We start from the raw sequence: 69612 nt of genomic DNA, 5'->3' as shown, positions 1-69612 counted from the left end.
AGTTAATTAAGACCATTTAAAAAGTCCATAACGACACTCAAATTCAACTACTTACCGTAATAAAAAAAATGGAATATAAAATGTGTCCATTTTAATTTCCAAATAAAATGCTCCTTCTGTTTTAAACATACTAAATACATACCGCCAAATGCTAATACTGTAGCTGCCTTTCATGTGTGTGTGGGTGTGTGTGTGTGGTGTGTGTGTATGTGCATGTGTGTGCGTGTGCGTGTGCGTGTGTGTGCATGTGCGTGCGTGCGTGCGTGCGTGCGTGTGTGTCTAGTGTTCATTTCAGAGGGTGGCATTTGCGGGGGAGGGGGGAGGGTGACGGGCTGAGGACGTGTGACGATGAGCAACTCCCATAATCCCTCTCTCTGCGCTCGGAGGGCCAGCGAGTGAGTCACTGTGTCTCCTGTGGCGTCTCCTCCCCTGCTCTGACAGACTCCCACAGAGGTTTGCGCTGGCGTGGGATAGCTGGACGCTGTCCCCGCAATCATGTGCCCCCTCTGGAATCAGTGCCTATCAGCGTGAGCGCTGTCTACCAGGGACAGGCCACCATGAGGCCGTGCAGGCTCTGACACTATCCCACATGCAGAGTACTGCTGTTATGACACTGACTGACGCCAGGCTCATTTCTCAGTTTATGTCCGTGTGTAATTTTCTTCTGGCTCTTTCTTTCCCGAGCCGCCTCCGCATCTTGAGTGTCTTGTACCCTCCTTCTGTCGTGCTTCTGAGATTGTCAGTCCTCTCTGTCACAGCACACAGGAGCATGAGGTGTGTTGTCCTGTGACCATGGCCCGCTCACACACCATACACCTGAGGTGTGAGAGGAAGGATAATGGTATATTCACAGACAAACAGACACACACATACACACACACACACACACACACACACACACACACACACACAAGGCAGGCTCTCTAAACACAGAAATGACACAAACGGGATACACTTACACACACACCGTTACCATAACGATGTGCCCTGTCATTGCTTCCTCTCAGCATGATGGCACTGTACCGGCCTGGGCATCATTTGGGAACATTACAATAATAATCTTATTTGTATGATTATTTGTTTATGGCTGTACATAATATTCTTCTTCTTTTCCCACACTGCTTCAATATCTTACGAGTGTTTTATACACTCATAATAAACGTAACTCAAGGTCTGTTCATAATCCTCAGGTATGATCTCCACTGGGTGGGCGGCTTGCCAAGGTGGCACGGTTCTACAGCCGCCAGGTGCTGTGCTGTGACGTAGAGCCGCAGTGTTCCTCCACTGGCGTTCCTAGACATCCCTAATCCCCCTGCAGCCCGACACGACGGCTAATCCCATCAGGCTCGATTGTGTGCGGAAATAAAGACACACGTTGTGTAAAGCGGAAAGAGCCTTGAGGAACTTTCAAAGTCCTCAATGCAAACCCGCTAATCACGCCCTCGTTCGGGTTCAGTCCAAACGCACTCCCAGTTGACCCACCCGATGCCTCACACCTTCTGACTGTGTATCTGACTCTGGATACGACCCCTGACACTCCGGATTTTCAAAAGCTTTCATTTCACACGAAGACGTGCTGTTAGATTTGAGAAACGTCTTGTGTGATAACGTGGCTATGCGATACTGTTTGTGTGTGCTTCCAGTTATTGTTCAATGTCACGCTGGATAGAACGATTGCCTCTGTCCTCTAGATAGAAAGAAGGGGCGTCTCGTGAATTTGTCATCCTCTCACAGTGGCCGTGCTGTCCGAGCGAAGGCTACCACGCAGAGTTTGGAAGTAATGAGCGTGAGGTAAGTGGGTGGAGGGTTAGTCGTTCATCGAGGCACCGACCGTGTATCCGCCCGGCCCACGTCTCTATTCCTGCTTGACTGGATGTCACACTGGCTAAGATAATGAAGAGCCCTATTCAAGGGGGACAATTAGATTGAGCTGTAATGTGTCTGAGATGATAAGCATTTTCGCTTCCAGCGAGGGACGCATCTGCGGAGGAGTTTTGCCACCATGTTAACATAGAGCCTAAAAGGTGTCCAGAGAGAGAGAGAGAGAGAGAGAGGGGTTCAAGGTTCAAGCGCATTGTTGACTTGCTCAGACCCTAATCACAAGAGATGTACATGAGAGAACATTTTAATTTTTAATTTTTCCTTTTTCCCAGTTGTTCTTTCTTTGTAACATGATGACCAACCTAAGCGTGACCGTGTATTAAAGCCTTACAATGAGTAAAGCCTTACAATGAGTAATAGAGTTTATATAACTGATGACTCATCATTCATCACCATTAACTATTACATGGAGAATAATTCATGTCTTGTGAATAGCCACTTGTTATGCAGTGATTCATATCTTCTCCAACACAAAATAGATACTGAGTGAGTCATATTTATCAGCCTACAGTGGTATTTTTTGTTATTTGTTTGTAGTAGTAATATTCTATGTGACGGTCTAAGTTGTGACACTCTACTTTTATCAGTTGAGAAACAGTTCCAAAATACAGCCTTTCTTGTCATTTGCCGATCTAGATAAAGTAATCCATGCATTCATCTCATTTAGAGAACCCCTCTATTATTCCCTCATTAAAATGTCTCTCTCACTGTTACAGATAGTCCAAAATGCAGCTGCTAGGCTTTTAACCAGAACTAGGAAAAGAGACCACATCACCACAATTTTACTGGTTACCTGTTAATTTTAGAATTGATTTTAAAATGTTACTGATAATTTTAAGGCTCGGCTGGATCCAGACTATATTTTGGACCTTTTAATCCCATACAAGGCCCAGCCCAGTCTGAGATCCTCAGGCTGGGGCCCTTCTGGCCATTCCGCAGTCTAGACGGAAAACAAAAGATGACCGTGCCTTTGCCATTAGGGCCCCTAGACTCTGGAACGACCTGCCGGAAGATATTAGGCTAGCAAGATCAGTATTTTCTCTCCTTAAAACTCATTTTTATAGACTAGCCTTTAACTGACCTGCCCTTATTGTTTTTAATGTGTTGTGTTTTACTGTGTTTTCTTACTGATATTTAGTTTTTATTTGCATATTTGTTTATCGTTTGGAAAGCACTTTGTAACACTGTTTTGAAAGGTGCTATATAAATAATATATATTAAAATATATTTAAAAAAAATAAAAATAAATTAGCCTACTGGCATTATGACTGCCAATGGCCCCTGGTGTGAGCATTGATTACTTTGTCTTATGATGACTGTTGGATAGATGATTCACTTACTTAAACAAATGTATTGCTGTACGTCGCTTTGGGTAAGGGCGTCTGCTAAATGCCATAAATGTCAATGTAAATGTAAATAAGGTTTATTATTAATATGATTACTGTTACAGTAGTAGCTAGAGCATGCAGTATGGCAGGTTCTGAATCTGGTTTGCAGACAGTCTTTAATTAGTCCAGTGGTCCAAATGAGGTTAGCGTAGTGAAGGAATGAGAAGGGAAGTGGGGGTGCTCTCCTCAGTGGGAGGAGTGCGTTCAGCAAGCGTAAACGTTACGCAATTCTGCACTTCATTATGTAAGGCAATCAATCAAGCAACTGTAAGAGCCCTCAAGTTCCCCTGAATCCCACGTGAACAGATGCTAATCATTGTTCTCCTCTGAAGTTCACAGCTAATTGTTTCTCTGGAGAACCCCGGCATCCTCTCTGTGCTGTGGCAATGATGTACCATGTATTCAGTGATGCTCAAGAGAGGGATGGATGCTGTAGTATTAACACATTCAGGTTTTCAGTTCACGTAATCCACTGTGACTGTCAGATACACATACGTACATGCTATCACAAACATGACATGACACCTGTCAAGACCGGAGGATGACTGTTGTCTGTTTCTGTATTCCCTGTGCAGCAGCTGGCCTTGTTCCTCACTAGGGAAACTCGTAGAAAAGACAGAGGCCTTCCTTTCCCTTCTCTCGTGCTTTCTTCTCTCTCTCTGTCTGTCTCTCTCTGTCTCTCTCTCACTCTCTCTTTTTCTCTTTCTCTTTCTCTCTCTCTCTCTCCACCTCTCTCTGCAGCTCTGGGATTGTCCCTGATCCTGCTACTGTACATCAAAATATCTCCCGGTTGTTGCCCTGTGTTCCTCTCATCCCGACCATGTAATATTGAGGTCTGTGGGGACCACCCTGCTGTTTTCACTGAGAAGCTGTTCTGAGTGAGGAAAGAGACAAGATGAGCGAGAGGGGGGGAAGCAATGTCACACACAGCCTTTTCAGTGAGATGTGTTTTGACTAAATCTCCCCTTTAGCCACTTATTATTATTCAGAAAGTCCAAATCCTCCTCCGTCACAGCTCCACTGTGCTGAATACTAGGATCAAGTTGAGGGATTTTTTTTTGCTGCAGTGTGTCAACAAATACAGCACTTTCAGTGCATATTTGACCAGCACCGATGTAGAGGTATATCAGATACACGTGAAACTACTTTTGCGCCTTTTGAATTAAAATTAGGATTCTCCTGGTGTGTTGGAAAAGTGTTGGCTTAAAGCTTCCTTCTGAAAGTCCACCAACTGTTTGGGAGGCTAATAACCACTCCCTTTCACCCAAAACAGCCCAACCCTCTATCACGACCTAGGTGGAATAATCTTGATGCTCATGCATTCCATATACGCGTCATGTAACAGGACTCATATCTCATATGCTCAGTTTATTATGGACTAGTACAGCATCATATCAACAAATAACAAAATAACAAAATATTTTTATAGCTCTGTGAATGACTAATGTCACTGCTCGTTGCATCCAGTCTTTGAGTATTTTTTTTCAAGAAAAGCCAGGAAGCAAAATGGCTGGCGTGGGCCTTTAACTGCACGTCCTAATACAATTTCCAAAAAGTATGTGACAGCGATGTAAAAAAAAAAAAGAGTCGTCAAAGGGCTTTTTTTGTTTAGATTTTTGTTTAGATTTCGACACACGACAAGAAGTCCGGATAGAGATGCAAAAAAAACAGCCTTCAAGCTCCACAGAAGCATCGAAGTATGATTTTTAAAATTGTCTTTATTATTTCGATGCATCGAAATGTGTCGATTACTTTGATGCAAAAATTCAAATCATAATAAAAGATGCCATGTTGCCCAAGATCATGAAAGAAGAAGCCTGTCAGTACCCCCATGCCCATCCCCACCCCCACCCCCACCCCCACCCTCACGTCGTCCCTCTCTACTACTGCCCACCCAATGGGCTACAGCACGTGCGCAATTAACGCATGACAGATGGTCTAAGTTCACTTTCAATCAATGAGTCAGATGAAGTGATGAAGAGGGAAGCCCACAACTCCCCCAGGGGTCTCCTGGCATCATGGTCACTGATGCGTACCTCAATTGAACACATTTGATCAGATGACTCCATGGAAATGGTATTTACTTTGAAATTGAAATGCTGCTAGAGAGTCATTACTCTGGGTGTTTTGTAAGACAGGTGTCCACATTGGAGTAGCTATAATTCTCATACATAATTTATGACAAGATACTGTTAATGAAGAAGATGGAGGCATTGTGTATAATTGTATACAGTGCCCTCCATAAGTCATGAAAAGAGGAAGCATTTTGTCTTCTTTTAGCTCTATATTCAGTTTGCATTTGAAAAATTCAAATACAGATTCTCAGCTTTAATTCCATGTTTCCTTTTCCCAGATTGTTTTCGCCATTTAGGAATTACTTCACGAATGCTCACCATAATTAAGAAAAAACCCAAAACAACTGTCCCACAGATCAGGAACACTCTCCAGGAGGTAGGCGTGAATGTGTCAGAGACTGCCATGTGCAGAATACGTCACTAACCAAACTACAGTGGCTTCACTGCAAGTTTCAAACCACTAGTTATCCTCAAAAAGGATGGTCAGGTTTGCTAAAAAGGTCTGGAAAAAGGTCTTGTGGACAGATAAGATGAATATTATCAATAACCAGTGATTGCAAGTGGAAAGTTTGGAGAAAAAATGATCTGCCCAAGATTTACAGCATACCACCTCATCTGTGAAACATGGTGGGAAGGTGGTGTTATAGTTTGGGCATGTATAGCCCAAACTATCTTAATTTACGATGTTACTGCTGATGGCAGCAGCAGAATGTATTCTGAAATGTACAGAAATCTTGTCTGCTCAAGTACAAGCAAAGGCCTCCAAATTCATTGGATGACCCAAAACATACTACCATAGCAACTAGGGAGTGTTTTAGTGCCAACAAGTGGAAAGTTGTTGACTGGCCAAGTCAATCTTCAGATTTAAATCCTATTAAACATGCATTTAATTTGCTGAAGAGGGAACATAAGGCAGAAATACATCAAAACAAACAACGATTGAAGATGGCTGCAGTACAGGCCTGGCAGAGCATCACCAGGGGATATATCCAGCGTCTGGTGGGGTCAATGGATCAAAGACTTCAGGCATGAACGTTATTGCATGCAAAGGACTGTCGACCAAATACTAAACATGAGTGCTTTATTTGGACATTATATGATTTTTTCCAATACTTTTGGAGCCCAAAAACTTTTAGGGCGAGTATGTTCTGAATGAAAAAAAACATTGAATTAAAGCTGAGAATCCCGACTCTGACCCCCTAGAAATTGTTTGATTTCAAATCCAAACTGTTGGAGTATAGAGCTAAAAGAAAACAAAATGCTTTCTCTTTCCAATACTTATGGAGGGCACTGTATATGGTGGTGCGTGGAGCTTGCCTTCGCATGAGGTAACTTTCTGTTACCTCATGTTTTGGAGAACTACCTAGGATGAGGTCATGAGGTCATGACTCTCAACTCATAAGTGACCCTTAACCTCATCACACTAACTGCCTCAGTCCCACTGCAATGATTGTACCCCAAAAGCTGTTGTAAAATGACTAAGGGAATGACCTTGCCAATAACGCTGAACTCCTGTGCTAGGCTCCTGTTAGATGGCCAGGCTGATTAGTATTCCAGTGGGCTCCTCTGCTCCTTGTGTGCTGCTCTGCAGAGCAGCTGTCGATGGCCTCGCTCAGATAATGATAGCCCCGGTAACCAGTCACAGAGCTGACTGGAGGAAAAGATGCTTTCCAGTGACGTATTTTCATCAGGATTTATTAGTTCGATATGAAACGCCATCAAAGGGCCTTACTCTTACTCTGCTTGGGAGTCACACGGCATGTTGGGTGAGAAACAGAGACTAATATTGGACTGGTGTAGGATGGAATGATTGGACTCTTTTGGGTCTGAGCTCATACACTGTGTGTGTGTGTTTGTGTGTGTGTGTGTGTGTGCATGTGAGTGTGTGTGTGTGTGTGTGTGTGCGCGTGCATGTGTGTGTGTGTGTGCATGCTTGTGTGTGTAGCTACTGTGCAGTTGCAAGGCTAACTAAAACCTGCTCCTAGAATTCTTATCTTTATAGAGTCGGTTCCAATTCACATGCGAAACACATTTTCCATCCTCAAAGTGAAATTCTGCACATGATGTTATTGCACAGTGTGATCCTGGCATCCTGCATGATACCGTGGCGATTATCTCCTGTAATCTTTAATAACGTCCCGCAGAGCAAGACTGAGAGCAATAAGCTGCATCTGCTGTGGCTGGCCATGAGTGGTGAGTGGTGAGCAGTGAGCAGTGTTGGCCCTGATGTCCTATGGCCTGCTGTGGCACACAGTGACCAATCCCACGACCTCAGGGGATTACCAGTACCTCCGCTACAGGAAGCGCGCCCTAAATCTCTGCCCCCCCCTGAGCCCACGCAGGTCTGTAGAAACAAAGCTGGGCTTTTTTTGTCACTTGGAGAAGTGTGGATGTCTGGTGTTAAGTGTGGGTGTGTAGCACTTGTGAAGGCTATGTATAACTCGCATATTGAAATGGGAACTGACCTAATGCCCTATGAAAAAGAAGACGTTGGAGAGAAGGATAGCTTCTGACAGTATACAGTATGTGTGACAGGCATGTACTGTATACACATGAACATGTACTATATACAAACACCCACACCCAAATGAAATGCACATGCAATACTCACTGAGCGAGTGTTGATGTTCATGTTTGTATGTTTGTGTGCATCTCGACGAATACAAGAGCAGTGTGTCTGTGTGGGTGGATGTGAAGAACAGAACAGACTATTTTGACAGTCTAGCTGTAGTGGTACGGTTCATACTTTGGGGACTAACCCTCAATGTTACCTCACGTCTTCTAGTTGTGGTCATGTGTGAAGAGCCTTGTTCATGCCTGCGCGTTGCGTCCTCTGTGGTTTCAGGAGGGATATTTATGTTGTCACCGCTCCCTCTCTCCCACTCCTCCACCCTGGGAGGAGGAGCACACACCTGTCACTTAGATTGATGCTTCCCCTAACCGCACGTGGAGAGCAGGGGAGGCTGGTGGAAGCGGAAATCGAAGGACGGGCTCATTGTAAACCATGGAATGGAATAAGGAATGGTATCATCGATGAGCCCGTCCTCCGATTTCTACCTCTACCAATCTCTCCTGGTCAGATCTCAGTGCCCTGTGCTCCAGAGTAATAGTTTTCTTTTCTGGCCAGGAATTTGTCAAATAAGGCTCTGTCAGTGTGGAACCTGCATAGAAATGAAAATTAATGACTAAATGTAAATATGAAGAGTATTACAGCACAAACATTATGACCTCATTTTTAGAATATTATGTTTTACTGACTATCTACAAACCTACATTTTCTAGGACGTGATTGTTCTCTTTGGTTTACCTGCAGTTCTTCTATAATCAAATAGGAATAGGTCTATTTACAGTTAAATGGTCTTATATCTAGAGGAAATGTTTCACTGTGGCCCAGTATTGTGCAACAGGCTATTCTTTTCATGGTGTGAGTGGGTCTACATAATGACGTGGAGAAACATGTAATCTCATTTCTACTTTCATTTACTGACAGACTGCTGAAATGGAATAATAGAGCTCTATCTCTCTTTCTCTCTCTCTCTCTCTCTCTCTCTCTATTTCGGCCTATTCAAATCTGAACTCTTCCATACATTTTGAAAACATGCAAATGAGAACAAGTGAACAAATGAATGTTTAATGAATGTTTTTATGATGGAAAAAAATGCAAATGAGGAGGGGTGAATGAATTAATGTTTAATGAACGCTTGTTTAATGAAAAGGACTTATTAAATAGTGCACTGACTTAGCACTGTGCTACAGACTGCCCCCACCACGCATGAAGGAATCACATTAGGTTTTGGCAAGAAGGTAATACAATACATATTATATGAACAAACGGCACTAATCAGGGCACATGATTGACAGACAGGAGGAGGAGGAGGAGGCGGGGGGGGGGGGGGGGGGGGCGGCAGCATTGGATTGGATGGGCTGTTCCCAGTGACCAGCAAGGCTCTCCTTGGATTCCTTGATTCCTACACGGCCCACACATGGAGGGGAAGATATTTCACTTGCCTCATTTGCATTTGTTGTTATATTCCTTAGATCTCATAGAGAGGCAGAAGAAATAATGGATATTTAATCTTGCCCTCCTGTACTCTAGAAGCTGTGTGTGTGTGTGTGTGTGTGTGTGTGTGTGTGTGTGTGTGTGTGTGTGTGTAGTGTGTAGTGTGTTTAATCTCAATGTTAATTAAACCTGATCTTGTTCTGGTTTCCAGCAATGGAATCATAACTGACATCATCTCTCTTCCTTGGCCCAATCACCAAAGTAAATAAGAGGAGTAATTGGTTAGTAAATGGGAATTGACCAACGTCTTTTGAAGAAGTCTTGCACCATGGAGTATGAGTGAAGTTATGGCAGAGGTTATGGCAGTGACACAGCATACAGTATGACATCGAGCAAGGCTACATGATCACCATAACATTTTATATGCTTAGCTAATGCAAAAGTGATTTATACCTACTACCTATCACATAATGGCTCTATTTTTCTATTTTTGATGACATAGACGGCTCTAGCTTGTTCATGGTGTGTAGATTCAGATATAATCAAAGGGCAGTTCTGTGTAAAAGGATCAGTGTACATGCCCCATACCTATTTCACAACCTCTAGCCTCATTGCCACTTAGCCTCGCAAGCCTACAAAATGTATTGTTTTATTGTTCTATTTAGTAAATTTGTTATTGCTATTTTGTTAATTTTTTGCTATTTTGTAAATTTTTTGCTATTTTGTAGATTTTTGTCAATATTTGCTATTGTTTTTTATGTCCCATGCACCAACCTCACCAAGTTAATTTCCTGTATGTGCAAATATACTTGGCCAAATAAAATAATTCTGATTCTGATTAAGGTATTTTTTTGCATGCTCCTGAACATGATTCTTTCCCTCTTTCTGTTGAGTTCTTTAATTGACTGTGTGCTGGTTAATTCTCATAATTAAACTGTTGTCTATTTCATGGTTGAGGAGAAATAAACAGCAGCAGGAGGTCATGATAGAAGCATCGAAGGCAACAGCAAATGACATTGGTCTTCGAGGTCTGATTAGGTGTGCCATTAACAGCCTTGTCATATTACATCCAGGTGGCCTCCATAGGAGGTCAGAGAGAGTTGACTATAATGTGTACACCTGATGTCCTGAATTCTCTATCGGAATAGCGGCCAACAGGGTACTGCTAGCAGTTTACGCTAAAGAAAGATCTGCTCGCTAGTGTGAGAGGTCTCTGTTGAGAACACTGTATATATGCAATAAAGGACAGAAATATCCTCACAACCTTGCTCCAGGGACCACATAGTCCTTTTCATTCCTGTTGTACGCTTTTCTCACCTGGCTGGCGTCTCCCAGGGGTAGGTGACGGAGGTCAGGGGGAAGCGTGAGAGGGAATTCTGGGAGTGACAGCAGAGCTGAGGGCCTGAGGAAAAACTACCACCACTATCATCATCATCACATCTTCATCTGAAAGACCCAGGGGTGGTAACCATGGTGACAACCCGGATAAAGGGTCAACTCACTTTGGTGTGTAGTGCAGTGCCACTCTGGTGGCCACTCTATCTTGCACAGCTCTCATTTAAAATACATTTGTACAGTATTTTACAATCACTTCTTTGCAGGTATGCATAAATCAGTCTTATTTATTACTGTTCATTATACCTATGTGCACCCCTTGTTTTGACTTTCTTCTTTTCTATTCGCCCTTGTAAAAGAACTCCTTGGACCTTAATAGGACTTCCTAGTAAAAAAAAAGAAAAAGGTTCCTTTAGTTGTCATTTTGGATGCAAGCACAACCTGACTGACACTGTACATAGCATCCATTGGGCCCAGTGTTGGCCTGTTGTTGTTTATTTACTCCCACCCTCACAGATTTTTACCACTTATCAACTCCACCTATTCTGTTTCATTTTCTTTACTCTAGGTCACATACAGACATTTTGAAAGAGAGGTACCTGAACTTAATGGCAAATCCTCATTCTTGCCTGGTGGAATAGGTAACACCTGGATTTGATTACATCAATACGGTGGAAGTGTCACAGGGTGGCAAAACATGAGTTTATTTTGGGAGTAACAGGGTTTAAGGAGACAAACCAGTTGTCAGTCTGCTAATTAAGAGGTACACCTGTAGCTAATGATCAATTAGAGGGGAGCTGGATAAAAACCCTGTTTCGTGTAGTTGGGTCTCTGGGAGCTGAGCGGAAAGAGCTATTCTGCTGGACGCGCCCGAATTAGAACCTGAGAGCAGGTGTGTAAATAACAAGCGGTGCAGGTACATATGGTCCCAAACGCAACTTGCGTGTTGCCATAGTTTTCAGCATCCTGGATTCCTGTTGGTTGACTTTGTTATATCGGCCCGTAGCAGATCTCACACTGTAGAAAGGAGAACGTGGTTCATGGCAGATTGGTGGTCTGTGTATGCCTAGCTTAAGGCATGGTCGAATTGATTTCAAGTGCCTGTCAACATCTTAACGGTCTCTTTCTAAGCATCCCACGAAACGGCCCAATCAGAGTGGCAATGGCATTGTTGCCGAGCCCTGAAGAGGATATATGAAGAGAATATAAGCAACATTAGTTTATTTTGATGCCCAAGATGTGAATTCTAAAAAAGTGTTAGTAGAAACAACTGATTTGGAAAGAAAAAGGAAACAACTAAATGGAGGGGGGGGGGGGGTCTGGAACATAAATGGTATCTGCAGAACATCAAATAATTTCCCCCCAAAATCAAAGAAAGCCCAACATTCAAAGGATTTTCTCCTCCAATCACACAAGCTCACACTGAGATTCTTCATTCTCCACTCACAGATGTGCTCATTTTCCCAGAGAGAGGGGGGGGGGGGGGGGGGGGATCTCTAGGCTTGAGATGAGCGTTTAACCTCCTTTAAAGGACAGATCGCCATTCTCAGCTAATGAGACTTGACATTGGCATTTGAAAACCCCAACAGCAGCCAACACAGAAATAGAGAAATAACCAGATACCCCCTCTCCACACACCCACAGACACACACACACACACAAAAACAAAAATAGACTGACATTATAAATACGGATACAAGCAAAGGAAACTGTCCAGGCTCAAGGAAGGAATTAAGTGTTCATGTGGGACCATGCTCTTGCCTGTAGGCCTGACATGAGTGTTATAGAGTAGTCTGATGAGACAAAACTAGCCACAAGTCGTTTTATAGGGGAAGTTATTAAATTAAAATGTCATAAACTACAAAGAGTAGCCCGTGAAGGACCTAGGATGAAAACAGAGCCCCAGGGTAAAGAGGATTGTAGCCCTGTGGCAGTGCATTTGCAGATAATCTTCGGGATGGGGGAGAGCGAGAGAAACCTAGGAATTCTGTTCGCAGAGTGAAGGAAAAAAAGACCATCAGAGACGCTTATCTCTGAAAGGCTTCTGCTACCCAGCCGGGTCAGATGAATAAAGAGGTTTTAACCTAATTTCTGACATCCACCGCCACTCTCGCTGGGCCTGTCCTCAGAAAGCAGGACTAAAAATAAAGAAAAATTAATCCTTTTTTTTTTGCCAGCAAAAGCCGTATGCATTTTTGTAAAGGATGTGCTTCTAAAGATGCTGCTTCCAAACATAAGAGCAGGGATTTTGGATAGCAATGTATTCCTGTATCACTCACAACAGGTAGCAGATACAGGTAGCAGATGTATTTCAATTTGCCTGGTGAATGTTAAGGAAACTGGCAATTAGTGCTTTCACATTGGTCTTTATCTTTATCAAAGTACAAACCGTTGATTAAGGGTTGACTAGACTGTCTCTTGTGAAAAATAACTAAATTATGCCATTTTTGTATCAAGATTACACAGACAGGATAAGAGGAAGAGTACAATTAAATATTGTGAGCCACTTCACTATTGATTTAACCATCAGCTCTCTTCGTAATGAATCATCTAAAAGGAAACAGAGGCTGAAAAATAACAAACACACTCATAATTGTAATCTCTTTTTGATCCAAAGCCTACAGTGCCCCCTGGTGGCCACATATCATATCCAGTGCTTGTGTAAAGGTTGACCAGAGCAGAGTTGGAAACTCCATAACTAAGTACGATTTGTCGGAATATGAGCTTTTAAAATTATGATTCAGTGGACAGACACTTTAACACAATGTACTGTTCATTCTGAACAATCAAAATAATTCTCAGCATTGTCCATGACTCTTTATTTTGTCTCGGGTCTCCCTCTGGGTCTTCCTCTAAACCCTCGTCTCCCTCTACTTGTGGCCCTTATTTCGCTCCCCCTCTTCTTCTCTGCTGTTGGGTCAAAGTCTGAGTCACTGTTGTTCTTTCTTGCCCCCTCCTCCTCTGAATCCTCAGGATCAATCTGGCGTTGACTGCTCTGGCGCTTCCTCTTCCTCCGTTTCACCTCCACCCTCTCCTGTTCAGTCCCTGAGTTTGGCTCCTGACTCTCCCCCTGCTTCTTAAAGTTAGAGCCTGGCCCATGACAGCGTTGGACGTGGCTCTTCAGACTGACGTTGTGATTGAAGCTCTTCTCTTACTGTTGGCACTTGAAAGGCCGCTCTCCTGTGTGGAGGCGCATGTGGGACTTGAGGTGACTCGCCTGGTTAAAGGAGCGTCGGCATACCTGACAAATGTGGGGCTTCTCTCCAGTATGGACCATTGCATGTCTCTCAAGGTGGTTGATGTCAGAAAATTCTTTATAACAAGTGTGACAGATGTGTCTATTCAGGCCACTGTGGGTTCGTAGATGGCGGTTTCATTTTCTTATGGTAAACATGGTCTTGTCGATGGAAAGGTCGGTGAATCTGGAGACCAACTTTATTTATAAAGCGCTTATCACAGTCTGGGCATGGGAACTGCTTGATCTTGTGCTCGCACACATGATCCTTCTTTTGTGGAAATATGCCACAGTCTGTACAGAGTGGAAGATGAGGTTTGGTGATATGTTCACGTTGCACATGCTCCTTGAAGCTGGCCAGGTCATCAAATCGCATATAGAATTGATCAAATCCAACTCTCAATTCTACCTCACCCACACACAAACCACAGGCGTAGAGCTTCTGACGTTGTTGAGTGGTGCAGCTGATGGTAGGCTCAGCTACGCTGTCAGTGCACCGCTCCACAAGCCTCTCTTTTTTATCTCTGTCTGACTGTAACTCATCTGCTTTGGCCTCTTCTGCTTGATTAGAGGGTCCGACAGTTCCTAAATCTTCAGCAGAATCAGAATCCGGTAAGATATCTCCATCTTCAGGAGGGACAGGATCCGGTAAGATATCTCCATCTTCAGGAGGGACAGGATCGCATTTATCTGAACTTTGATCTTCTTGACTTCTTCTTCTCTCCTCACTGTCCACCTCTGAGGAATTTTCATCACGGTCACACAACTCCTCAGTAAATTCCATAATCAAGGGACAGGTGTCGCACAGGTCCTGATCACCTTCCTCACATGGCAGTGGCCCTGTCTAATAAAGGGGGGAAACAAGCATAATTACTATTGTGTATCTTTAGTATTTGATTAACTGTACCTTTAAATAATCAATTTCACAGCTTTGTCATAGGGGAGCTGAATGAAGCAAGAGTAAAATCATTGAAGTGCATGGGGATGAAAGGAACTTCAGAGGAGAACAAACTGATATACAATGGACTGCGTAAGTAATGGGACAGTGAAGCATTTGTTATTCTTTTGTCTATGCTATTTCTATTCAATTCTTTGCTCCAAAAGTTTGGATTTTAAATCAAACAATGAATCCAAACTTTTGGAGTGTAGAGCCTAAAGAAGAAAAATGCTTCATAATATAATACGCGCTATTTAGCTGACACTTTTATCCAAAGTGACTTACATTGCAGTGAGTGCATACATTTCAGTATGTATGGTCCCAGCAGGAATCAAAGCCACAACCTAAGTGTTGTCAGCGCCATGCTCTACCAACTGAGCCACAGAAGACCATTACTTAGCATGGGCACTGTAAATCTAATTGTGACTAAATGCCGCCTATGAGGGCGCTTAGTGGCGTAGCACACTAATGCGCTTACCACGTAATCGGTTCCTGGTTCGATTCCGACCCTCGACCTATCTTGCATGTCATCCCTCCTCTCTCTCTCTCCCATCCTTCCTGTCAATCTCTACTGTCTCTATCCCAATAAAGCAGAAATGCCCTAAAAACATATTTAAAAAAAAATAAATGCCGCCTATGAACGAAGTATCAGTACTGAAAACATGTCAGATTTAGTTTATTTTAGCTTAATTAAATATGATTTATAAATGAGTTATGTTGTCCTACCATGACGGCTTAGGTCATAGGTCACAAAAGACAACTTGATTGTTAAAGGTTCATCTTATTTTCTGTTGTTAGGCTCTTCATTTATTCTCAAAGACACTTACGTTGCTTCTTTGCCCTGAGTCGTTTGTTTACGAAGATGAAATGGATCTATGCTTTCAAGCGGCTTCATTTCCTTCTCCTATGCTACTCTGACATTATCTTAGAAACTATTTCCAGGAACAGATGCTTTGTTGTTTGTCACATGCAACAGTCATTGCAACACACCTCCACAGTAAATTCCATGGTCAAGGGCCAAGTGTCTTCCACGTCCTGACTTCCATCGTCACATGGCAGGGGGGGTTTCTCTTTAGCTCCCTAATGAAAGGGGGGAAATTATCATTCATATTTAGTGTCTTTAGTACTGTATTTGATCAATCATATGCCGAACACTTTCCCGAACAGATGCTTTCTTTTTATTCTTGTTCATCTCATTGTTCCCTTCCCATATCATCCTCAACCCTGAATGATAAAGTTACTGTATGAGTTACTGTATCAAGGGATGTGGTAATGTAATGGACTGTGCATTTTACAAACTTCTCCTGGGGTTCAATATGTAATTTCTCCATTTTAAAAGAATAAGCTCTCTTTTATACAGTAGTTCTTAGAATACTCTGAGCTGGGCTATTGACGGGACAAGTGCAGGACAGGATCTATATGTGCACGGTTGAGCTTTGACCACCCATATATAATGTTGCACTCATTGATTTTGAGATGTCTGTAGTCATTATGTACCTGCAGACTCAGCTATAAGGACGTGATTCTTGTCAAAATAAAAGTGCTGATAAAATAAATATAACTGTCGCAGAGTCTCAATCGGTGTTTTGACGTTCAAGTGAATAAGCCACATAGTATGTCACATTTGTATGTCTCCTCATATTTCAGTGGAAGTGTGTGATAACAGTATGGTGATCCTGAATTTTTATTCATTTTCACAACCTGGAAATGCACAAAGTTGCAACATTCTCAAACACTAGCAGTCCATAAGTAGTCTGCAGAATGCAAGCGAAAAGGTTGGGGCTTAAGTAAATTTTGCCCCTTAACTTTTCCCATTGCCTTAAGTTTAAGTCAGTTGCACAAAACCCTTATTTTACCCTCCCACTTACCCTTAAAGAGAATTTAAGACACCCAAATCAGTATTGATTAACTTGTATCTACAGTAATTGAAGTTGTTGCATTCTTGAATATTCTGATGAAAATTTGAGTTAACCCTTTAATGCCCGACATTGTATATAGACAACAATGTCTTTAAACACATGGTAACGTCTGTGCACAATCAATTCACAAAAAGAAAGTACTGTCTTTGACATTATATCCTAATAAACACTTTTAGTTACAGCCGACCAGCGTAAGTTCTCTCTGAAAAATGGCAGAAATCCCAAGTCTGTAACACAGAAATTCTGCTCCTCTGAAAGAGTCTCCTACGTGGTCAAAAGGGTGGGTTTCTAAAATGCAATGGATGCAAAATGCTCATAAGATGTCCAATTATTATTTTCTTTCTTTCATTCATTTTTGGCAAAGGTATAGTCACTTAAAAATGTGAATGTTACATATACGCAACATTGGGCGTTAAGGACTGTAATCACACTTCCAAGCATGTTCATGCTTTGCATAGGCTTTCATGTAAAATCATATTTTTGTGGCTCAAAAGCTGAATGAAAACTTACATTCAGAGTCTGGATCTCTTCATCACACATATGAGACTTAACTGCCTATATTTGTTAATGTTTTGAAAAGTATTTCTTGCATTAAAAAAGCCTTAGAGACATGAATAAATGCAACACTGCATAACTATTGATATATGAGTGACTTTTTTGCCTGCAAGTTCACAGCGTGGCGCAGCGCCACTCTTACATTCTTTGGGGGGAGCCCTGTGAGCTGTCAAAAGAACGAATAGTTTGTTAACTGCTGCACATCATTTAATCAGAAAAAAAGAGGGGGACCTCCAGCGTTAATGAATCACTAACTAAATTAACCGAAAAAAACTATATTCAGTAAATATATATATATATATATATATATATATATATATATATATATATATATATAGGACCGTGTTTTCACTAATATTACTGCCGTATAATATATTTGTGTACGGCATCAATGTCAGTGAGAGATATACATATTTTAACGTTTTATTAAGACATTTTATATTTCACATTTTATATTCTCGCGCTTTTATTGGACGTTTTCGTCAAACCGGAAGTTCTTTTAAATCTTGTTGCCACGTGATTACTTCATACTGATTACAAGATACAAGATTGTACTTAGTTAAAATAGTCAAATACTTACCTCGTCTACAGTTTTTTTCAGCGCAGGGAGAACAGCTGGTACAGCTGTCTTCTTTAGTTCTCCAATTCCTATTTTCGTTTTGACATAGTCATCTTCACCGAAATGTTGGCTACACACCCGTAACTGTCGCAGTGTCTCAGTCGGTGTTTTGACGTCCATGTGAAGGGCAAGAAGCCACATTTGTAATCTCTCCTCATCTTGAAATGGAAGTGTGTGATAACTGTATGGTGACCATGCTGTATTTTTGTTTTCACAACCTGGAAATGCACAAGTTGGTACCATTCTCAAACGCCAGCAGTTGAACCTACGTTCCGTGGAACGTCGCCTACCGACGTCCGGTGTATGTAAAGGAGGATTTCTTCAAAATAAAAGCGCCCAAGTTAAACTCGATTAAGCATTTAAAAGCGCTGCTGGGATCTAGAAGTATATTCCAGTAGATTGCAGGTGCTCTGACGTGATAGGGTTATCAAAAGAAAAAGCAAGGAGGACCAATCACTCTCACCATATCATATTTGTGTTTTTGAGGGCAAGTAATGGTCAGCCCCCAAACCCCTACCCGATCACTCCGCTCATCCTACCTGGGTGCAGCAGCCGCACTACTCGGTCACGGCTTTGCACTGTCCTGGCGCCCCGCTGGTGGAATGAGCTTCCCACTGCTGTCATGACTGCAGAGTCACTACCTATCTTCCGCCGTAGATTGAAGACCCATCTCTTCAGGCTACATCTTGACTGTCCCTCCTAAATACCTGTTAACCCCCACTACCCCCCTGTACTAGCCCTAACCCTAAAGACCTCTTCACCCCCACTACCCCCCTGTACACGTTTCTCTCCTGTTAATAAAAATGTAAATAAAGAAATAATAATAATTCCTTCTTCTAGCATTGTGACTGCCTATGCCGCTGGTCCGAGCATTGATTACTTTATCTTATGATGACTGATGGATAGATGACTCACTTACTTTAGACAAATGTACTTACTGGTTATAGTTGAGATGGCTAGCTAGCTGCTATTTTCTCTCCCTCATGCGCTCGTGAACGAGCATGGTAACAACGGACAGACTGATACTAGGGAACTGAGCAATGCGAGAGACAGAAATAAACTAGAACATTTCAGACCAGGCCTCAGTTAAATCTTTTTCTGCTTAACGACAATCATTTTTGAGTTTGATATAACTTTGAATTAATGTAAAATATTTTCACAACCAGAATTTTTTGCAAAATCCCCCAATTTGTTTTTATTTTTTTTCTGTATATATTCTGCATAATTTTATTTCTGTACATATTTTTTTAAATCTCCCGAGTTACAATTGTGCTAAACTGAGTTTCAAGTGAAACATTTGAATTTAATTTGACCGAAAAATATTTGGATTAAAAAATAGAATCAGTGGTCTGTACTTTTAGGGGGGGGGGGGGGGGGGGTGATCAAAACCTCCTCCTCTTCCCTCCAGCCTTTCCATCAGTATCATTCAGGATGCAGTGTCTCTCGGGCGCTCCTCCCCGCCTGAACGGATTGTCCCTCTGGACATAGACAGGTGTCTGAAGGGTGGCTGTATGGACATCCTTCTCCATGTGATTGTCTATTTCCATTGGCTCCTCAAGGTCAAGAGCAGGCCGTGGGATTAAAAGTGAGGGGAACATATCAGTCTGGGGCCCAGTCAATCCAGTGAAACCCTGTGGATAGGTGGGGGACAAGCCCAAGAGATAGATTAGACTAAGACTCTTATATAGTAATAGACATATTTACCAATGACATCAGGAAGTTTCAGCAAACCTGAGGAAAGGTGGCTTGTTGTTGTCCAACTGCTGGGCTGCTGTTTGTCAGTCCAGTGAAACTCTGCTGGTTTTGAGGTCCCCCTGTAAGGCCCTGTTGACACGCCCAGGGGTTGGAGGGGCCAAAAACTGTCTGCTGTTGTCCCAGGTAAGAGTTGTCCTGGCTTAATGGGGAAAGGGCACCAAACTGGATCCAATGAGGCATAACGATGTTGTTCATTTTGGGATATTTTACCAAAAATGTTTCTGTTGCTGTGAAATGAAGTAGCTTGAAATATGAAATGTTCAACTTGTGAGTGGTGGAATGATATCAGTGAGTTCTGGAATTGTATACTGAATGTATCTATAGCAATTAAGATATTATTCTGACATCACAAACAGTGCTGTCACAATCTTGGTCTGTGACATCATGCACTTAGAATTCTAATGTATGGCACTGGCTCTGACGTGCATATTTGTACATCTAATACATTAATACAAATTGCGATTGAGTTACGTTCTTGCTTAAACCATGTCAGGAAAAGGTTTAAGGATAGATGTTAAGGATAGAACATTTTTTATTGAGGAATTTTCAAAGCGACATTTTCTTTGTCAGTGTAAATTGTAAGTGTAATACATTTTGCAATATTTAGTAAAATAGGCCTACCAGACTACACATCTTCTAATTTCACAAATTGCATACATTGCGCACTATCGACTTTTCCCCCTTTTTACTTTCTTGTTTTAAAATATTTGGTTAACCACACATAGAAGGGTGGGGCAATAGCGACAGTAAAATGAAGAGGAGCGTTTCCATGCGATTTACCCTCACAGGTGCAGCGAAAGTAAACTGACAGTTTTTTGGAAAGACGTTCTGAAGCGCAGGTATGCTAGGTGACACTGCAATTTCTCCACAGTTTAAATTTGTCTTTGCTTAATGCATCATACGCCTAACAACACCCCTTAGCTGTAGTACGGTATATTCACAATCTATTACAGCCTCTTGTGCCTTGTTCCGTAAATATGTATGCCTGTATTGTATTCATTGTGTGTGCAGCAATACAATAACCTATACGGTTGTTGTATAGATTAAAGCAGATTTGTGATATTTTGAGTAACATTTTTTTTTTAATATACTCCTATAGTTAATATGACTTAATATGCTTGTTTCTCATCATAGTGCGATAGAGACTATTCTTTTACATGTGATTGTGGTGAGTAGGCTAGAATAATCCACAGACGGATACAGTAACTGCTAGAAATAGGTTATGTAGGAATGTAGGTATTGTGCAATATTTACAATATCTTTCCTCACTCAAGTCTCCTATGATACGATATCAATATATTTCTTGCTTCATGAAACAATATAATCCTTAGTTTAAGCCTAACAAATTTTAGGAATATTTAGGAGACCCTTTTTGGGTCAAGAGTACCCCTAGTGGCGAAATAAATATTCTATAATGTAACATCATATCTTCATCACACAACCAGTCTTCCAGTAGTTTGATGACTGACGTGCATTTACAGCCACCTACTGTATAGACATGCCAGTTTTGGATGTATTAACAACACTTACTGTTGGGGCTGTATTGGATGTTGCAATGTGACACAAACACTGAACTGAATGATAAAACATGTGTTTTGCTCTGTGCAAGCATTACACTGTACCAAAAGGATGTCAGACAACCCCTATACTTACTGAAAGTGTAAGATTACTGAAGGTTTGACAGTTATCTGGACACAATCAAAACCAACTGTTTTAACTCTGAAAAGAAGAAAGGCCTGTTCAATGATTTACACTTTCACAATAATGAGCTCAGAAAACCTCAATAAGTTCACGGCATTGAAATTATATTTAGCTGACACGCTACACACAGTAACTTCTAACCTTAATAGAGACAAGACCACAAAGCCTCCTGTGTTAGCGGCTGTAGCCTATGTGGAGTCACCATGATAATTCAGGTCCCTAAACTGTACACTTCATCAAACTCAGGAGACGGTTGGCTGTCTTTTAAAGCACCCCTAATAACAATTGCCCAAGCCCTCATAGTAAACACAAAATATATCCAGTCAAGCGACACATTATATGCAAAGACATTCAGGATTTGTATCATGTGTACCATTCGAACCACCCTTTCAAATATGTCAAATGTATAAAAGTGGGTCAGCCAATCACAGAAGGTATCTAGCCTGTGCCTAAATATGGACCAGCAATTGAGAGTTCTAAAATAACAATCCATCAGGACAGTGTGTGTGTGTGTGTGTGTGTGTGTGTGTGTGTGTGTGTGTGTGTGTGTGTGTGTGTGTGTGTGTGTGTGTATTATTATGTCTTGTGATCCATAAATGAATACTGTATCTTTATTGACAGTACATGTAAAAAAAACAAATGCTTTTTAAAAAATAAGATATTCCAGTATGACCTATAAAAAACATTAATTGTAACTATAAATAATACATATTTTGTATGTACATACTATTTGAAACACATATTTGTTCATAAGGGACTTGAGTAGCTGCCACAAAGCGTAATCCTGATGCTGGTTTTTACATGCATATTCTGTCTTCTCAGTTTGTATGTCCATGCGTACAAAATGTGTGTACCACAAGCTTGTGGCTTGAACTTTGAACTTGAGTTGAATTGTTACTGAACTGAAATTTTACAACTTAACATTTCGCTCCATACCGAAGCAGCTAGTTACGCTCCAATTTTACGAAGCAATTCTATCAAAGATGAAATTAGTAAAATCATCTAAATAATGATTAATAAAGTGCACATAATTTCCTCTCATTCTGACCATCCTCCCCTTCTTTGGTGGTCCTCTTTTGTTTTCAGTTCAACAGGGTGGGACCTTCCAACCTGCCCCCTCTAGTCTTTGGACTTGTGGATATCGTTGGAGCGTCTGTAGAAAGCCAAGGGTTTGTCGTTGCAGTTGAAGTCACAAGTGCAGGACTGGATCATCATCACGTCCTGGCTGAGAGTCTCTCCACCTTCACAGCGGAAGCAGACCGCCACTGTCTGGGTCTGCTGTGGGCGACAGCAGCGTCCGTCCAGGCAGGACCCGCAGTACCTGGGCCGGAAACTCTTTATACTGCGGCAGCCCGCATAGGTCAACCTCACAGGCTGCCTGGCTCTCTTGGTGTGGCTGCACTTCTTACCCTTCTGTTGATGGAAGGAGAACAAGAACTATGTGACAACACATTTTCGGTTTGCGGACGTGGATGTGTCAAAAGATGTTCAGTGGTACATTGGCATGGGTGCTGTATAACTAGCTGAAAGTGCCAGGGTGTCTAAGGATTGTCTCTCTTGTTGACGTTCATAGCTCATGCTATTTTAAGTCAGAGAGGAGAAGGCAAAAGGCCATTCTAAAGGGTACAGCAGCTATAAGCCCTACCTAGGATTTACCACTATCAACCAGACCTGGGTCAAATACAATGTCAAATACTTGAAATTATTTCAGGTGTGATTGATTTAGCTTGTAGTTTGCACTTTTGGGACTCGATTCCATTGGTTCCTTTGTACCGGGAAAACTAAACAAGGTGCAGATCAAGTCTTTGAAAGTATCTGGCCTATGTATTTGACCCAAGTATCTGCTATCAACTATATTAACTGTAGTATCAGACACTGCAGTAGTGCGTACCTTCAGGCTAGAGAAAGGTGACTGGGAGCATGGGCGGACTTGACAGAGGTGAGTCTCCTTCACCAGTTTGCATTGGCTGTTGTTGTTGGTGACCCTCGAGGACACCCCAGTCCCACAGGACCTGGAACACGGGGACCAGGCAGAACTTTGGGCCACGCACCTCTTCCCTTTGGACGACTGCAAAGTCTCAGGCTGATTCTTGAAAGCTGTACGAAAAAAAAAAGAGATTTAGAGGAAATGGCAAAGACATCGTCCTAATGTGCATGTGGTATGACCAACATTCAAGGATACTAACATTCATTTAGAATCTTTAGTAAGTCAAGGTTCTATTGGAGGTGGTTCATATTCCTTTTTCACTTTAACATCCTACAGTATATGGATGTACAGTATGTACTGACTGTGGTTGAATATCTACTGGAGCATTAAATTCACTGAACGAATCACTAAAAACAATGGGCTTCCACTCACCAGGTAATGATATAAGCCCTCCTCTGACTGCGGACACCAGCTTGTTCCTGGTAGTGAGGTCATCTTCAGAGGGTTTATCTCTGAGGCCATCTTCGCTGCCCTTCTTGATGGCTGAGCCCACCGACACACCCTCCCCAGGGCAGACCAGGTCCTCACAGCAGCGGCCTGGTACCTTGAAGAGGATAGGTTTGGCACACCCCGCGTTGGGTAGGGAGAGCTCCTGTGGGCACAGAGGAACACACCCCACTGCTCCATCCATGCAGGTGCACTGATGCTTACAGTTTGGACTGAAGCTCTCCCCATTCTGGTACATGTTGCTGTTGAACTCGCAGGGTCTTCCGTCTGACTTGGCTGTTGTCAAAATCAATAAAACTGTTGTCAAATGACATGCTCATGATCATAAAACCCTCTCTATTTTTCAATCCCTAGCTGGTTGACCACAGATTTGGAAAGGTCTATGATCTTGATAAAAAAAACAAAAAAAACAAGGATAAAACAAAACAACATACCTCGACAGATGCCTTTAGCTTTGCCATAACCTGCTCCATGGTTGCACTCCAGTCCCTTGGTGTGGTCGCATGGCTCGTCTCCACTGCAGTCTTCATTCAGCTGCCGGGCGCACACTCTGCAGCAGCCGCAACTATCCAGCGCCAGACCGACTCCTCGGGAGCACCTGGGTACGTCATGAGGACAGGAACACTTCGAGGGACAGGACGATGACGCCTAAAGAAAATAATATGGTAACATTTTGATTTGCGTAATTTCTTCGACAAATATATACATTTAGGATAGAGTTATGTTTTGTCCTGTCGTCATAATCACATCATTTGCACGTTGCAGTAGTCTAGACAATTAATAATAATTGGTATACTATCTTACCGAATTTAAACTCCCACAGAGGATAACAAAAAGTGAGACTGCCAACATCTTCCAAGTTCCCGTTAGTTTATTCATAGTGTTTTTATTTCTATGTTGTTCTTCTTGATCTTGAAAGACTTTTTCAATTATTTGTATTAAACGTTATTCCGGACGTTTTATACACAGCTTAATTCATATAAACTACCCGCTGGTTTGCCGATTGTAGTCTGCTTGTTCATTAGTGTCCCCCTCTCCTTTTTATACAGCCGAAAGAAGTCTGACGTATCGTTTGCTTGCTGACGGCTGAATTGTTCCAAAACTATGCGAGGAATGTATCAGTGCGGCCACCATTCTCTTTTTCTGTTTTTCCATGACCGTTGGCAATGGTTATGCCCCAACAGTGACATTCATTTTACATGTTATGTTTTCTGTCCTAGAGTTAAACCAAAGCAACATGCTCCCCATGTTGTTGGACAATTCTATTAAGATGTTAAATATCAACATGCCTGTTTGATGCCTAGGCGCCAAATTGAGACAGAACTTAAAGCAGCTATACTTCTTGATTATGATTAATATCATAATCTACCTCTATGAAAGTAGAACAATTACCAAACATTGCCAAATAAATATGGACTTATTACTTCAGTGTTTAGGTTTTTTGTTGACAGGGAGACTTTGTAGACAAATTATGTATATCTTAAAATTGTTTTGAAAAAGTAATGCTGCTCTTAGCAATGTAATGTAATAAAAATGTGTTATTTGTATGTTAACATGCATTTTCCTCATTGTTTACATTGTATTGACCCTGCATTTCCACCAGTGTGCTCTGATATAAATATTAAAAGATGAGCCACATATTTATATGGCTAACTGAAGAATGGGAAGCTCCATTGCTCAAGGGCTATGGCATGTTTATAACTGTGTTATTCTGCTGAAGAGCGTCACTGCAGGTCCAATCTTGGGTGTGGGTGGATTAGTGTTTCTTTAACCAAATATATCTTTAAACAAGATTCTCTCTCCGGATTGAGAGAAGACAAAGAGATCCCAGAAGGAATGCCTGAAGGAACATTCCATCAGGATCAACATGGTGGGCGCCTTCAGAGGATATGGAAAACACCCTCTTACGCTGTGCCCACATCAAAGAACACATGAATTACAAGGAGAAATCCTTCGACCCATCCCTATCTTTTGCTTCAGGATGACTTGCAGAGCAGGATACTTTGAAAACAGACTGGCATGACATCTCATGGCATGACAACAGACTGGCATGACATGACATCATTTTTTTTACCCTATTCACTGCAGACATTCATATCCAAGCCAATCCAGACAGATGAACAGCAGACTTCAACGACGAAAGGCATGAGTCACTATATTCTCTGGAAATTGCTGACCTTTGGGTTTCGAGTAGAGCGTTTTCCTACAGTACACATCAGAATAAAAACAGCGGATTTTGAACAGTGCGTGCCACAGGTGGTTGGATTTGACTGGCAAAGCCCTGGTAGAAAAACCTCCCATAAACACCAAAAGGAATGTTATTACATTATAATGATATAACTACAGACCTTGCCGGATTTGGAGGGACATAATCTGGTTACTTCAAAGCCATGATATTTTATTATTAAGAATTTTAGATGATTCACTCATCTATTATATTATATAAGACTCTGAGCAACAGTGATCTCTGTCCCATTCTCAACTGTCTCTTGGGCTTCCAGACAAAGCTGTCTAAACCACACACACAGTCTCTTCAACGTAACATAGGGTCATTCTGTCCTTTAATGAGGGATCCACAGAGACCGTTACATAACATGTAATTAACTGTGTTTCATTCTGGGGATTATTCTGTTAGGGAGAGAGGGGGATAGATAGACATTGTTTCCCTCTTACATTCTCTCCTTCCCTCTCACCTTCTCTTCTCATTTACTGCTGCCAGTGCCATTCTTCTGTGGTGTGTTTTTTAAACAAGTGACACTGGGGCTAACATGGGGGCTAACACTGGGGCTAACACTGGGGCTAACACTGGGGCTAACACTGGGGCTAACACTGGGGCTAACACTGGGGCTAACACTGGGGTTAACACTGGGGTTAACACTGGGGGCTAACATGGGGGCTAACATGGGGGCTAGCATGAATCAATTCATGTTCTACAATCTATGCTCTGATGGGAAGCAGGGCTAGATCAATGGTAGGGGGGAAGCTATGAAAAGAAGATTTGGTCCCTTGACAAAAACCCAGCATTGATTTATTTATTTGCAAGTTTGTTTTGAGTTTTATTCACAGTACAGATCGTTTTGTGTTAAGTTGTACTGTACAGTATGTATTTTGTTGTGGGTCAGACACATTTATGGGACACAGGAATGTTTGTTGTGGCTGAGTTTGTGATTTAAAATCCAGTTCCTTACCTCATTTCTCTAAATGAGTTTTCCTCATTGTTCCTTTCCCTGCATGGGCGCTTGAATGGGAACATACTGTTCGTCTGACATTTCCCACTGCTGACTCTGCATTACACACTGTATGGTCTAAGACGTAAGCTAATCACTATACAATGTAGTCTTGGCAATATCCTGGAGGCAGAGGATAATGCTGGCTGTGTTTTCAGGACTGCATTTTAGAACGCTTGCTTATTCTTGTGAAGCCTGTAATTTATACTGCCGTTATGTCATGGGACACATTTAGTGTTTTCCATCTAGAATGAAGTCTTAGCTGATAGCAGTAGTTAAGTAGTTAAGTAGAGAAAAATGTTCTTACGTTGCCATTCTCACAACAATTGATTTGATGACATAGTTGTGAGAACAGCTACTGTAGCTAGTACACAGATATATGTGGAATGTATGCCCACAATCACACTGGCATCTAAACATTAAGTTGACATTAAGACTTACTTTGTACCTGCCCATCCAAAAAACACAAAGTGAATCCCACCTGTACAATCTGTACTCATTGCATTTGTAACTAGACACTTACACTTTTCATTAAAGGAGAGACTGTTACATTCCCTTCCCACTGTCACTTTACTGATAATATCACCAAAAGGATGGAGATCGAATTCCCAAACTCAACTCATTTAGTTTGGGAATACAAAACATTCTATTTCAGGGCATGACACAACAAGCATTACAAACTACAATCGCCTGAGCCGCGCTTAACAAATAAGAAAAGATGAAAGAGAACTGGAAATCGAGAAAGCAGAAGTTGCGCAATTTGGGAATTTATTTTCTGCCTTCTGGAATGTTACTTTTGTGTCGTCTCATGCATGGCAGTTCACCTTGTAATCAGATCAACTTGAAGTCCTCCTCTTCCAGTACCTCCTCTTCCAGTACCTCCTCTTCCAGTACCTCCTCTTCCAGTACCTCCTCTTCCAGTATTCACTCTTGCTTTGAGCTGCTTTTCTGCAACCTGGTCCCAGCTGTGACCCCCCCCCCCCCTTTTGTGGCCTGTGTTCTCAACAATTATATTAGTTGTTGGTTGTAGTTAAGTATTGTAGTAATGAATATAATCTAATATAAATCATCCTGAGCTCTTCAAGAGTGCTACTTTAAGAACTGTGTAGCTTCAAAATGACCCTAAAATCTCCCTTGTTTTTTTTTATGTAACCACATTTACCCAAAGAGTGGGGTGTTAGCTATCATATGATATCTGATATATATATATATGATATATATGATAGTTTAAAAAATATCTTGTTGAGCTACAGTAAGCAAAGTGGATACACATCCGCTAACAGAATGACGGTAACAGAATGACTAAATGGGTCCCCTACAGAAATGCATAATTTATACATTTGAATGTGATTTAAATCAATTACATTGGACATGTGTCTTTTTCTCCTTATACAAAAATAAAATAACCTACGCTTTTGGCAGCAAATATTTGAAGAAAAAAAATAGTAGGCCTGTGTCATGTGTAGACTTACACAGAGACACCCAATATGCCTAGATTGCCTCAGAAACAAAATGGAAACGTTCTTTATTGTCTGCAACCGGTGTGGGAAGAATCCTAAGACTCTGTCCTAGGGACACTACACCATATGTGTTGGAGCGCTTTTTCACGATGAAGATGCATCCCTTGATGTCCTTTTGTGTGCAACATGTCATCATTCTCAATGGAAGTTACTTGTGCTCCATATATGTGTGATTTGCTTTCTCCACAACGAAGTCTCCATTTAGTATGAAATGAGGATGTTGAGGTTTGTTACTACTACTTGGTTTGCCACTGTTTTCCGGCTGTCCTGTGGAGGAACCCTTTTAAGTTCAATGTAGAACCCTTTTGGGTTCCATTGTAGAACCCTCTGTGAAAAGGGTTCTACATGAAACCTAAAATGGTTCCTTAAAGGCTTATCCCACAGGGACAGCTGAAGAACCATTTTAGATTCTGTACAACCTGTACAATAAGTGACTGAAGCCAATTCAGTAGTGACATTTTCAGTAATTCCATTACCAATTTGATTTGGTCATTCAACTTTCATTATCCTCGCTCCTCATGAGGCAAATATCTTACACTTATGTGGGGTTTTGGTAACCGAATGACCTGGAGACTGGGCAATGATTGTTAATCTTACAAAAGCCAAACCATTTCCTAAGCCGTATTAGTTGACTATATATTAGTTATAGTTGGGTCTATACTTGAACATTAATGAGGTTTGATGTTTTTCTAAAGGCCTTTAAAGACTTTTTCTAGTAGATGTTTTCTTAGACGCTTTTCCATATGTTTGACCAGAAGTCAAAGCCTTTTCTCATCCCTATTTTTATGATGGAAGATGGTTGAGAAATGTATTTCTGACTTAATTTCCCCAAAATAAAGACTCATTTGTCACCCAATTTGATATGCTCTGATGAATTTCACATTTTGATCCTCAGGGGTCCTTTTACACAGAACTGCCCATATCCCTGTGAGATCAATAGTTTAAGCAGCCATTGATATTTTATGAGCAGCACCATCATGATAATATCATCAGCTAGTTTATACATACATCTTTAAGTTACAATGTTTTTTAAAGCAGATAGTAGATATTATTGATTATTGTGATACTCAATACTTCATACTTCAACAATATATCGTGATATTTCATTGTAAAATGTGAGTTACCAAATGTGGATAATGCCCAACCGAGACAGCATTTCATATACATATAAGTTTGAATCAATTATTTAATGAGACATTTTTGCTACTTATGGTAAAGATGGTTGCAGCCCCATCACACGACCTTTTTTATGAGAGAACATGAAAATAAGAGAAGCATATATTTTTTTTTAAAGTCCCCAAAATATATTGGGGGAAATCATGCACAATTTATTACTTTAGAAAATGATATTATTGCATGATTGTTGTGTCTCGAGCATATGGGTAAAATACTTGTAATAATACATAACCATCGTTCTTACGTATACCGTCCATGGAATCAGGAAGTACTAAGTAATAATTTTCAGCGGTTCCTTGAATGAACAAAAGCTTGTACATGTTGATCCTCTGTTTTTCATCGTCAAACAACTTTAGTCGTACTCAGCGCATCGGAAAACAACTATTTCATTTGTCCGTTGACAGTATTATTTGTAGTTTTACTTTGAAGTTTAGTCTTTTGAAGTACAATTGGACACCTTTTGTAGGGTGAGTAGAATGGATGTTCCTCACCTGACAGAAGATGAAATGGCCGATATTAAAAAGGAAGTAAGTAGGTCTTTAGACTTTATTGTCAACTCGATTGTAAAAAAAACTGTTGTCGAATGGAATAATAATCTGTCATTTGTGAATATAGTGAATTAGGTTAGAAATGGCCACAATGAAGAAGTGAAAGTAAGTCATCATTATGCCGCACCCTCTGTACCCCTCGTAGATCGCCTGATGCCTGACATTTATTATGTTTTAGCTTTGAAGGGCTATCCCATGCGTAATATGGGTAGGCCGACTGTTACCTGAGTAAATCGCCACTTCCATTGACACAGATTTACAGTAGGTTATGTTTAGAAAGTATAGATCAGTCAAGTCAGTTGCCATCTTTATCTCCACACACTATAGAAAGCCAAGAGAAAGTCTACCCCACTGCACAGTTACCACGTTTTGCTGCCTCGATCAGAGCCTGAAATTGAAGGCATCAAATTAGGATTTTCAAAGTGAAAAATAATGGGGGGTTTTTAAAGTGAAAGAAATACATTTACATGTATAAAAGAAAAAAATAAGAACACCTGTTTCCATAAGTATTCACCATCCTTTGATGTGTGTTTGTTTAGCAAATGGATATATGACGTTTTGGAATGACCCTCTTCAATTGATTCCCTATTCGAATGAGGGACCCTCAAAAACAAGGGTATTCATTCTGAAATTGTACACTATTATTATTGCACTCAAATAAGTTACTTCAACTTGTGTAACTTATTTTAGACATTTTTACATTTGAGCTCATTCTAGGAGTGCCAAACCCATTCAGGCTCTGAGGAAACAAAATGTGAAATTTGCCCATGGGTTGTTTAGACTTTATATAGAGCTGTTGTACATTATTGTCATTTGTTTTTCTTTATCATATAATAACACATACAGCATCAGAAGGTAGCTCTTTTTGCCTTCACACACTGTGGTATATCCTTCAACAGTCAGTCCCATGGCTACAGGCTCAGACATATCTTCTACCTTTATCAGGATAGAACACAAACGCATCTGCCCTTACGTTCACGGTCTTTATAACCTACTCCTCAACACACAGTTTTCCTGTTTGCCGTCTCTGTGCAGGTGCTGACGAGGTTGCGGCCTTACCTCTGTGACAAGATTAGAGCCGACCGCCACTTCGACTACCTGCGCTCGCGTCGGATCCTGACGCGTGACGATGCGGAGGAGATCAGCTGCAGGAGCACGCAGACGAAGCGGACAGGCATGCTGCTGGACTTCCTGGCTGAGAACCCCCGGGGCCTGGACGCCCTGGTCGAGTCCATTCAGCTCTGCCGCTCCCTCAACTTCATAATCACCAAGATCACAGACGAGGTGCAGAAGGTGAAGAATGAGAGGATAGAGGCTCTCAAAGGTACGTGTGTGTGTGTGTGTGTGTGTGTGTGTCTGCATGGGTGCTCTTGCATGGGTGCTCATTATGTTTGAGGTCGAGGTCACAGGGGCCTGGCTTTGTATCAGGAAAGCCATGACTGTTCAGTATGTGTCACAGTAAATGTGTAAAATGGGGTGCTATTTGGCAATTGTCCAAATAGGATATTTCAGGTGAAGGCTGATACAGAGTTGAACGTATGCACACTACCCTTCAGAACTGAACACAAACGTTCAAGTGACAGTATCTTTGAAATCGACTCCACAAACGTTTGTCTCGATGATTTAGAGTCCACATTTTAGACCCTCATTATCATTTTCCCACTGTGTTTCTACAGCAGGGGCTTCAGGCTACCGTCCAACCAACCGCACAACTGGGCCAACCAATGACCTCTCAAGGACATTCTCGAATGAGTCCAACTTGGCCCCCACTATGCTGTTCCATCCAGACGGTGAAAAGAGCACCTGCACATCGGACATGGTGGGGTCACTCAGTCTTCCAGGTGCATCCAGCCGAGGGAAGGATGTGTCATCCGTGGGAGGGAGTAGCATGGCCATGACCTCATCCCTGGCCTCCTCCCCCCTGCCCAGGCCTGGGGACCCTGGGGCTCCCGCCCTGCCAGAGGAGCTGCTGCTTCCAGAGGCTTCCTCCAACATTGACCCTGCTGGGGCGCATGCCAGCGCCAGCAGCGGAGGAGACGCCAACTTTCAGCCCCTACGGTCACGCTCGATCACCCCCACTTCACATAGGGACCTCTCCCTACACCCCCCGCCAACGTCTTGCTGAGACACCCAGTCAGTGTTCCTGCCCCTCCTTCCCCTCCTGTCATCACCCATCACAAACAGTTACTCTCAAAGTGTATTTTGCTTGTGTTGCCTATTGTGTGAGTTCAGTGACACATCACGCATCTTGTAATATGCTCCATACCCTCCAATTTGTACTTAGTCCTCAGCACTGGATAATGTTTGGTTTTTAGGACTGTAGAAGACTATGTACAAAACTCAGTTACAAGCTGTATTGTCATGCGTTCGTGAGTTGTGTTCTTCTGTGACCAAATCTTACTCAAATAAATGTTGCTATACCATTCATATGTAAGGAAGGGGGGTTGACACTGTTCATTTTTACATTATTATAACATACATTATTCTGGACATGGACAATGGCTGTCGCTCTTCATTCTCGACAGACATTAGTGCTCAACTCCTTGAACTACGGATGTGTCATGTGACATGCATGCCCAGTGTGGTAGCTACGTTTGAGATGCAGTTGGAGGGAGAGATCTCTGAAACGAACCCCACATCATTCACATCATCTTACTGACTTTCTGTACTGGAACACGAGTACTTAAGTAAACGCATGTAAGTAATAGCAAAAGTTGACGTTTTTATCCCTACCTACATTAGCCAGTAGCCAGCCAAATTGATTTACACTGAAACCACAATAGCACTGGAGTGAGATGCAAACCACAATGCAGTAATGTCTACAGGTGCACATATTGAGTTTATATGCAAATTTACACCATTGGGATTCCAAAATGTTTGTGGTGAACTGAAATAATTCATGTTTTTACAATAGATCCATTGATTGTATTGTTGCAGATGAAGATGTAATTGTTTTATTGTGAAAGTTAGAATTAGTGTAATTTTTTATAGTTATTGTTAAATTAGGTTTACAAATAAATCAAAGGAGTTGGATACCAATGACTTTCTCTTTCGTTCTTTCGAAAATATAATGTCAGATCAATTTATCGGCGTTCAAATGGTCTTAGCATTCTGGGCCTCCCAGTTATATATTCTTTAGATTTTTTTGTTTGATTAGTCATGATTTTGTTGTGGGTCTGGGAAGTATAGGCCTATTACAAGAGTGCAACGTCATAAACGTCTTAAAAATGCATAAAATGCTTGTTTCTGCAAATGTAGTTCTATCTGGGAACTATGTTTAATGTTATGGAAAAACAGGAAAACCACACAGTGACGCGCGACAGTCAGTAGTGGTTGGTGATCACCCTGACTGACTGACTGACTAACTGACTGACTGGTGTCAGACGAACCAGGCGCTTCAAACGTTCCTTGACGGAGGCAGGTGTCCATTCAGGTTGGTGATACAATGACGTCTCACCTATGCGCAAGTATTAATAATGAAAATGTGATGGTGATGATGAAAATATTGGTTGTGTTTGATCGGCTTTTTTTGTTTGGTTATAATCACAGTAATGCATGTGAATGTAGCATGTGCACGTTATTTGAGAGTTGAATAATCATGTGACCATTACAATGTAGAAAATGTTTTTAATTGACTCTCATCCTCCAGACAAAAATCGTTTCCTATGTTTTTTTTAATCACTTGTTTCATATTTGTAACTTTGCAAACATGCACATGGAAACCATTGTTTACAAATCTGAGGGTATATTTCGGTTGTTTGAGTGGTCTCTGTACATGTCTATTCTTTATGTAATTTATGTGAAAACATTACAACCACTGTTAGATGAGGTATATCCTGAATACATAATGACACTATTGCTACTTTCTCCTTAGTGTGGTTTAGGCCAAGCATACTGAAGAACGAAGTACAGTTAGTCAATGAATGCAGGAAAACCTGTTTGATAAACATCAAAATGCAAAAAATGGATGAACTCTTCTCCATTTCACAAACATGTTTGGGTGACAGTGATGAGATATTTCGGCATCCTTGGTTATTGTCAGTGAAACTGCACAGTTCCACTTTTCATACTGTAATTCATAATTCCTTTATGGTGAAATCCTGCCCTGTCTGTATACAGGTCTGACACCTTTTACCCACAATGTTTGTCTTCCCTTGGCCCTGTCCAACATGGAAACTGGTGTACAATGTAATGAATAGAACGACATACAGTACAATTCATGCTTGAGTGACATTCTATGGCACCTCCTGTCGCCCAAAGCTCAAACACATTGTATTCTCTATGTTGCTTGTTTAACTTATTGGACAGGTCTCATTGGTCGTGTCCCAATAGTCTTTCCTCACACCCTCTCTCACTTCCTTCTCAAGACACATTGGATGAGAATATCTCAGGGGGGGGGAACCGTTGGATCATCTCCTCCAATGCATTTTGAGAAGGAAGTGGGGTGGGCGTTTGAGGAATTGAGGAGAGACTATTGGGATGAAACTACTGTAGTGTCTTCCTTTAGAAGGACTTGTTTGCGTAGATGGAGGATGAGGAGACACTTGTGGCTCATGGGCCAGAGGAGAGGACCCCAAATGGTGGCTTCAGGAGGAAGACCTCTGGGCAGAGCTCTGACTCCAGAGGAGTGGACCTCAGGAGGAGGCTGAAGTTCTTCTTCATGAACCCATGTGAGAAATACAGGGCCAGGGGGCGGAAACCATGGAAGCTGATGTTACAGATTCTGAAAATTGCAATTATCACATTCCAAGTAAGAATTGAATTACTAATATCACTTCTGAAGAGAAAATAAGTGTGAATATACTTTGACACACCATACTAACTTGACTGTATTAAAGAAAAGTAAAGTATAGGCCTATTCAAAGATTCTAAATTGTCCCACTGAAAACATGGCTGTGAGGCAATAAGTGCGATTCCAAAGTCTCAGAGCGAACATGAGTTTAAAAAGAAATCATGTTTTATACCAATGAACTGTGTCAAATCAAACATTTGATTGTACATACTGTAATATCTCTAATATCATGTTTATTTCCTCAGTTAGTTTCTTTTGGATTGAGTAACGAGATGATGGTCACCTTCAAAGACGAAAACCTGATGACATTCAAACACCTCTTCCTGAAAGGATACAAGGACCAAGGAGTGGACAGATATGCAGTGTACACAAAAACAGACGTGTATGACCACATCTATTACATAATTGACAGGGTAAAGAAGACCTAAGATCGTTTGATGTGTGCATTGTATGCACATGGACAGTGGCCTATCAAAAGTGTTTGATTCACAGAGTAGTAGTCATTTATAAATGTTGCAAAAAGTCATATGAGACTTATGAAATGATGGAGAGGACGTTTGTTTCAAAGTGAAACTATAGCTGTCGCACCCTAATAACTTCAATGACAAAACGTCATGATGTAGGGCCTATTTCCTCCTTTTTTTGAAAATGTTTAAATCATTCATTTCCAAGACCAATGTTTTTATCCTATGTTAAATTCATATTTATTTATACATCTCGCCCCATTTCAATGAGCAGTATGTGGAACTACAACAGCTGACCGTAGGAAACCATGCGTATGAGAAGATTGAGGGGGTGTACACCCCTCTATCTCTCTGTCAGGAATTCTACAGGAATGGCAGCATTTCCCCTGGCAACGAGACGTTTGACATCAACCCTCATGTTGAAAAAGGTACCGGAGCACACCGTGAAAAATACATTGCAACACCCCATTCATCAAAATCAATGAAAAACTATACAGTAGTAGTTCATAGTTTGTAATAACAGTTAATCATTATAACATTTGTAATTTACATGCACTGAACACTCGTTGGGTACAAAACATAATATGGACACACTGTTATCCACAACAGCTGTTAAATATCTACTTGGATGCCCAACCAAACACTTTTGCTGACTGTTTGCCCTAAATACACAGTTCATGGTGTGTGCCCTCAGCTACCCTATTTGGTGTTGCTGTGGTAGATTTGTGGTATTTATGGAGAAATTGATTCATGCTGCACATGGAAAATAATCACATTGTCAGCCGATTCTTGTGACTGTAGAAACAGGAAGTCTTGACAGCGTGTGCCTGTATCCATAACAAGGGCCAGAATGGGTATTTACAGTAAATAATTATATAAATTAAGCTTTTTTCCTTTTTTTTCTTTCTAGAATGTATTTCCATATACCCTCTGCAACTGTTTGAGAATGACAGTTTGAAAAGGGAGATGAACTTTTCACTGCATTTTAAAAGGTGACTCACTAAACCTCACACAGTTTTATATCATTTTACACGAGCTGAGCTGTACTGGGCTGGCCTGGTTACGTATTCACCATAGTTGACCCTGTTCGCCCTACGGCTCAGGCGCCTATGACTGTACTGAAACAGTGCTGGAAAGGACAATGTGAAATAAAGAAGAAAAATATCTAAGTCCAAGCGCAATATGATTGGGGTTTGACATGTAGTGTGTAAAGCCCCATAGACTAAGATTTCATCATCTGTCCATCATCACCTATAAATGAATGCTTCCCTGACTCTCAGGTTGTTGTCCATAAACATCTACCTCACTCTGAAAGCCATCAACCTGCAGACCGTGCGCCACCATGAGCTTCCAGACTGCTACGTCTTCAGCATTATGGTAGGAGGCAAGAAACCACTTCCTGTCTATAGCTTTGATGCATGTTCCAGCTGCGGTCAGCAAACAGGATATGGAAACGGGAGTCAGATAGTTCCAAATGTTGAATGAGTAGTTTGTGACATTGAATGACAAGATGTGAATGACTAATTTCTTACAAATAAGGCCGTTTAAACAGATTGTATACACTGTATACTAAAACCTGTATATACTCTATGACTTAAACCAAGCTCCCATGATAGAGTTAGAGGGATGACCAGAATCTGGTCATCCATCTAACCCACATCTACTGACTTGAAAATGTTGATTTCTGTTGTTTATCTTTTTTTGGGGGGAGGGAAGATCATGTTTGACAACCGTGCACACAGCGGAAGGATAAAGATCCACTTAGAAAACAATGTCGGAATCAAGGAATGCAGAGACTGGAATGTGGCAGATGCTTGTAAGTTATCATATGTCATTATCATTACTGTTTTTGATTCAGCCAGCAATATGGTTTTAGTGACACATTCATTCATTATGCTCAATAGGTTTGTTTGTAGGTTTTAAGAATGTTCATAGTGAGTTGCCTATTTTTTTTTGCAACCATTTAAAGTTGTCTATCTGTACCTAGTCTCTTTGTACACTCAACGGGCTCCAATTTGATTGAGCAAAAAGTGCCAAAATGTGAACAAAGTCGGCCATCTTAATTGTAATATTTATAGTAGATGCAATGAGCCATATTCCAATGGGAGTTTTGAATACTGACAATAGCATTTACATGATGTGCAATGCATGTTCAGACTGTTTACTAGAGCTATGGTTAAATAATGTTATTTTTGTTATTATGTTATTGTTAAAGGTGTAATAAAGTCATGATTTAGAGTATTCTTGAGTTGCTAGGTATGTTTTGCTCTGCTCAGCACTGTTTGCTCATTCAAATTGGAGCCCAATGTGTTGCTAACAACCATGTACAGCACATGATCTGGCAAGCAAGACTACATATACCTGTATTTTGCCATAAGGAGGCACAATTTAACCATCTATGACAGATGATGGGTTAAATTAATTTATAAAACACAACCCCTGATATTCCCCCAAGGTTCTGTTACTGTATGTCCATAGTCCACATCATTTGATTGTCGAGATCCCAAAATATGCATTGTCCAGAACATAGATTTCAATCACAAAGGAATGGGAAAAAGAGAAACTCGATCTAACTCCTATCTGACTTTTGCAGCGGGGAAGAACAACCTTCTTCTCTTGCTGTTTGATTCCCTCGTCATCCTCGCCTGCTTCACTTCTCTCATCTTGTGCACACGCTCTGTCACCAATGGAATTCGGCTCCAGGTGGTAAGTCAAGAAGGCCAAGTAGTAGGTAGTAGTAGGACTATCACCCACCATGTACTTTAAGCCATACAGCCACACAAATGCCCATTCACTCAACTAGCAATAATGTGCTATCGATTTGATGTACACTATGTATATCTACAGTACCAGTCAAAGGTTTGGACACACCTTCTCATTCAATGGTTTTTCTTTATTTTTTATTATTTTCTACATTGTAGATTAATATTGAAGACATCAAAATTATGAAGGAACACATATGGAATTATGTAGTAAACAAAAAAGTGTTAAACAAACCAGAATATGTTTTATATTTTAGATTCTTCAAAGTAGCCACCTTTTGCTTTGATGACAGCTTTGCACACTCTTGGCAAGTTTGTGTCCAAACTTTTGACTGGTCCTGTATGTAGATGTTGATGTGTTTTTGCCTCTGATGTATTTCTCTTATGTAGGAGTACACTACATTTTTCCACACCTTCTACAATAAAACTGTGTCCTGGTCAGATCGCATGGAGTTTGTGAATGGCTGGTACTTTATGATCATCATCAGTGACACACTGACCATCGTTGGCTCCGCTCTCAAAATTGGAATACAGACAAAGGTTTATTTGCTACACTAGCTTTACACATTTTGATTATGGTGTGCCCTTGTGAAGGGTGAGCAAATGAGTGTGTGTGTGTGTGTGTGTGTGTGTGTGTGTGTGTGTGTGTGCGTGTGCGTGTGCATGTGTGCGCGCGTGCGTACATGCGTGCTTCAGTGGATAATTCAGTTATTTATCTTTTTCAGGATCTAACAAACTATGATGTCTGCAGTATTTTGCTGGGGACAGCAACGATGCTGGTTTGGGTAGGAGTTATCCGGTACCTGGGTTTCTTTAAGAAATATAACGTAAGAACTATCATAGCACCTTACTCCAACTGTTTATATTTGCCTATCTAACCCAGAGAATTTGTGTAACTTTGAGTTGAAGTGGTAAACTCACTCCTCAAGTTGAAATACTCACCCACACCATCGAATTGCTAGCTTTTCGGTGGCGTAGCTGGTTAACTTCAGATGTTTCTTAGGGCAGTCATGTGTGCTGGCAATACAGAGAACGCAAGATCGTGTCTTGTGTGAGTGAGGAAGCAATACTGTTTTGCGGCCGTTTGACGCCTGTTACATGAGCAAGTTCTTTCCTGTTCACTCTTAGAAAAAAAGGTTCTACCTAGAACCAAAAAGGGTTCTTCGGCTGCCCCTGTGGGAGAACCATTTGAAGAATCCTTTTAGGTTCCATGTACAGTAGAAGAGGGTTATACTTGGAACCCAAACGGGCTCTCTGCTGACAGGGACAGCCTGAAGAACCCTTTTTTTAAGAGTGTATAGAAACTGTATGTGTGTTCCAAATGTTGATAAAAATGAACCCCTAACAATGTTTGTGATTGTAGTACTGTAAATATATATTCAATTAGTTCTAGTTATTTTCTGAGTAAGTAAATAAGGTAGGTAATAAGGTAGGTAATAAGGTAGGTTTATATGTCCTCCCTCCTGTAATAAACAAGCCAGGGCAATGGTAATGACCCATCAGTACTAAAGAATGATTTGTTCCGTGAGTATAGTAGGAACAATACATTCATATTCAACTAAACACATGGATAAAGAGTTCCTTGTTCTTTGTAGATTCTAATCCTGACCCTGAGGGCAGCATTCCCAAACGTGATCCGGTTCTCCTGCTGCGCTGCCATGATCTACTTGGGCTACTGCTTCTGTGGGTGGATCGTACTTGGACCTTATCATGAGAAAGTAAGCAGGCATGAACGAGGAAAAACATGTTTAAAAGTCTCTGTTTTCCAGGGGCGTACGACCCAGGGCCTTGAGTCCCGCAATCCTGTTGTTTTTTGTTTCTCCCCTGGAATTTAATGGATCAAGTTATGTTATTGACAATCTGAAAGGTGCACCAGAACACCTTCCCAGGTAGAAATCAATTCCTACATCTACAAGGCAAGGGCAAAAATGAGCAGCTCTCGAGGAACAGAGCAGAGCGCCCCTGCCCATTCCTACCAACTTACATTGTAGATTCACTCAAATAAGTCATCATTGAATGAGGTTTTTGTTTCAGTTCCGAACCTTGGACAAGGTGATGGACTGCCTGTTCTCTCTGATCAACGGGGACGACATGTTCTCCACCTTTGAGAAGATGAGAGCGAAGAGCTACATGGTGTGGCTGTTCAGTCGCCTCTACCTCTACTCTTTCATCTCTCTTTTCGTCTACATGGTGCTCAGTCTGTTCATCGCCGTCATCACAGACACATATGAAACCATCAAGGTTGGTTTTTGACGTTTTTATTATTATTATTGAACATTTATTTATGCAGGGGTGTCCCACTGAGACCAAGGTCTCTTTTTCAGGGGGCCCTGCTTACATTAAAATACATTACGTTAAATTACATTAGCCTACTACAGACAATACATTATAATAGCCTACATTACAAACAATTCCACATAATTTACACAATATAATATAATATAATATAATATAATATAATATAATATAACATAATTGTACTTGACATGACAGAAGAGAACAGGACAGAACAGAAGATTCGTAACTGCAAAACTGATTTCTTTCAGCAACACCAGCAGGACAAGCCACCGGTGTCCGAGCTTCAGGCCTTTATGGCAGAGTGTAGGGACCAGCCTGACTCTGGGAGGTACAACATAGATGAGGGCTGTCCCACCTGCTGCAGCTTTGGATGAACCTAGTGCTTCTCTGTGTGTGAGTGTGCGTGCGTGCGTGCGTGCATGTGTGTACTGAAAGATGGGTATTCCTGTAAGAGGAAATGTCTAAAAGCAATAGATAAAGTGAATGTCTTAGCTGTTTTTGTTCGATTTTTGCCTATAGAAGTTTGAGAATTGTTCAAAGATGCTAAAGATGTACAGCCATTATGGACTATCCAGGAATTATTTGCTTAATTCAATTGCCTGTTGGGTAAATATGTTGTGTGCATTATTATTGGGTCTCTTTATTGTGCTAAAAAAACATCCTTGCACTGTATATTTGATTGTAGCCTAATGTTCAACATGTGATGAATGAAAAAATACATATTCCATTGCATGTGCAACTATGCTCAGATTAAATAATCTCATTGAAATCTTTGGTGAGGTGACACTGTGCGCATAGATAGACGATTGAATTTGAATTTTTTCCCCCCTCCTAAAGACCTCTTCACCCCCACTACCCCCCCCAGTTTCTCTCCTGTTAATAAAATTTTTTACCATTGTGACTGCCTATGGCCCTAACCCCTAACTGAGCATTGATTACTTTATTTTATGATGACTAATGGATAGATGATTCACATACTTAAACAAATGTATTTGTTGTAAGTCGCTTTGGATAAAGGCGTCTGCTGAATGCCGTAAATGTAGATGAAGGAAACGCTGATTGCATACAGGTAGGCGGCCTCCCACCTCCCATCATGTCTCATTTGCATAATTGTCCATGAGAGATGAACTAATCCAATGCAGCGGCCAGATACTGGTTGCTTGACAACGCGCTCGCCAATCAACACGGTATTTGTTTAGAAGCCAGGAGGGGTAGACTTCAAAACATCAACCCCGGCCAACCTGGGATCAACTGTCCGGACCGCGCCGAGTCGGTGGGAAAAACACGGTGATCAAACTGGTCGGTTCAGCTTTAGCGAGCTAGCCAGTCAGCTAGCTAGCTTCTAGCAATTGCAATTCGTTGGTTCTCTTGCTGGATTTGGAGCTGGTGGGTGAACTGTCGAGTTGGGAAACGTGTCGACCTGTTGACGTCGCCTTCTTCGTTCGGACACTTTCAACGTGTGAGTAAGCGCTGATTTAGCTAAGCAACATATGCTGCCGTGAATCGAGACGAGTGGTGTTTTAGTTGATTTGGGGGCAAGGTAGCTGTGAAAGAGCATTCTGCTCTTCTGTGTCACGTAAAAACTACAGCAGCTGAATGATCAAGTTCCTTGAGTAGCAGCAACAATCTTCGAACACTACCGTGTAACATCGGGCAAAGTTGCATATGCGTGTCCATTCAGATAAAACAGTATGCCTATCATGCACCCTGGGTTAATGAGTAAGGACGACTAGGTAGTAAGGTGTTTACCTGCCCTCACATTATGTCACTTCTCTGCTCTCAATGCTTAACTAGATTGCCTTCGGCCATTGAGACATCCAGGTGCGCCATGTACATCGATGTCTCAAAAGCTGTGCATTTAGGTGCTGCTGTGCAGTGGGAGTGGCGAGTGAAGAATGTGGCTCAGTTTGTTTCCCCAGAAAGTCTAAAGATAATATTATGTAGGTTACAAAATGGAAGGATCCTGTAGAAACCCGATTGAATGTTGTCTCTGCTGCTGCAGCTCATCTTTTTGCACTTGAAACATTCTCAGTTCAGTTATTCTCAGAACGGTGTCACTGACATTGTGACATTGACAACCACACACTTTGATCGTGCAATCCCTCTAGTGTATAACTCAGGATTACAGGATCACTACTACACTGTACCCACCCAACCCCAACCCGCCCCGTGCTTGTACACAAGATGACATTTAATCTTGTGCTGGTGTAGAATCGACCCAGATCAAGCAGAATTGGTCTCTTATGTCATGGCTTGCTGCTCTATTTCAGGGCTCTATCACAGTGGGGATCTGCCTGTGTGTTCATCTCTCTCGGATGACCTCCCATGTATCCTGACGCTTTGCTGACATGGGAGACTGGTGGACTGCAACAATAGAGCCATATTTGGGTATATAATGCAGATTGGGTCCCAGAATTGTTTTGTATTTCATTGGTTAAAGATGTATTTTGTAATGCAGGCTTCTATTTTTGTGGCCTGATTTTAAGGCAGTGTGTTAGACGGGAAGTTTACGGAAAATCTATTTTCATGTGTATTTCTAGTCAATTAAAAATGATGTTATTGAAACGTGAGGCTTCCTAAAAAAGTCACATACCATGTTAAAATACACCCTGCTCTACTACACCTGTGAATCCCAGAGAGCAGCACGTGCTGCTCTCGCGCTGTTCAACAGAAGGACCTCGCATGGGAGGGAGAGGGGAATCTTGGGAGTTGGAGGAATTGAATCAAATGGGTAATTTGGAACATCAGGACTGATGTGGGCATTCAAAGCGAGCTATCTTGACTTAGAGGTCGTTTTTAAAAACATTTTTCTTGTGAATGTGTCTACTATTGAATAATGAAAACAACATTCACTGGATTACAGGGTTAAAATTCCGCTTTAAGCATTTTAAGGCAACAAGAGAGATTTTGTTCTGTTGTATCAATTGATTGTCTATCTTTCCGCCCTCTGTTTAGAAAACAATGAGCTCTCCAGCATATCTCGGATGACAATGTCCCCCTCCAGGCATAACAATCTTTCTTCAATGCACTCCTCCATGCCACTGTCCAAAATCTACAATGTCTTGAGTGCCTTCTGCACTGAGGAGAATGTTCCCCAGTGTGTATCATACATCAATCAGGTACCATACCAATAGCTTTAGTCAAATGTTGTGTTTTCATTTAGTAATTGATAATGTACATTATCAGGCATTGCCTTTATCTAGTGGTGTACATGTTGATCAGTTTTCTGTTGTGTACTGTATATGAGACTATGCAGGGCTGAGATTTGCGTTGAGGCATGCCCTATTAGTTTCCTCTTCATTGGCATAGAGCGAATGTCACTGGATAGGCTACCAAAGATCATTTGCTAAAAATAATGTTGTTCTTTGGCTGGTACAGGAGATGGGCTCCTTTGGATTCTCCTCCACGTGCATCGAGCCCGTCTCAACGGAGGTGGCCGGGCTGAGCACAGTGTCTGCTCTTAACGTGATGTATGAGCTGCTGCAGCTGCAGCGCCGCAGTCAACGCTCCCTGCAGGAGCTGGAGACGGAGCAGCTGAAGAGCTGCAGTGCCTTGGAACACCTACAGATCAACACCTCCAGGCTCAAAGTCAGTCAGGCGTCTCATTTGATTTAGCCTAACTCTTCTCGGGTTCCTGCACAGTGTAATTGGATGTCATGAATCCAACAAGATACGTGTGTTATTATTTGAGCATACATGTACTGTATGGTTATAGTTCATGTACGAGAGTGGGTTAATGTCAAATGCAATGTGTTTGTTCCCAGGATCAGTTGGAGCTCTCCAAAAGGGAGAAATCAGGGCTGCATGAAACCGAGAGGCAGCTTCAACTAAAAATCAAAACTCTGCAGAACTGCCTGAAAACAGAAAAAGATGAGGTAAAGTAGTTTTTTTTTTTTTCCTCTCTGTGCTAACGTAGCATAAAAGGGACTATGGGAAATGTAGTTTTGATATGTGTGACTGCCCTAACTAGGTGCAGAAGCTCCAGAGCGTCATCGCCAGCAGGGCCACTCAGTACAGCCACGATGCCAAGAGGAAGGAGAGGGAGAGCACCAAGCTCAAAGAGCGCCTCAACCAGCTTCTGGTGGACAAGAGGGATAAGAAACTAGGTACGGGAGCGTCCTCCGACTTGCTCTGAGCGTGCTCTGGAGTTACAGTTGTGTCTACTTGCTATTCAAATTGTGATGTCATTGTAAACAAATGATCTTCTCTTCATTGACCTAAATTGAAGACTCATGGGAATGCAGTGCCCTACTTAAGCAATGGGACGGTGAAGCATTTTTTTCCTTCTTTTGGCTCTACACTCCAAAAGTGTGGATTTGAAATCAAACAATTACTATGAGATTAAAGTATAGATTGTCAGCTTTTATTTCAGGGTATATTTGTACATGTTGGTTTCACCATTCAGAAATTACAACACTTTTTCTTTTTTTAAATAGTTATATATATAATTTGTATATGTTTTGGCCTACCCGCCTGTTTGCAATTGCTGAGCTCAATCTGCATTTTCTTCTTAATCATGTTCCAAACTATTGGTATTGGCAAGCCTAAGGTTTTGGCTATATTTCTGATAATTGTTTCAGATTTTCAGCCTAATAATTATTTCCTTGACTTTCATTGCACAAATGATGTGACCAAACACACGACTAACCAGAAACCCCTGTCAAGCCAATCGTCCTCGGACTGCGTATACAAATTGTTGTCATATCTAAATGGTGAAACCAATATGTATACAACCATCAAATCCAAACTTTTGAGTGTGGAGCCAAAAGAAGAACAAATGCTCCACAGTCCCATTACTTCAGCAGGGCACTATATGTAACAATTCATTGTTATTTTTATTTTATATTATTATTATTTCCTCCCTTTAACTCTAGCAATTGATGTTTTGAACTACTTGGGAAGGTCTGATGGGAAGAGAGGCCAATGGAAGACTGGCAAGATGGAGGCCAGGTAGAATGCATCTTTTAATATTTCTACCTAGCACATTCAGAATCGATGTGTTTACCATAACTGGCATTTATGAATCATAAACTATATCCTGTTATCAATTGATTTTAAATAATATAGGCCTACATAAAACAAGTAATGAAAAATGATGGTTCACTTTTATTCAATATTTAGTACATATCGATTGGATTTGAGGCGGGTCGATATGGACCCTTGTGAAATTTGTAGGGTAATTTCTCTGTCCAGGGAGATCAACATGTGAAAAGTAATAAAATGATGGAGGCAAATTAGAGGGTGCCAAAAGTACCTTGGCAATGCAAAATATCAGCTAAGCAACCATATCTCTATAGCTGCTTCCTGAACTGCACATAATCATAGGCCTGATGTTCCCTGCGGTCTGTGGCGCACATGAGTGTCTTGTGCTTGGCAGTGATCAACACATTGTTGAGTTTGTTACGTCTGGCTGCCAGCAGCGTCAAAGAGTAGCTACAGGCTGGCTATGACATGAGCAATGTTACATTACCTGATTAGCCTGCTGTTGAATCAACTGTCGTCCATAAAACACTGATTAGCCTGCTGTTGAATCAACTGTCATCCATAAAACACTGATGAGATGCAACTTTCGAATTCTGCCAATAGTGTTGCTGGACTTAATGCAACCATTGCAGCTTGCAGGGAACATAGAGATTTTGCCCATAAAATATCAGATGACAATGCACTGATATTCATGAGACTCACCCCTCAAATGTGCGCAAGGACTATCGACCCCTAAAAGCCTATTGGAGAGTTAAATCAATAATGACACCATGCCTCGATTATCTGTTACTCGTCAGCCGTATGATAAATAGGAGAGTGGTTATTAGTTCATCATGAAGTTTTCTGCAGATTTTTTTTTTGTGTGTGGGCTGAAACACATGCTGTGCTGGCCGTTGAACTGCCCTGCGCAGCCGTGCAGCTTGGAGGGCATGTTGGCTGTGATACTGCTGCGTGAGTACGTTGTGATGGTTTGACATGGTTTCGAAATCCAGCCTCAGGCAAGACGGATCGTACCTGTTAGACATGCTTATTTTGTGTGTTTTGTGTGTTCATTATTTTCTATTATCTCCATTCCGTTTTGCAGACATGAGGGGGAGATGTATAAGTCTCTGCTGAGTGACTATGAGAGCCGGCAGAGGGCCCTGATGTTGGAGAACGCTGAGCTGAAGAAAGTGCTTCAGCAGATGAAGAGGGAGATGGTTTCCATTCTGAGTCCAAAGAAACCTTGCTCAAGAGGAGACTTTGTGGATGACAGCTTGGAGCAGGTGAATATTTGCCACTCCTCCTACCTGAGACACTACAGCTTATCTCATTGATCCTTATTTGAGTCAGACCTCAGTCCAAATAATCAAATACTTGAGGTACAGTTGATTTGGCTTCTTGGCGCACTAGGTGGGCAAGGTTTGCACTTTTGAGCTCATTCCATTGTAGAGCCAGACCGATGCATAATTTAAAATATATTATGGCAGATGTTATATATTAACAGTGCCCTCCATAAGTCAGCCAAGCATTTTTTTTTCAAATCTCAATTTAAGACTTGGTCCTTGCATTCCAGAGCTCATCTTTGGATTTAAGAGAGTGCTGTTAAAATATGACTATTCTCTCACCTTTTATACCAAAACAAGTAGCGGGGCAGCCATTTGGCTGAGAACCTAATGAACACCTTTTTAAAGTTCTATTGTGACTGGTTCTGACTGTCCTCAGGCCTGCTCAGACAGGGAGGAGGTGGTGTGTGACTCCATCAGGGAGACCCTGGACCAGTCCTGTGAGCACGTCCGGGAGCAGCTCACCAACAGCATCCGCCAGCAGTGGAGGAGACTGAAGAGCCACATGGAGAGACTGGACAGCCAGGGTAACCACCACCACCTTACTCTAACAATGGAATTAGCATAGAAATCAGTCATGTAATTGGTGTCAACTTTCTGTAACTTTGATTTTGGGTTCAGCTGCAAGCGCATTGAATACTAATGCTGGATGTTGCTATGGAGGAAGGTTGGCAGCGCCACTGCATTGTGAGGTTGTCATGGCAGGTTGTCATGGCACAACACAATACTGAGTTTATGCTGTGATGCAAAACATTCTCTCCAAAAGAATAATTCTCAGTATTATATTATTATACATGTCGTTTATCAAAATGTTTTGTTTTCCCAGCCTCCCTGGTGCAGACTCAACAGCAGGCTGGTAAAGAGGTGGTCCCCAGGGAGATCCATGAGGAGGAGATGGAGAGGATGAGGCTGGAGGTGCAGCAGTGTAAAGACTTCATTCAGACCCAGCAGCAGCTTCTACAGGTAGGGCTCTTAAACAAAACAAAGCCAAAATCCATTTTCATGTGTATTTCTAGTCAATCCACGATGCGTACCGTCTCAAAACTATCACCATTTCGTTTGCAGCTTCATCATAGCTATCGAAAAGCGAGGTCTGTGTTTACTGTTTAAGTCTCATACCGCGTTAAAATACATCAGACGAGAGCTTTTGTGCTCTGACCCTGCTCTTCTACGCCAGTGATACCCAGAGAGCAGCACACGCTAGCTCCAGCAACAGAAGGACCTTGATCTGTTTTTATTGCCTTTAGTTTGACACCTTTGGGAGCTACTTAGTTAAGTGTTAAATCTGCTTCCTCTACCTACTTCATTGTGTGTGTGTGTAGCAACATCTCAACTCGCCCTATGATGACGAGACTGCAGCGTTGCTGAACGACTGCTACACACTGGAGGAAAAGGAGCGCCTCAAGGAGGAGTGGAGACTCTTCAATGAGCAGAAGAAGAATTTTGAGAGGGAGAGAAAGAACTTCACAGAAGCTGCCATTCGCCTGGGCCATGAGGTATCTCCACAAGATGTATAAAGTTCTACCAGTGGCACACATTGACCTTTTTGTCTTAGTTTATGAGATGGAAAGAATTGTGGAGAAAATGTATTATTGGCACTAAAAGCTGATGTGAAAACAACCGCACAGTTCTATTTCATTGAAAACCTTTGGTAAACCTTCTTCAGTGACAAGTTAAAGACTACATCAGTGGCACGTACAAGAAATGGTATGGGGGTGTTTATAGGTTCTGTGTTTGTTGTAGTGTGTCACTTATTGCATTCAAGCCCTTTTCCTACATTGTTTTCCACAGAAAAAAGCTTTTGATGAAGACCGTGCCTCTTGGCTCAAGAATCAGTTTTTGAACATGACCCCATTTGTGGACCACAAGAGACGTTCCTCATCAGAGACACAAAGTGCCTTATCGATCAGTAAGTCAAGATGATGATGGAGAAGAAATGATGATGACAGTAACGTGATTTAAATTGTTGGTTTAGATAGAAGGGGAAATAATTACACAATTCTGAAATGCTTTAACTAAATATTGCATCAGATATAGATAACAGATAAATCCAGCACATTCAGATATTTGATGGAATGTCATTTTTATCTGGCTTTGCAACACAAAAACCTACACTAATAGTTAGTCTAATATGAATCCTATATTGTCAGTTTTGAGGTTTTGTCTTTTTATTTACAGGTTACAAGTCTGTTCTCCTTCATTAAAAATGATGAAAGCGAGGAAGATGACTACTAAAATTGTAGTCTTAAGTTTCTTGTATCCATTTGTCATATTTGTTATAGTTTAGTCATATAGCAGACGCTGTTATCCAGAGTGCTTTACTTCATTTGTCTGAAGTAAGTGAATCAGCTTTGCGTCAGTTACGCAAGTAAGACTTTCTATAAGGATAGTCGTGGCACAAGCAGTCGGTGCTAGAGGAAATTAGGGTTGTATGTTGGGAAGTGCTAGGAGGTAAGAGGAACCTGCTGCATGGTGCTTGGGTAGCCAGTGCCATCCTACATCTTTATCCAGCAGTCTCTGCAGTGGCTCACGCACTTCAGAGAGGCGTGGCATGCACCTTGAGAGGTAGGCTCTGAGGACCTCTGAGTACAACACAAGGGCCCTTTCTCAATCGTTAGAAACTTCGTCACGTCCTCACTTGCCGCCTCCTCAAAAAGCATTGGAAGAGAATATCAAAGGGGAGGAACCTAGATATTCTTCTCCAAATGTGTTTTGAGTAGGAAGCGTGTGGAATTGTAGCTTTTTTGGACTAAGCCTCAGTTTCGCCTGCACCCATCAACAGTGACACCACCTTGGTATCATGATCCAGAATTGCCTCGTCATCTGTGTGCCCAAAGCCAACGATAAGTATGTCATCAGCAGTTGGCTGGACTATGGTGAGGGCAGCAAGGGGTTCATGTCGTTTATGCTTGTGAACTTCAAGAGTAACAGACCCCCCCGAAAGGCAGTTTCAGCCTGCACAGTACACAACCTGCACAGGAGAGGACGCAAGGAGTCGTATTCCTAACAACTGAGAAAAGGCTAAACTTCTGGCAGATTCTGTTGTTTTGTTAGCAGCGCTTGTGTTGCAATCGGCCCAGAAATGCGGCCTAAAAACAGTTACTTTGGACTTTCTATAATAAAGGTAACGGTTACAAAGGACTCTATTCTGGAGTATGGCCCACCCATTAGTAGTTACAGCCACCTTGTCAGCACTAGTCAACATACTCTGAACAGAGGTAGTGCATTCCTCTTTCATCCTCTTGAGCAAGGCACTGGTTGTCTCTCTAGGGCTCAACGTATGCCATCAATTTACAAAACTCTTCTGCTCTCAACACGGCTAATAGGAAGCATGTCTTCTGCCACCATGTTAGCTGTCAGGCCATATAGCCCTGTCACAATGACTGGTTTAAACTGTAAAGTCACGTCAGTTTGCCTATTTTTCCTCAGCATCGCTGGAGACGGCAGTCTTTTTGAGGTTTCATTTTCAAATGGCTCAGCATTAAAGTTTACATTCAATGACGTTGTCCCCCACGATGAAACTAGGGAGGGGACTGTGGATCGGTCTCTGTCCGTTCGTATGTCGCACTTTATCTCTGACACTACCGGGACAATTTTGACAACTTGGGTGAATGATTCCATAGAAATTGTTTAGGAGTTTCGAGGTGACGCCAATGTTTTTTTTTTTTCTTTCTTAAAAACAATGTTGTTACAACTTCTGTTCTACTGTAGGTAGTGAGCCTGAGATTAGGGTCTCATCCACTCCAGCCCAGCTGACCAAATCCCAGACGTATGCTGCATTCTCCACTCCCAAATCTGCCCCTGGCAGCGGCATGCCCTCCACTGCAGATCTCTACCGCACACTCCGCCTTATCCCAGACGGCAGGTACGTGTTCAAGCTGATTATAGTTGTTACCCAGTGTGATATCTGGTAGAGCCCTCTAGGTTATGCCTAGATGGCTCAACCATAAGTGAATTATCTAGCCTATTTAGTTTTTTGTTGGCTGCATGCCCCAGTGGGATTTCCCGTGGCTTTTTGTCAGATTTTGTTTTTGCTCATTCCCCAGCTCCTCCAGGCCCCATTCAAGGCAAAGCTGGCAGGAGTCCAACAGCAAACACAGCGGAGATACTCTGGTCAGGTCAAGGCACAAGCACAGAGCTGGAAGCCGCAGTATCTTCTCTCTCGGGTCGGACGACCACAGCCTCTCCTAAGGACACACCAGTGCCATGTAGCATTACGGATCAATAGATGACGAACCACAATCCATGTTCCAGTCATCATCACTGCCTCAGGATGCCTCGCTTTCTTGCGCAACATCGTGTTCATGTTGCTTTATCACGGCCAAACACAGAACAGTGGCTCCTCGTTAACCAAAACTTTCAACGATTCCGAGAGCACTTTAATGAATATGCCATTTTTCTTTTTGTTTTCTATTAACATTTTTAGATTTTTAACATTTTGAAAAGTGTCACTCTGAATTCTAAGCTATTTCCAAGTCTGAAAGACTGTAATGATCATATTGTGTTGGCAAAAGCCAAATGTGAGTAGATCAGGGGTTCATCATCACTACAGATCTGGATGTTATCCAAGCCATCGTCATGAGAATGTGTGGCCATGTGAAAGTTTACAAAATGTTTTCACTCCAAATCATGAATGTTATTTTAATGAAAATGTTATTATATGATTGTAGAAATTAATATTATATGCTGCTCTTACAGTGCAATAAAGTTATTTTTAAGGCCATCCACTTTTCAGCCTTTAATTCCACCCTCCGTGCTGCACTCAAGTGCAGTAGTTCCCAAACTTGGGATCGGGACCCATGTGATGTCCCCTGAGACAATCAAACTAACCTCCTATAATGTCATAAATAAAATACACTGTCTGTGTATTGCACTTGTAACCGATTGTGCAATGTTTCAGGGTTCAAATCCAACCAATTTGAGCATCATTTAGGCGATTATAATTCACTTGAACGTCATTTACGTGTTGGCAATCAAGTTGTTGGGGTCATGGGAGATTTTTGAAGTAAATGTGCAGTCGCGAGACACCGCTCATGGATGAAAGTCACTTGATTAATATTCTAAGTGTTGCTGAGTAGGTAAACTGAGTGTAGATAATCAAGTTTAGCCTTGGAAAATGATTTGTGAACAGTCCATTATGTGTCCCCTATTCAGTCTAGATGGGGCACTTTGAACTGTTGGGCAACAATAAGAAGCGGTAAACATTTTGTATGACACCACTCATGTTTGAAACTCACTTGATTTATATTCTAGAAGTGTTGCCAAGTAGACTGTTACTAAAAATCAAGTTTAGCCTTGGTATATTATTTGTGTACAGTCCATATGTGCCATGTAAAATTACATGTAATTGCATGAATATGTACATTATAATGATCCAAATTACTTTTTGGAAATTGTACATACTTTCTGTTACGTAATATTTCTACGATATTGTGATCCCATAACGTTCCAGTCTCACGCTCGACTCGCGTTTTTAGTTTGAAGTCACGAAACCGGAAGTGTTGTCGTTCAGAGACGGATCTCTGCTCTGCGTCATCACAGCGGGGCGGGGCCTCGTCGGTTATGCCCGACTGCGACTGCGCAGAACGACACTTAAACCGGATGTGGAATTGTCTTTGCATTGTCTTCTAGCAGGCTGGCTAACGTATCGTATTGTTTTCCATAAAAATAGTAAAAATGTCTGGCTCAAACCTTGTGGCGATGAAAAAAGTTGTCCAGCAGCTGCGTTTTGAAGCGAGCATCAACAGAGTGAAGGTAAACCATTTGTTTTTCAGAATATGTCCTAGATGGCCATCTAACAGAGGCTAGCTAAAGCTAAGGGCGTGGATACACTGACTGGCACCTCACTGGCCATTGCGATCGCTAGAAGAGAGCTAACATTGCAAACCTAATCTTTTGTCGAAATATCTCCAAGAGATTTGGTTGCTATTGGTAAACATTAAATATCTTCACATTTGGATTACGTCTGGCTAGATTTTGAGTTTAGCTCCCCCTTAGCCATGGGTTACATGGCTTCTCAACTCGCCCATCTCACAGTTGAACTTTGCTCAGGTTTTACTCCAGATACTTGAATAAATCCCAGTATTTTCGTTTCCATACATGTCCGGCCTTGTATGACATCTGTATCTTCTTTCAAATGTCCCGATCGTTTAAGAACAAACATTTTGCCAAGTATTCAGCGGTCGAGCGGCGGTGTGTTTTTCTGTTTTCGTCTATGTGTTTGTGTGCAACCCGAGTGGCAAGCAGTCGGGTTGCAGCTTGCCTGCTAGTGCAAGCATGATCAGTCCTATTCCAGGGGTAAACAGGGCAATATTATTTGCGACGTAGTGGTTCACGTTCATATTATGTTCCTTTATTGTTGTTCCTAGGTCTCTCAGGCAGCAGCAGACCTCCAGCAGTTCTGTATGCAGAATGCCCTCCAGGACCCCCTCCTCACGGGTGTCTCCTCCAGCACCAACCCCTTCAGGCCACAGAAGGTGTGCTCCTTCTTGTGAGACCAGACCGCAGCATTCTTTGGTGAGTATAACTCTGGTTTGGGGGACTTCACACACTACAGGGCTGACCTGAACCATATATGTGATTTTTCACATTGTTCTTTCGTAGAGCCATAGTTCAAATTCTGTTTCACTTCACATATATGTCTGGCCTTCAGCAAACGAACATGCCTTTGGAAAAACAACACGTACAGCCGCATAACCTGTTTGAAGGTTGATCGGAACACATTTGTTTTGCCCCACGCCCCGAGGCTCACCTAGGCTGTGTCTTGAGGAGGAAGGTCACTGATATGTGAAGTGAAAGTGGGCAATCAGGGTGATTCTATCAGGCTAGTGTTTTCCAGCACTGTCTCAGAACCTAAGTGGATGTTTAACCAGACCAGTACAACACAGCTCAGGCCGGCCCTGTAGTGAGAGATGGGTAATAGACACACTACTTTAGGGCTGGTTTCCCAGGCTTCAATAAAGACATGATTCTCACTTAGTGGAAGAGCTCAAAGAATGAGAGAAGAGGCACTGTCTTGAATAAATAGTCTATGCATGTTCGTAGAAGAGGCGTGACACTCTCTCAATGGAAAAATGCAGGTTTTTATTCAGGTCAGATTAAAAACATGATGCTTCGGTCTCCCAACCTTCTTAGTCAAGATGTGTGTGTGTGTGTGTGTGTGTGTGTGTGTGTGTGTACAGACTGGTGCAACAATTACACAGGTGATGATTAGGATGACAAAAGGGATACATGTCTACCACATCTTGTATGTATAACCAACAAAGTTATGTGTATAATTGACCAAACATTGAACTATTAGGAAATGGCAACTAGTGAAGTCAAGGTGTAGGCTACATGCATGAGTCATGAGTATGAGTATGTTTTACAACCCCCCCCCCCCCCCCCCCCAAAAAAGAAAAAAACATCTATATGTAGTCTGTAACAGCACCGCAGAGAAATAATCATTTCTAATGATTTCTTTGTCTCTTTGTTTCCAAATTCCAGGCCTTCATTTTGATGCTACAGGGAAAAAGTTGACCTCAACACTGCTCCTTTTGCCAAGGCATTCCACTGCCACAAAATCTCAAAGTGTAGATCTAATGTCAGACTCATGTCAGGAAGATTGCCATCTATTTTCAGCCACATTAGAGGAAACGACAGGTTTATTTTTCATGGCACAGTGTGGTTTTCAAGTAAATTATTGTGCCTTTTCTATTTTATTCATCATTGTTCTTGACTTTTTGTATTTAGAAAATAAAACACTTTCTTTCTCTACTACATGCTTGTTTTCATAGATTGTTATTTTCTTTGTTTTTAATTGCCAGTATTTTAGGTAAAGGTGGAAATACCCCTGGTAACAATACATGTTAATGTCATCTTAAAGGGATGTTTCACCCAAATTACATATTTAGTTCCTTGTTAGCACTTTCAACCAAAAACGAATGGATGTCAATGGACCCTGAATTAGAATTTTTGAATTTCATACCCAAATTCTCTGAAAAGACTCAATAGTTGCTTTTCGACAGGGGTGCCAGTCTGCCAGGGCTTACTAATGGCCAGCTAGTGCTCAAAGCCTGGCGTTACCATATGTAAGTGGATGGGCTAACAATGTCAGATGAAATTAGCCGTTTTCAGGCCCAAAATGTCATGGCTACTCAAGTAAAACTAAATTACCACACATTTGGACAATCTCTCTTGAATTGGTTTAACCACACAACTTTCAGTATAACTAAGAATTATTGTGGTGGAAAGTGCAGTATCTATTCAGTTAGAAAATTAAAATCTAAGCTAGCAATACTTTCTGCCTGGCAACTTGCTCCATAGGGTTGCATGAAGGAAGTATTTGAGTCTCTATAAGAATTAGCCAAAAGAAAATGGAACCCTTCATTGCCGCCACTCCGGTCATGACTATTCAATAAAACAACAAATCTATAAATAATTTTCTGCACCCTAGGTTTATATGCTCTATGGATTTGCCCACAAGACTTTGGAGGTCCCTCCCTCTTTGACCCATGAAACTGACAGTAGTACATATCAATGAAATCATTAATGAAGAAAATATACAAGTATAGTTTATTGTGCAACAACAAGAACCAGGTTTTTGCCTGCTGTAGAAAGCACCGGCATAATACAAAACTGTCACTGTGTACAGCCAACTATACAATAAATCCACTTCCAACACACCATAAAAAGACACCGGAAGTATGATTAAGATAAAAGAAAATCCCCTGTAAGTGCATAATTAGACTTTGGGAAGTCAGGTACAATTCACAGTGTACATGTAACATTTTCTTTTTTTTAAACAAGTCTTTTGTTTCCTAAAGGAAAGGAAAACTGACAGCGCTCATTTTAACGTCTTCAAATATGGACGGAGCAAACTATTTGGCCGGTATCACTGCTTCAAGTAAAGAACAGACACTTTGCATTAGGATACAACGTGCAACCACAGTGGTTTGAAGCATCATCCTCCACCTCCACCTCCACCACCACCCCCATCCTCTTGGATCAATTAACTTCTTCATACACCCTAGTCTATGCTGTCCTGCCTATCATCCACCCTCCAGTAGGTGATTGTTCTTTAGGGATGTGGGGTGATCCTACAGTGAGCTGCTCTTCAGGTGTTGTGTCTGCAGGGGCTTCACGTGGTACTGGTAGATCTTCAGCGCAGGGCCTAGTTTGATAGACAGGCCGGTCAGAACGTCGCTCCGTGTCATCAGAAGCAGAGACTTGCCATCAATCTCCTACAAGAAGAAACGGAAAGCTGTCACAGGTGTCTTGATTAAGGTTCAGTGTCTTGATTAAGGTTCAGTCACCTAAGGTTACAATCAAGAGGATGAAGCTCATTAAATCTCTTAAGAAATAAATAGGCCGGGGGAAACATTGAACCCCATTTCCAGGCAAAATACAGTACATTTCAAATTTACTTGTGCGGTGGGAGAGAAAAAGTAGACAATGTTTACTCAAAAAAGAGAGGGAGATTGTGTGTGTTATTGTTTGTTACAGGACAGAAAGGTATAGGGAGGTCGGAGCAGGGAAGGAAGAAAGCACTCGAAAAAAATTTGCTCCCACCTGGTCCTGGAAGACGGTGGCCTGCCTCTCAAAACCTGCAGCTTGGAAATAGTTGACGACATCAGTGACTGCCCACTCTGCAGGGTCGGTCACTTGCCCATTCTCCACCAGGCTACAGCGGACAGAGAGGACGGGGGAGGATGGACAGTCTGGCTTCAGTCATACAAACTAACTAAAGAGACACTTAATTGCATTTCAAGCTCAGCAATGACATTCTGGTATGATGGTATCATATGGTGAGTTACATTGGCCCATTGAATTTACTTTCATCTTGATCATCTGCATTACAAATAGCATTGCTGTTGTTGTCCCAAACTTCTGCCTTCTACAGTATATCCTTTATATTTACATTGCAGTCATTTAGCAGATGCTCTTATCCAGAGCGACATACAGTAAAGAAAACACTTACACATTACATCATCGCAAGTTCATCGACTTTCTATAAGAATAGGTGTTATCCTCACGAGAGAGAACACCCCCTAGACTTACAGTTTTGCATCCACTGATCCATTGGTCTTAGTCTCCATTCCAGCTAGCAGGGAATGGAATAAAAAGTGAGATAATACCAAAAATGTAACTTAATCATATCAAAAGTTAGGCTAGATCAGGTTTATAAAGAAACCCAAAGTATATCATGAAACATTTACTACTGCCATGAAGTGTGTGCTCAAATTATGGGATGTGTGGAGGTTATCTGGAAACAATTAATTGAATTTCTGAAGGCTTTAAGCTGTCAAAGAGCATAGAAAAGGAGGGTAATTTGTCACAATTTCTTTGAAATTCAGGCATGCATCAGTACTCAGTTGCTAAGCAACACACAGCGGTCTGCCTAAGTAATGGGACAGTGAAGCATTCTTTCTTCTTTTGGTTCGACATTACAAAGGTTTGGATCTAAAATCAAACAATTACTATGAGGTTAAGTATAGATTGTCAACTTTTTTTTTGTCCATGCTGGTTTCACCATTCAGAAATTGCATGTTTTATACATCGTCCCCCTATTTCAGGGCACCAAAAGTAATGGTACAGATACATATAATGTTCAATTTAAGCACTCACGTTTTGTATTTGGTCGACAATCCTATGCATGCAATGACTGCCTGAAGTCTGTGACCCATTTGACCCCACCAGACGCTGGGTATTTTCTATGGTGATGCTGTCAGGCCTGGACTACAGCAATCATCAGTTGTTGTTTGTTGTGAGGTATTTTTTTTTTTTAATGAAATGCATATTCAATTGGATTTAAATCTGAAGATTGGTGTGGCCAGTCAAGAACTTTCAACTTTTTGGCCCTGAAAAACTCCCTAGTTGCTATGGCAGTATTTACAGTACTTACTGTGTGATGAATGCGCCATCCAATGAATTTGGAGGCATTTGCTTGTACTCGAGCAGACAAGATGTTTCTGTACACTTCAGCATACATTCTGCTACTGCCATCAGCAGTAACATCATCAATTAAGACAAGTTAGCCAGTTCTACTGTTGTGGCAGCTTTCTTCTCCAAACTTTCCTCTTGCAATCACTCTGGTACATAACATTTGTCCACACCACCTTTTTCCAGACCTCTGCAGGCTTCTTTAAGTACTTTTTAGCAAACTAACCTGACCATCCTTTTCGAGGATAACTAGTGGTTTGCACCTTGCAGTGAAGCCTCTGTAGTTTGGCTGGTGACGTGTTCTGTGGATGGTAGTCTCTGACTCATTCTCGCCTACTTCCTGGAGTGTTTCTGATCTGTGGGACAGTTGTTTTGGGGGTTTTCTTCATTATGATGAGCATTCTTCGCTCATCCACTGTAGAAGTCTTCCTTGGCCTACCAGCCTGTTTGCAATTGCTGATGTTCCAAAGCCTAAGGTTTTGGCTATGTCTATTTTTAGCCTAATATAGGCTTCAAAGCCTAGAATCAAGACCAGACATTGACAGCTCTCTTATGCCTGCACAGATGATGTCACAAAACACACGACTTACCAGAAACACCTGTCTTTTGGTGCCCTGAAAAGTGTTGTCACTTCTAAACAGTGAAACCAATATGTACACAAATACCATCAGATAAAAGCTGATAATCTATACTTTAACATCATAGTAATTGTTTGAAATCCAAACTCCAAAAGAAGAAATACAGGAAAAAGAAAGTGCTGAGAAAGCACATGTTCAAAAAGCAAAATAAAACAACCCAAAAAAACAGATTCTGGCTGAATACTGTCACACTGAGCTTAATTGACATACAGTATCTCACAGGAGGAAAGAAGAACATGACCCAATTGGGAACATATTGGGCCAGACAGACAGGGAAGCCTTTCAAATTACCCTGATCTGAATTCTTATAGCTTCCCTCTTCAGTGAGCATCCTCTCCTCATGCTGATAGAAGTATCTCAAATTAGCAACTTGGCCAAGATAACAAAGAATGGACAGGTATGACTGTCCTCATAATTCCACATTTGGCCAATTTGTCAAATTGAAAAATAACATTCCAAAGATTTTGTTCAAACCTAAGCAAATAGGTGGTGAAACATTGCACAAGCTGACCTTTGCAGGAGGGGCATTGAAGCTACATTACGAAGACCATTGTGAGACATTTAGGGCTATATTTGAACGGCGTAAAAGTCTTAGCAAAAACGCTGGCGGGGGCGCTGTCACTTGGGGGGGGGGGTGTCTGAAATATATGATTGCTTTTTCAGCCCAACTGATGCCTTTTTGGCCTGCTCATTGTCACCAACACGTCTCGCGTTTGGACTGCGTCGGTTTGAAACATTGGGCAATTTTGTTATAGTGATGATCATAATAATAATATGCCTGGTCATTATCTAACACAGTTCCCAACTTGATTTGTAAATCAAACAATCTGACTGTTTTTTATCAATTATGTCACCACCTACCAGACTTTATTTATTGAATGATAACTATTGGGAGGGATCTCTTACAGTCCTAACCTTTGGTACCGCATTTCCCTCAGGATCTGCAGTAGTAGTGCAGATACAACCAAGGATTTAGATGATACAATGACAAAGAGGACAAAAAACACGAAAAAAATAAAACATTTAGCAATAGTATGCTAAAGTAAGTAAATTGGCTGAGTAATTATAGGTGGTCTGGGAACTGAGAATGCATTCATTAATGCAATAAGTTATTTTTATGAGCTGATATTTCACACATTAACAGCTATTTTAAAGACATGAAGAAAGTATTTAGATCATTTCTTTGGCGATTCTACAATAACCAATGTTGTAACTAGCAGTTGTCTTGCTCCAAAATCGAAATACTCTTAGCTATAGTTTATGTTATTCAACCCTAAATGAAAACACTTAAGAAGCTGATTGAGATTTTAGCTAATAAATACTATAATTGACACGAGCCTACCTTTTTCGAGTTGTCAACCTCCTTGATATCCCTCGAAGAGTTAGCAGCGCAGATTATTTTGATCCACGCATTCTTAATTCTCAGATCTAAACAGCAACATGCATGTTGTTTTCTTTGCATACGACTCGCAAAGCACACAGTTCTCAACAAGGATTGGGCTTTTCGAGAGTCAGGCGGAAATCGGAAGAGGGATAACCGCTGATCTTAGGTCGGTAAACACTGATCTTAGGTCGGTAAAACACTGATTTTAGGTCGGTAAACACTGATCTCAGGTCGGTTTTACTGACGTCTCCTCGTTGAAGGTCCATTAGGGATGGTTAGATTACAGCTGGTCTCAGGTCTGCTTTAGACATCCTCTGCGAGGGAGCGAAAGAATCACGTGAGCAGCCAGTTGCTGTGGAAACGTGGTTGGAGTTGTGTCGTGGAGGCAAACGGTGGGCTAAGCTAGCCGACATATATACGATTCATTCCCGTGTCACAATTTCACTATTTCACATGGGATGTTTAGTAGCTACCACGTTTAGCTGGGGTCTATCGTGTTTTTTTTAGGTAGATGACAAAGTGAAAAAAGTTATCAAGAAGTCACCTCAGCTACTTTTAAGATGGATAGCTAGCTAGCTAGCTAGCTTTAGGACAAGACTCGAATGAGAAAGGAGCCGGTGGAAGAATGCGTTTGCATGAGTTGCCTCTACGACGCGTTGATTTGCTTGCAGGCACTTTTTATTCACAAGAAACCTTTCGGGAGAGGCATCTGCTTTTGTTTTCTCCCAACTGCATCATTGGACATGACCTTAAACCCCTTCTTCAAAACAGAACAGACCACCTAGGCTTAGTGAATGGTACAGGAGACCCATGATGCTCCAACAGCAGCCAGGCTCAGTGCAGCTCCTCTGCCTCACAGCCCACAGTGGCGTCCCCCTCTTCACCCGGGGGGCGACCAAACAGCTGCCCTTCTCTGTCATCGGCTCCCTGAATGGAGTACACATGTTTGGAGTGGGACAGGGAGCGGTGCTGGCTAGCTGTGAGACAGACCGTGGAGGCAGGGTGGTGTGGAGGGTGTTTCAGGACAGCGTGATGCTGATAGCCGTGAGCAGTGGGCAGCAGGGGGGTGGAGGCAGGGCCGGCGAGGCCGACCTCTGTCTCCGCCGCCTGCTGGAGAACGTGTGGAACTGCATGGTGCTGGTGCTTGGCCAGGACGAGCTGGTCAATGCCAGGAATGTGGAGCGGCTGAAGAGGGACCTGCGCTCCTGCTACCGCCTCATCGACCAGCTCCTGGAGGGGGGAGAGGAGGGCACCATGGGGGACCTGACCCACTGCGCTGACTGCCTGCTGCCCCCCAACCCTGCCCTGCTCCAGGAGGCCCTGGACGGCTTCACCCAAGCTGCCGACAGCGAGTTTGGCTGCCTGATGGTGCGTGGTCGGGTGGCTGCCGCCACCGACAAGTGGTGGCGCCTGGCTCCACCGGAGGTGGTGCTCCTCTCGGCTCTGGCGCGCTCGCTCTCCCTCTCCGGCTCGGCCTCCTGCGACTACCCGGTCTTCCTGCCCCAGGGCAGCCCCACGGTGGCCCACCGCCTACTCCGCTTCCAGCTGCTCCCAGGGGCCGACGTGTGTGTGCTCTGTGGCCCCAGCCCCTCCCTACACAGGGCCGAGAGTGAGCTGGTGGGGCGCTGCTGGTCGCCCCTGGCGGAGTCCCTGAGAGGCTGCCTGGCCGCGGGGGAGCGCTGCCTGCCGCCCACCGTGGCGCTCCGCCCAGACGTGCTGGCGCTGCTGCTCATCAACAGGGAGTCCCGCCGCTCCGTCTCCTGCGTGCGCACCGCCACCCACGCCCCACTCAGCGACCCCCCTCTGCCCTCCAAAAGGCGTTGCTGGGAGCTGCTCAGGCTCTTCTATACGTTCACCACCACGCGCTACTTCTCCCCGGAGGAGACCCCAGCAGCCCTGGCCACCCCAGGGGAGGGGCCACAGCGAGGGGACGCTCTCCAGGACGACTTTGCCCTGGGCTTCTACCACCAGCCTCTGCAGTGCTACCTAGTGATTGAGGAGTGTAAGTGCTTTGGCCTGCAGACTGTCCAGCACCAGCTCTACCTGCTCACCCCCCTCTCAGTGCCCACCTTTGCCTTGCGCTCTGTGGCCACACAGACCCTCTCCACCATCACTACTTCCACAGGCTTCTAGGCTAGCCTTTACAGTGTATAATTTTGGATAGGCTATATATTATCATGAAAGAAATAATGGATAGATGCTTCACATATCATTTATACACAAATGTAAGGCCTTGCTATGCTATATACAATTATTGCACAAAGGGTTAAAGTGGACTAACGACCCTATATGGCACATTTGCAGATGTAAGAGCCTGATCTTACACCATTTATACAGACTAGTATGAATATCCTTATACATGATTTGTGAAGCATTTGTGTAGCACCTATGATTTATGAAGGTTTCAATCAAATTAGTTGTGATTTGTTTGAAATGGGACTGTGTTTGACATGACTATTTTATCAGCCTAACAGGGGTCTGTCTACCTCGAGACCATCCTGTTGATGGGGCTATCTTTTACCTCAGCCCACAGCCTAGAATGTCCTAGAATGTATCCCTGGTGTGAAGTGTCATCAGCAGGGTTGTGTTTCATCTCACCGCCAATACGTGACTCCTTTGACCCAGCAATTCATTTTTGTCCACTCTAATGGACATTAGTTGTTGGTCTGTATCTCTGAGGCCAAACATGCACATAACATACGTTCTTCTGGTCTGGCTTCGGTCTTTGCCTGTGGCTGGGTCGGGACTGGATCGGCCTGGGTGTGTATGTTTAGCCCCCTTGATGCAGGCGTGCCATTGTGTTGATACGGGTCGGGGGGCTCCTGTTTCTCCTGTTCTGTGGCAAGTGGGTTCTGACATTGCTTGGGCCCGGGTTGACCAGAGCTGCTACTATTGGTCCTCCCAATGCAGACATGCGGCTCAGGGTTGCCGTGGTGGTCGTGGTGCTGGCCCTGGGCGATCATGGGCTCCTGCTTCTTTCATTGGCCGTGGGGTTCCTCTCCTCCCCCCTGGGAGCTGCGTTGGCTCTGGAGGCTGGGGCCGGCTGGGGCCGCTGCTGTTAGCCTGCACAGGCCTGGGGACGGAGGTTGGTGCTCTGGGCGTTGTGGGAGGTCCCAATGGGAGGTGTGAAGCTGATTTGGTCATACAAGAGATGGGATGACCCACTGTGACTTTACTGACAGAAATAGGCAGATCAGATCCAGACTCATTGAACTACTGTTTATGGATGTGACAGCTAAATACACTGTCACAAGATTACTGATTCAGCAAAGAGAAAACCAAGTGCTCTACTGTACATTTTTGTTACGATTTACGTAACAGTGTTACGTGTATTTTTGCATAAACTATGACTTCTTCATTGTGAAATGTTTTTGTTAAAAAAATCTCTTGAATGTTTCTATTGTGTTACTGCTGATATTCTTATTAAATTGTGGACAATTACTGTGTTGTTTCAATAAATCTGTGCACTCCAAGTGTGTATTTCTTGGATGAATGAACCCAAGTTGGCAATATGGTAAGGTTTGCCCCCTACTGGTCAAAAATGTTTCAGCATGGGTAAACATGAACTTAAAGGTCCAGTATGTAACAGTTTATTAAGTGGTTGAGAGTGGTTTCAGTGGGATATAACTGGTTGCCAAGAGAGTGCATTGTTGTGTAATCATTCTAAATACTAATCTAATATAATATAATCTAACTTATTTACTGTCTGTCTCCTGCTGTTTTCATTCAAGAGTTCTGAAATGTACATGCCAATTGCAGTAACAACGGGGCTCTCAACATTCTGTTTTTAAAGGTTCAAGTATGTCACATTCAAGCTTTGTAAAAATGTTATATTAGTTGTTAATATAAATTAGTATATTATTATTATTATTATTCGGAAGGTTGTTTGGAACTGAATTTCACAGCGGTGGCAGATTTCTAACAAACTTACTCCTTGCTCCTTTAACATTGTTCCTGAAGTGCTACATTGCCATCCCAGTAACACTTCTTTTTTTTCTTAACACTGTTAACACTTACTAATACAATATTTATCAGAACCTAGATTAATTGAGTCAGATGTTTCAGTCCAGGGCTGGAACAACAGCCTCAACACCATGTAGTGCTCCAGAACCTGGGTTCTTTACTTCTGCTGAACAGTAAACAACAATACATGTGGAGACATAAACTCTCAACATGGCACACACATATATGTTGTGATAATCTTAGACTTCATCACTTTTAGTGAACATAAAACAATAGGCTACCTCTTTGGACAAAACAAACCAGATAACGGTAGTTAATAAGTAATGCGGATGCCAGCAGGTACTAACAACTCTTTACAAACACACACACACACACACACACACACACACACACACACACTTCATGCCATTCTATAATGAGACAGCCACTTCCAAAATGCCGCAGTACAGAATTGAGTATTCGGTTAACAATCGTCTACGTTGAACTCTTCAAAGTTTTGTCGAGGCAACAATGTTATCAATTGATTAACACTTGCATTGGTAAGACACTCACTGCGTGGTGATCTTGGACTTTATAACTACTATTTACATTCAACAATAGGCTAGGGCCTGGACAAAACAAACCATTAACAGATAACACTGGTGCCAGCAGATAATAACGACTCTCACTTTAGTGAATGATTAGTTTGTGCTTTTTCAGTAATCCTAAAACATCCATGAGGGACAGAGAGCAGGGCATGGTGTGGAAAATCAACTATACAGCAGAAATAGTTTGTCCTGGATGCCTTGAGGGTTTAACTACTGGAATTGAATCAGATTCATGCTATAGGACATGTCCTAATGAAGTGCAGTAATACTGTAATACTATTGCAAAGGGTTTGGTAAGGATGGCGACTACTGGCCAATGAAATACAGTATACTGTGGTTTTACTGTATGCACTGTGAGCATGACCATTAGATTGTGTTGATGTTTTTGGTAACACTGGCATAACACTTATTGGGCACTACAGTCATTTGTAGCTTATAAGTGTTTCATAAATTAGCTAATTAGGCCATTATAATTAAACCGGGGATTAAACCAGCGACCTTGGGCCTCAAGGCCAACCTTACCCCCAATAACGTTGTTGTTGTTTGTGTGAGTGTGAGTGTGAGTGTGAGGACAGATGTTCCGTTTCCTCAGCTGAAAGCACTAGTTTGACAGCTGACATGTGACCCTATCCCACTCTTACCTTGGCCCTCCAAATTCCCATCATTGCACAGTCAGGCGAGGTGCTATGGGCTCAGTCAGGATTCAGAGAGCTACAAATGAAAAACATCTATCCACTATCCATACTGTCACAATGCAAGAGATTGTGCCAAGTTCATGTATTGGAATCTATAGGAATGATTTCGGTAAAGTAAACATAGTAGGGTGACCAGAGACCGAATGTAAAACTGAAGTACTCATAAAGTGGGAACTCATTGCCAATTGCCTACAGCCGAAATACATACATAAGTCTATTCTGATCAACAAATGCAACAATCTATGTCTATTTACACTGTGCTCGTTTCGTTTTGGGGTATAGGCTAAACGATAGTAGCAAGTAGCAAGTCGGCTCATTTCCAAACAGGAGGAGTTGCGCTCATTATCTGCAGTTTGGCCATGCCCGCAGTCTCCTCCCAAAGTCCACAGAACGCGCGTGTTTATCCACCGACGACGGAGAAGGAGTTGCATGAAGCTAGAAAAAAAGTTGGAAGCAGCCCCGGTCTCCCCGCATTGTCTCTCTCTCCTCGTTAACTGGAGAACTCGACCTTGACTGACAACCAAACGGTGCGTAATAGGGATTGGATGGGGGGTGGAGGGGTGGATAAGAAAACCTCATAAAAAGGGGGGGGGGGGGGGGGGGTAGGGGGGTAGGGGTGAATAATGTTGCCATGTGTGCAGAAGAGATACATATCGGATTGAAAAGAGAGCATCAGTTTGGACGGGACAAACGGGCTAGTGATACCGTCTGTACCTCCTACAGTGCATTTTTAGGAGATCTTGTCCCATACTAATTGTAAGGTCCAAAGGTCTGACTGGCTTATTTTAGAACTTTGCCAGTTGCACAACGCCTGATACAGTAATCCTCTGTGCATTCATAGGTCGTGGTGGTTGTCGCAGCACCAGCTTCACAATTTCAGGCATATAGAAAGGTATTGAGACTTTGTAATATGTCTGCTTCACGCATACACATGTTGCCATCAAGAAGCTTGCGGGTTTTAACCAGATGGCGAAATGACTTGGTTTTCGGCAGTGGAGCGCAATACCTCGCCATGCAACCCTTGTCGGGTGTCCGCTCAATGATGATCCCCTCTCCGCTATCCCCCTTTCCTTCCCATGGCAGAGCCATTTCAGGATTTACTGTCCCGCGGCGTGGGCTTTTCCAAGAAAACATGTCAGAGAATGGAGTTTCGTCCCGGGGCAAAGTGTTGACCATCGACACCATGAACCCCACCGTGAAGAAAGTCGAGTATGCCGTGCGCGGACCAATTGTGCAGCGAGCCATGCAGATTGAGAAGGAGTTGAAAGAGGTATGCAATGCATCAGTTGAACTTTGTATCATAGTGTCACTGTTTTGTAGCCTACTCTGATATTAGTTGTTGTACTTTGTCACTAGTTGCCCGCTTTGGAATGTGCATTTCTTAGCGAGGAAGCAATTCAGCTGTCTCCCAACTCATTGCATCATACCAACCAGTCTTCATTTGACTGACAGCCTGACACAGGCTTTCTTGGTCTGACACAATAGGTTGTACAGGGGAAGTTTATTTTATTATTATTTTAATGTATTTGTCCTTTATTTATTCAGGGGAGTCCCTTTGAGACCAATGTCTCCTTTTCAAGGGTGCCCTGATTACAAAATATATACACACAACTGTTATTTACATCAACATTTTAAAAAGACACAATTTACACAGGCAATATAATTTTTTTTACAGACAACAATCAATTATAACAAGAGTACTTGAGGAATCCTTGATCGAGTTCCTAAAATGGCCCAATGATACTAAAGCAGCAAGTCTTAAATGATACTAAAGCAGCAAGTCTTAAATGATACTAAAGCAGCAAGTCTTAAATGATACTAAAGCAGCAAGTCTTAAGTGGATCCTGCAGGTCGTTCCATGCCCGAGGAGCACAATGACTAAAGGCAGTACTACCCAGCTCAGAGGACATACATAGGACCTTGTGGACTAACCAATCTTACATGCTACTCTAGGTCTCCAGGTGATAAGAGTGTAAGGGTGCTCTAGTGGTGTTGGGTCCTTCTAGTGGTTAGGGGTGGCTACCCAACTGCCTGATATAAAAGACAGTGATTAGTATGAAACTTATCACCTGTAATAAAACACAATTCTGAATGATAGACTGAATCTAACTCTTTCAAAGTGGAGGAGGTCACATGCATATAAATGATGTCCCCATAGTCAAGGACAGATAGGAACATCGATGGCCATCTTTATTACAGAATAACAAACAATGTTACATTCAAGCAAAAGGCTGAACAAATTACACGTTAACATAAGATGGAGTTTCTGATGTTTAATTGTATTATATATGCAATCATATTCTTTATAATTGTCATCTCAGAGTTTGGAGAAAAAACAGGTTTATTTCATATTCCCTATCACTGGTGAGAAAATATTCTTATTTCTCTTATTTTTCCCACTGAGATCAGAGTTCCCGCAGCTATTCATGAAAATCTCACTTTGACCAATTACATTATTATCTTGTGAACCTAATTTGTGTTCCCCTGTAGCACATATGCATACAAACCGCTCTTCAATTACTTTATTAAATTCTTGTCATGTGCTTGCTCCTACGTCTGCCCTCTACATGTTCACCAATAGGGATCCTGTGTGTTGTGTCTGCTGACACACCCTCATGTTAAATGTTAGTCAGTAGTAAAGTTGGCCCTACAGGTTAGTTGAAGCCTCTGTTGATTTGAAAGGGAAGCGGATGGTTGGCTGTTCTTGTCATTTTTTCCAACAATGATGAGACAAGATCCTATCTATGAGGTTATTTTCCGTCCCAAATATCCCTCATTTTCTCTATTCTCTCTCTCTGTCTACCTTTGTCTGTCTCCCTCCCTCCCTCCCTCTCTCCTTTTCTCTGCCCTCCCTTTCTGTCTCCTGTCTTTGTTTGTTCTATGTTACATCAGAGTTGTTCTTCCAGTTGGGAATGGGGTGAAAGTCCACAGTTCACATCGCTTGAGATATTCCATTGTCTGTCCTCCTGTTTTTACATCGGCTCCACACAGAATTATCTCACAGTGATGTCTGTTGTCTATCATGAGAGGGCATCTGCTCACGTTACTCTAGTTACCCTAAATACCACCGTCAGCTTTCACATTCTTAAGCAATCATTCGTCACCCTTACTGCCAACTCCCTCTGTAGTTATAAGGGTCTGGCCAGTTGGTCAGAGGTTGGAGGTCTTTTCTCCTTTGTCATTAATATGATAGGTGCCAGTAAAACTGGCTGACAAAGAGTGTTATCTTTCATGATTCAATGGCCCACTTAAGATTCAAGATGATGGTCAGACTGTTGACATTGCACTGTAAAATGATGTCTCCAGTATATGGTCATTTGTCAAGATGAATGTACGTCTAGTGAGATTGCCAATTTGTAGTTTTTTTTCGGTTGCACTTGCCCTCAAGATCAAGATCAAGACCCTTAGTCAAAAGCCACCCCCTCTACTATCTGCTACATTACAAGAGGGGTTGTCATAGAAACACCCAGCATAGTTTACCGAGCCCAGTCTGGTGTGTTAAGCAGCCTCTCTGAGTGCTGTATCCAGGAAAAGCCAAGGTAAGAGTAGTGAAGTATCGATGTGAAATTGTCAGCAGGCACAGATGTGGGATCAGCTTACCCTTCTTACTGTTTCAAGTCACGCTAGGCCAAGCCAGCCCTCTCTGTCTGAAGAGAATACCTGCCTTTTCAAACTGAACTCTGAGGAGTGTTGGGTTTCTTTGACAAAAACAGGGCACAACGCCCACATTCACCTGCTTACTTTTGTCTAATATGGACGAAACACACACACACACACACACACACACACACACACACACACACACACACACACACACACACACACACACAAAGACAGCCACCCACTGCCCCTTCTCACCAAGATCTGTCTATTCTCTCCTCCTAAAACACAAACCTATTTGAGAGTTTAGAGGACCTTTAGTGAACTTTAGTGAGGTCTACATTCCCTTCCTCTTGCGACTGAGACGTCCTGCATATTGTGCAAAATCAGAGGGCAGGATGCAAGGACAGATTTTGTGTTGACTTGCGAGCTTTTGTGAAACATGTTTCTGATAGCTTTTGCAATGGATGAGATATCTCAGTCGCAAAATGCTTTTGTGGAACAAGCCCCAGTAGGCCATGTTGTATTGAACGCACCCCAGAACGTGAGCAAAACATCAACAAGTCAACAATCTTCACACCAGCTGTCAGGTCATTGTTCGTCATATCATCTCCTTTGTCCCTTGAGAATAGGTTGATGATGATGAACAGGAGGCCCACAGAAATGCCTGCTAAATAAAGCCTGAGGAGTCTCCATGGAGACTGAAGGACTGTGCAGTTGTCATATATTTTCCACACAGAATTGATTTTGACTGAATGAAGGCCAGGGTCTGGTTTTACTATGGGCCTGCCCCCTTTTGATGAGTGAACTGTAGCTGCCATCAAGGCTTCAAAGATTAGTTAGTTTTGATTGTGCTTTATTTCTCTACTTCTCTAAGCAATCAACAATCAAATTGT

General features: G+C 42.1%; 9 protein-coding genes across 11 annotated transcripts in view; 6 read left to right on the top strand and 3 right to left on the bottom strand.

The window, feature by feature from the left end:
* Window positions 1-12923: 12923 nt before the first annotated feature.
* LOC310818947 (uncharacterized protein) lies at window positions 12924-18185 on the bottom strand. Its single transcript, XM_083690066.1, has 3 exons — window positions 17906-18185; window positions 15842-15931; window positions 12924-14758 (listed from the first exon to the last, which is right to left on the bottom strand). The coding sequence occupies exons 1-3, from the start codon at window positions 18083-18085 to the stop codon at window positions 14018-14020; spliced, it is 1011 nt and encodes a 336-aa protein (XP_083546192.1). The 5' UTR covers window positions 18086-18185; the 3' UTR covers window positions 12924-14017.
* A 4334-nt stretch (window positions 18186-22519) lies between these two features.
* On the bottom strand, window positions 22520-26559 carry LOC310819297 (CCN family member 1-like; the record flags this gene model as incomplete). Its single annotated transcript, XM_083690540.1, has 5 exons — window positions 22520-22813; window positions 23292-23497; window positions 23760-24110; window positions 24269-24432; window positions 26528-26559. 5 exons carry the CDS (start codon window positions 26557-26559, stop codon window positions 22520-22522), a joined length of 1047 nt encoding a protein of 348 aa, XP_083546666.1.
* Window positions 26560-30040: 3481 nt separating this feature from the next.
* bcl10 (BCL10 immune signaling adaptor) lies at window positions 30041-33338 on the top strand. Its single transcript, XM_083690070.1, has 3 exons — window positions 30041-30284; window positions 31341-31629; window positions 31982-33338. The coding sequence occupies exons 1-3, from the start codon at window positions 30234-30236 to the stop codon at window positions 32428-32430; spliced, it is 789 nt and encodes a 262-aa protein (XP_083546196.1). The 5' UTR covers window positions 30041-30233; the 3' UTR covers window positions 32431-33338.
* Window positions 33339-33660: 322 nt separating this feature from the next.
* Window positions 33661-41529, top strand: mcoln3a (mucolipin TRP cation channel 3a). Its single transcript, XM_083690059.1, has 13 exons — window positions 33661-33738; window positions 34813-35055; window positions 35343-35510; window positions 35836-35989; window positions 36472-36553; window positions 36842-36938; window positions 37278-37377; window positions 38155-38267; window positions 38714-38863; window positions 39049-39150; window positions 39919-40041; window positions 40358-40564; window positions 40870-41529. The coding sequence occupies exons 2-13, from the start codon at window positions 34831-34833 to the stop codon at window positions 40993-40995; spliced, it is 1647 nt and encodes a 548-aa protein (XP_083546185.1). The 5' UTR covers window positions 33661-33738; window positions 34813-34830; the 3' UTR covers window positions 40996-41529.
* A 235-nt stretch (window positions 41530-41764) lies between these two features.
* ssx2ipa (synovial sarcoma, X breakpoint 2 interacting protein a) lies at window positions 41765-51652 on the top strand. 3 transcript variants are annotated; one of them, XM_083690054.1, is made up of 15 exons: window positions 41766-42080; window positions 42892-43009; window positions 43258-43352; window positions 43577-43740; window positions 44000-44209; window positions 44386-44496; window positions 44592-44727; window positions 45496-45571; window positions 46689-46869; window positions 47309-47456; window positions 47756-47892; window positions 48252-48425; window positions 48721-48838; window positions 50641-50794; window positions 50976-51652. In XM_083690054.1, the coding sequence occupies exons 3-15, from the start codon at window positions 43304-43306 to the stop codon at window positions 51118-51120; spliced, it is 1803 nt and encodes a 600-aa protein (XP_083546180.1). In that variant the 5' UTR covers window positions 41766-42080; window positions 42892-43009; window positions 43258-43303; the 3' UTR covers window positions 51121-51652. The 3 variants fall into 3 exon arrangements, with proteins under 3 accessions (XP_083546181.1, XP_083546180.1, XP_083546182.1); XM_083690055.1 differs by lacking the exon at window positions 43258-43352 and having other exon boundaries at window positions 41765-42080; XM_083690056.1 differs by lacking the exons at window positions 42892-43009; window positions 43258-43352.
* An 877-nt stretch (window positions 51653-52529) lies between these two features.
* LOC310818953 (guanine nucleotide-binding protein G(I)/G(S)/G(O) subunit gamma-5-like) lies at window positions 52530-54687 on the top strand. Its single transcript, XM_083690073.1, has 3 exons — window positions 52530-52683; window positions 53298-53445; window positions 54415-54687. Exons 1-2 carry the CDS (start codon window positions 52606-52608, stop codon window positions 53421-53423), a joined length of 204 nt encoding a protein of 67 aa, XP_083546199.1. The 5' UTR covers window positions 52530-52605; the 3' UTR covers window positions 53424-53445; window positions 54415-54687.
* A 772-nt stretch (window positions 54688-55459) lies between these two features.
* LOC310818952 (sterile alpha motif domain-containing protein 13-like) lies at window positions 55460-59958 on the bottom strand. The gene is made up of 4 exons (XM_083690072.1): window positions 59830-59958; window positions 56968-57010; window positions 56479-56590; window positions 55460-56150 (listed from the first exon to the last, which is right to left on the bottom strand). Exons 2-4 carry the CDS (start codon window positions 57003-57005, stop codon window positions 56007-56009), a joined length of 294 nt encoding a protein of 97 aa, XP_083546198.1. The 5' UTR covers window positions 57006-57010; window positions 59830-59958; the 3' UTR covers window positions 55460-56006.
* Window positions 59959-60267: 309 nt separating this feature from the next.
* fuz (fuzzy planar cell polarity protein) lies at window positions 60268-63167 on the top strand. The gene has a single exon (XM_083690064.1). It carries the CDS (start codon window positions 60682-60684, stop codon window positions 62002-62004), a length of 1323 nt encoding a protein of 440 aa, XP_083546190.1. The 5' UTR covers window positions 60268-60681; the 3' UTR covers window positions 62005-63167.
* A 2859-nt stretch (window positions 63168-66026) lies between these two features.
* gpt (glutamic--pyruvic transaminase) overlaps window positions 66027-69612 on the top strand; it is a gene marked incomplete at its 5' end in the record, with an annotated part of 16535 nt that continues 12949 nt past the window's right edge. Inside the window, one exon of the mRNA XM_083690058.1 lies at window positions 66027-66386. Coding sequence (XP_083546184.1) covers window positions 66027-66386 — 360 coding nt within the window. The remainder of the gene's footprint in view (window positions 66387-69612) is intronic.

This window comes from Argentina silus, assembly GCF_951799395.1.
Source record: "Argentina silus genome assembly, chromosome: 18".
Classification (NCBI taxonomy): Eukaryota; Metazoa; Chordata; class Actinopteri; order Argentiniformes; family Argentinidae; genus Argentina; species Argentina silus.
This window is presented reverse-complemented; position numbering and strand designations above follow the sequence as displayed.

Coding starts and splice junctions, on each gene's coding strand:
- LOC310818947 (XM_083690066.1), bottom strand. CDS start 18,085: ATGTGGCTTCTTGCCCTTCACATGGACGTCAAAACACCGACTGAGACA. Junction 15,932..17,905: donor TGAAAAAAACTGTAGACGAG/GTAAGTATTTGA, acceptor CCCTTTCATTAG/GGAGCTAAAGAGAAACCCCC. Junction 14,759..15,841: donor CCATGGAATTTACTGTGGAG/GTGTGTTGCAAT, acceptor CCCCTTTATTAG/ACAGGGCCACTGCCATGTGA.
- bcl10 (XM_083690070.1), top strand. CDS start 30,234: ATGGATGTTCCTCACCTGACAGAAGATGAAATGGCCGATATTAAAAAG. Junction 30,285..31,340: donor TGGCCGATATTAAAAAGGAA/GTAAGTAGGTCT, acceptor GTCTCTGTGCAG/GTGCTGACGAGGTTGCGGCC. Junction 31,630..31,981: donor GAGGATAGAGGCTCTCAAAG/GTACGTGTGTGT, acceptor GTGTTTCTACAG/CAGGGGCTTCAGGCTACCGT.
- mcoln3a (XM_083690059.1), top strand. CDS start 34,831: ATGGAGGATGAGGAGACACTTGTGGCTCATGGGCCAGAGGAGAGGACC. Junction 35,990..36,471: donor CAACCCTCATGTTGAAAAAG/GTACCGGAGCAC, acceptor TTTTCTTTCTAG/AATGTATTTCCATATACCCT. Junction 39,151..39,918: donor GTTTCTTTAAGAAATATAAC/GTAAGAACTATC, acceptor TGTTCTTTGTAG/ATTCTAATCCTGACCCTGAG.
- ssx2ipa (XM_083690054.1), top strand. CDS start 43,304: ATGGGAGGGAGAGGGGAATCTTGGGAGTTGGAGGAATTGAATCAAATG. Junction 45,572..46,688: donor ACTGGCAAGATGGAGGCCAG/GTAGAATGCATC, acceptor TCCGTTTTGCAG/ACATGAGGGGGAGATGTATA. Junction 47,457..47,755: donor GGAGAGACTGGACAGCCAGG/GTAACCACCACC, acceptor TTGTTTTCCCAG/CCTCCCTGGTGCAGACTCAA.
- LOC310818953 (XM_083690073.1), top strand. CDS start 52,606: ATGTCTGGCTCAAACCTTGTGGCGATGAAAAAAGTTGTCCAGCAGCTG. Junction 52,684..53,297: donor CGAGCATCAACAGAGTGAAG/GTAAACCATTTG, acceptor TGTTGTTCCTAG/GTCTCTCAGGCAGCAGCAGA.
- LOC310818952 (XM_083690072.1), bottom strand. CDS start 57,005: ATGGAGACTAAGACCAATGGATCAGTGGATGCAAAACT. Junction 56,591..56,967: donor GGATCAGTGGATGCAAAACT/GTAAGTCTAGGG, acceptor TGTCCGCTGTAG/CCTGGTGGAGAATGGGCAAG. Junction 56,151..56,478: donor CCACCGTCTTCCAGGACCAG/GTGGGAGCAAAT, acceptor TTCTTCTTGTAG/GAGATTGATGGCAAGTCTCT.
- fuz (XM_083690064.1), top strand. CDS start 60,682: ATGATGCTCCAACAGCAGCCAGGCTCAGTGCAGCTCCTCTGCCTCACA.